Consider the following 72089-nt stretch of genomic DNA (forward strand, 5'->3'; position numbering starts at 1 on the left):
ACCAAATCAAAATGACAATAGTTCACTAATCTAGTCTAACTTCCCTAGTCTAATCTAAATCAAAAGGTTGTTAGTCTCACAAAAAGCTGGCGCTGGTGGTCACAAACAAGATCCAGAACAGGGTTGTGGTTGGTTTTAGGGTGATCAAATCAGGTACAATTCCTTTAGCAAACTGCTCAGAAACTCATTTATGGTCAACCCTACTTTAGTGGGTTTAAACTCAAACAGAGGGCATAAAGCACGGAGGGTTCGCTGAACTTTCAGCACCCAACGTGTAGGACTCTTGGACAGCATGTTACACCATGGGCAGCATGTAACACACTGCCAATGAACACAGCTGCTGACAGCTCTTAAATAGTGGGAAGGCGTCCTCCTGATTGGTCCAGCTCCTGATGGACGGTCTCATCCCAGCCAGGTCTCCTCCCAGCTCCCACGCAGGACTTGAGCTGAATGAGCAGAGTCGGTAGGACTACCCAGCACTGTGCAGTAAATATTATAATAAATAAAACCCTTCTCAAATACAGAGATATGTAACAGTCCCCATCAACGTTTCCAGATCATGTCGACTCAATCCTAGGTTTCCAAATCAAGTGCTAGGTGCAATTTATAAGTAGATTATAAATGATCCCCATCCTATCAGTGCAGATTGTGTAAGCTACTGCATTGGTTCTCAAAGTGGGGTCCGGGGACCCCCAGGGGTCCTTGGGGGGGTTCCAGGGGGTCCCCAGTAAAAGTAGTTAATGTAGCATAACAATCATTTTAACCACCTGATCCATTTATACGTTGGCTATTCAACAAAAGCACATCTAAAAGCTCGCAGCGTGTCACTTTGTGCCGCGCTGCGAGCTTAGTACATCTGCTATTTTTGAAGATTTCTGAAAAATATCGAAAATGATTGGAAACTCTTGATTTTTTTCAACATAAATCTTCTCTTCTGGGGGTTCCTGTCAAAAAAACATTTTCAGATGGGGGTCCGCAGCCAAATACATATCCATTTGGGGGTCCTTGGCACAAAAACGTTTGAGAACCACTGAGCTAACTGACTGTATAGCACAGTTGTTGATGAAGGGATGACATTTGAAAACATTTGAGTTGTGTGTAAGAGAAATGTCCCGTTTTGTTTGTCCATTTGTGTTGTTTTATTTGCTGTAATTGCCTTCATAAACTTTGGTTCAATAGTGGAATGTTGTAAAACATTAAAAAATATAAGTTTCAGTACAAGGTTTCAGCCCAATCAGATCCCCATTGACTACATACATAACCATAACATTACACACTTTTGGCATAACAACATTTATCTTTCCTGGTGCACTTATGTATATATATAAGTAAGTAAGTAACAATTATTTTTAAATAATTGTTACTTATGTCTTGGTGGAGCCTCGACCCATGATAGACTTCTTGGTGTTTAGTTCAGGTCTCAGCAGCATGGTATAACACTTTGGGCCAAACAATGCCACCAGTAGACCAAAACTAGACGCTAAAATAGCAAATACCTCCACTACATTTGCATATTTGCCGGGAGAGCTGATATATGCTGGGATGAAGGCTATCCACACGGCACAGAAGATCAACATGCTGAAAGTGATGAACTTGGCTTCATTGAAGTTGTCTGGGAGATTTCTTGCCATGAAAGCTAGGACGAAGCTGAGGACTGCCAGTAAACCAATATAACCTAGTAACACCGCAAAACCAACTGTTGATCCTACAGCACACTCATAGACTATCTTATCACTGTGGTATTGTGTGTTTTTATGAGGAGTTGGTGAGGCAGACACAAGCCAGGCTATGCAGATTATTGCCTGGATGAACGTAAGAACCATAACTGTTCCTCTCTGCTGCATTGCACCAAACAACTTCATAATGTCTGCACCCCCAGGAGTGGAGGCCTTGAACACAGCCAACACCACCATAGTCTTTACCAGGATACACGAGACACACAGCACAAAGCTGATCCCAAATGCTGCATGCCTCAGCTGACAAGTCCAGAGTCTGGGACGGCCAATAAATAGAAGTGAACACATGAAACATAATTTCAGTGACAATAAAAGTTGAAAGCTGAGTTCTGAGTTGTTGGCGCATACCATGGGTGTGTCTCGATGATAGATGAAGATTACCAGGACAATGGTACACATAAGTGTGCCTAGCAATGAAATGGTTGTCAAGGTGATACCCAGGGTCTCCTGGAAGGAGAGGAACTCCACGACCTTAGGGATACAGTGGTCACGCTGGGGATTGGACCAGAAGCCTTCTGGACAAGTGGCGCACTCTGTAGAGTCTAACAAGGAGGGCAAGGTTAAATGGACAGACAAGTACAGCATCGCCCTAAAGATGACCTACTGTACATAGCTACATAATGTAGACCTACCAGTCTCATTGCTGATCTCTCCCTCAGAACAAGCAATGCAGTCAAAGCAGCAGACAGGTTCCCCTTTCCTTCTGGCCAGACGGGTTCCAGGGGAACAACTCTCACTGCACACTGACCGAGGAGGCTACAGAGGAAAGCAACAGAGTAGCATTTCTATAACATATGGTGCAACTTTATGTTATTATTACATCCCTTATGGGCAAAAGTGAAAAAGCTCTATAGAGGCCTTTCACAATGATTCCAGTGTTCATGATAAATGGCATTTTGGTAAGAAATAGGCTCCTCCCAATAATCTTTGAAGCCAATTACATGCAAATATTCTTAAATAATCTTGTTTCTTTAACAATCAGTGACATTTGAGCAAATCTGTTTTGGGTCCTTATTCTTTTTTTCATCTCAAATGTTTTTGTAAAAGCAATCATAGCCAGTCGGGATGTAATAATCTGATAGATTGATCTTTATTACATGACTCCAGAAATGATTAAAAAAATTAAACCTCCTAGTAGTAGCAAAAAGTGTGCTTTAAAGAAAATAGAAAATGTTGGAAAATCGAGTTGGGCAGAAATTACATTACAGTCATTTAGCAGACGCTTTTATCCAAAGCGACTTACAATAAGTGCATTCAACATAGGTAGGGAACAAAACTACTAATCACGAGAAGTCTTAAGTGCATTTTCTGCAAAAACAAGCTACCAAGAGTATACCTAGCGCTAAGGTAAAAGTGCAATATATCAGCTACCTACTTTCTTAAACAGATGAGACAAATAGCAAAAACAAATGAGCAAGAGCTAAAACAAATAAGTGTATCGACTAAACAAGATCCAATAAAACAATACAACAATAAAACAGAGTTTGTACAACTAGTTAACAAGTAGGCAAGGCGAAGAGGAAGGGCCTATATGGGCAGTTGCGGCATGATCCGGCATGATCCAATTTGACTGTACGACCTACAGCTCAAAAGTTATAAGCCAAAATTAAGTGGCATGTTATAGCGCCACCAAGAGGGTTATTTGAAAAATACTGGGAGTATGTGTGCTAAGTTTGACAAAGATCGGTTAAGTAGTTTCCAAGATTAGCTGCACACACTCAGACAGACAGACACGCACAAGGACAGAGGTGAAAACATAACCCCCCCCGGTGGTCTGGTGGCCTAGCAGAGATAATTAATTGAGTTTACATCAGTTCAACATTAGCTCTTGTAGAAATTAAAAGTTACCTGATAGTTAATCTCTTATCTTGATTGATCCTAATTTGTCTAGTGCCATTAACCTGGTTAAAATGTCCTATTAATATAATGGTTCCATATGGGCCTGTACTTCAGTCATGTTAAATGTACTCTCTACTACCAGTCTCTCTGTCTGCCAGCCAAGGTCAAACCCCTGCTGCAGGCTTTCTCTGTGGTTATCTATGTTTTGAGAACACTGTATCTAGAATGCTCTTTTCTACAGCTGTCTTCCTTTAGTGTCACCAAGCCATCTCTGACCAGTGACAGGTCAGAGCAAATGTCAAATGTGATGACCCAGACATGTGGACGCTGTTGTCCAGAGATAAACTGTCACACCATCATCACCATCTTCATCATCTACCATCATCATCCTCATCTGACGACGACGTAATCATCACTCTCATCCAATCCGAGAAGTCCACCTTCGCCCGGAACCTCATCTATGTCACATCCTATGATGTCATATGTTTATGTTACTGGACACTGTTAAAGGCCCTCATTGGAAACAAGTCCGCAAGGACTTTTATGAACGGACCTGTTAGACAAAGTATTTTAAATGTAACTGTGCTGTTTTACATTTTTTGCCTAATAAAATATTCAATCAATCAATCAAAAGCCTCGTGCTTTCTCTGTTACACTACAGAGAAATGGACGACCGATGATGCCTATACCTGTGATACTGTAACCTTCTATTTCTCTCTGATCTGAATACAAAGATGTTTCATTATACCCATGGCTGCCTGTTCTGAGTCTGGTTTCTTCCTTATTGCCTCGTTATACAAGTATCTGTACTTTGTGTGGGTCATAGGGAGAAAACAACTCCATTATTACCTTTGTGGATTCAAAGTTCCAGAAGATTCTGTCTTCATCAAGGATGAGTTGTTCACCTGCGGAGGCTGACTTCTTGAACACACCTACATCCTGAGACTTTGTGCTTCCATCAGGGAGCAATGCCCAGTTCACGACATCATAGATTGGATAAGCATCACCATTCTCATCAAATGATACTTCATCACCAAATGAGGTGGTGAAGTTGACCTTTTCCATGTAATACATAAGCTAGAAATGGTGATGAGCAAAGTTATGAAGAGCAAGATATTACTGCATACAATATACTAACAAGATAAGGCCCTTCCACTGGTGTGTGGTGTTATTAGTTTTTTCAACCCAGTTTGATTCATGTATTATCATGTTTTTTTTTCGTTTTTTTCAGATGTAAAAAGAAATGGACAAAAAAATAATAATAATCACATCATGGGGCTCTGTGTGCAAAGTCCTGACAGGGACCAGATGTTTTCAAACATTTTGGGTCCAAGGCACAGCCATGGGTAAGTCAAAATCTCATGGCGAAAATAGATGAAATACAAGCTCACATCTCATTAGAATGCAACATGTTATGAGCTTGTAGATGTATACAGTATACCTCCCTTCTCTTAAATGGTTGTCTGCTAATCTGCTGGGCAGGGAGTAATGTATAAGTAGAGCCTGAACACCAAGATCAAATATAATATTCACACTTGTATTTACATTTAAAATATTAAACGTTCTCAAGGTATTTATTATTGGTCTCAATGTATTTGTGAGTTTTCTGACTGAACTTATGGTTATGGCTGAGCCAGTGACATGAGCGGCCGGTCCTCCCGTAAGCCAATTTATATATAAGATATTATAGTTTTGGGGGTTTGTCAGAATTTGGCGCTGTTAATTTTACTCTGAGAGGGTACAAATGGAACCAAATGGGCCCGTAAACCAGCTGTTTTAAGAGTCACCCGAACGTAATTCCTGCTAAATAACTAGGCTACAATAACTAGGCTACTAGGCTACACAAATCAGTTCTTGTATTCCTCTTCAAGGGCGTGTGTGTGTGTGTGTGTGTGTGAGTGTGTTTGTGTGTGTTGGAGTTGCATGAATCAAGACGTGAGGTGACGTCCTCTTCACGTTGGTCACAAATCCCCTGTCTGTCCTTCCGTTCACCGCTTTCTTTGTTTACAAAAAAAAAAGAAATTGCCAAAGCGCGACCCCAAGATATCGTTTAGGGACAGTGCCCGCTCCCTTATGCGTAATTCATGGGTAGCGGGGTGCGGGTAAGGCACCACCAAAAATAGGGCCCCATAGGCTATAATCCTAATACAGAATGCCCTTTTCCTATTCTTTTTACAAATGTCATATTCACACATTCTTTATTATTCTAAATTTGAATCCAACTAGGAACATTAACAGGTAAACTGTGAATTAATATCCCACCTGCCATGGCTGTATTGTCTGCAAACTGGCACAGCTCTGCCCAATGAAAGGCCCTCTTCCTGGCACACATTGCAACATGTCATGGAGGGCATGGGCCAGGGCATACACAGCCTTGTACACATTATAGATGATTCTTGGATCGGCAAAAAGAGTCGCCGAAAGGGCAGGTACTGTTCCTAGGTCCTCTTGTCCAGTACACACCCGTCCACCAGCATCCACCCACTCTGACGGAACGGGTGCAAATTTGCACTGAAAAGTGTGTTCCCAAAACTGCCTCACCTGACGAAACACCATTAAGACTGAAGATCAGTTCACACAGTACATACTTTGCACAAGATAAATGACCAAGAGCTGGGTGTGGCTGCGCACCTGTTGTGCATTGAGGAAATCGAGGCGCAACAGGATTAATCAGTCATCTCCACAAACATTCAGGGATAACCACTGTACGGACAGAAGGGTTACCATCTGCTTTCTTGTGTAAAAGTTATTTTGTAGCTACAATATCGCAAGACCTAGAACCACAGCATGGCAAGCAGCATGCGATCCTGTATGGCTTTGTGTGAAAATGAAGAGAACTTTGTGATTGTGAAACCTGGCTGTCATCTGTCCTACATAGTCTAGGTAGGACCTGGCTAAGATATGTATGCACTTAATTTAGGAGAGATTATCTCAACTGTTCTTGGCTAATATGACATCAAGGAACAACTTAGGAACTTTGAGAAATTCTTTATCCAGGGCGAAATACTCGGAAATGACCACGCCCGCTTTAAAATGACCGCTACTTCAAACATGGCTCTATCTTCTAAACCGTTGGAGCTACAGATTTTCTGAGGTGCTCAACATGTTCACAATACTCATGTTTAGTGAAAAATAGAAAAGTGTAAAATGTCAAATTTTATATTTGATTACAGAACAGCTAAAATAAACGGCTAAAAACGGTCAACTTATTACAGTCCAGGGCCATAAGAATTTATTTGCGTGAATCAATCTAAAAGCACCAAATGTGTCCCAGATATAAGCCAGGGCATCCTCTGATGATGTAGCAAGGGTGCCCGAGCCAGCAACCTTCGGGATCATCATAGTCGTAGATATAGAAACCTAGATACCTCATTCGCCTCTGCAGTTCATTGGAGCTCAAAAAGCTCAAAAAGCTTAAAATAGACACCAAGTTTGCAAAAATTAAGGGAAGTAAAACTAACTGTCAGATAGTCGCCATCTTTGAAATATGCAAAATAGAGGTCCAGCCACACCCAGTCATAAAGATAAGCATTCCAACATGTTTCCAATTGTCGAAAAACATGATTTAGACACCAAGTTTGCATTCATAGCTCATCTGGTTCAAAAGTTATAGACAAAACCTTTTCAGGTGGCGGCCATATTGGATTTGGCCTCTATGATGACCTGTTGCTGGCTCGGGCACGGGTTTCCCAAACATGAGTATTCTGAACATTTTGAGCACCTCAGAAAATCTGTAGCTCCAACGGTTTAGAAGATAGCGCCATGTTGGAAGTGTGGTCATTTTAAAAAGAGCGTGGTCATTTTAAAAAGGGCGTGGTCATTTTCAGGTATTTCGCACCGGATAGAGAATTTCTCATAGTTCCTAAGTTGTTCCCTGGTGTAATATTAGCCAAAAACAGTTGAGATATTCTCTCCTAAATGAAGTGCATACATATCTTAGCCAGGTCCTCTACTAACAAGTGAACCTGACACAAGTGGTTAAAAAGCAAAAGTTGCAGCTTAAATACTACAGCACATACCATGTTATGTTCTTGTCTGTAGTCAGGATGTATCTTTAACATATGGTCCTTGAGACCTGGTATCTCTCCACGACGCGTGGCAAAACCCAGGGTGCCTCTCAGGTACGGCATGTAGTGAGGAGGCATTAACGTAATTGTGGTTGCCCAGTACCAAGGAGCTATCCATTGTAGACCTGTCACATTCTGCTTTACCACCTGTCAAATCGCACGCACGCACGCACGCACGCACGCACACACACACACACACACACACACACACACACAGGTGTGTGTGTGTATATATACAGTTCTAAGAACTATTAAGACAAAAACATAACAGTTAGTTATTGCAGAGATCTATGAATGCGCATTACTAGTACAGTGATCAAAGAAAAAGTAAAAAAACTCCATACAAAATGAAATACAAAAGCATTTAATTTCATGAGCCTAAGAAAGTAATACAATTACATTACATTTCTATTTTTTATATATTCTTCACTTAAATATATCTCCCAAAATGAACATGAATCATGACACCAACCTCGTCCATGAGCTTAAACATTTGGTAAATAGCTACAAATGTAACGACCACGCGAGCTGTGGATTTCTTCATCACAGTGACAGTCCTCTGAAGGTCAGCTGGGTCACTCTCCTTTACGTCATATGACAAAGCCTCCACATAGGCCACACAACCCACACCAGACTGGGCCAGCTCAGACTGGAAGGACTGGGCAAGTTTTTTGCTACTATCAACATCAACAAACAGCAATCCTATCCAGGTCCATCCAAACCTTCTCAGAATCTGGATTACAGCTCTCACCTGATCGGAGTGATAAGCAGTGGTGGAAGAAGTACTCCTACTTTTTTACTTAACACATTGGCTGCCAAAAACGCAGATCTGCGTTCTATTTTTAATAAATACGTTGGCTGCCAAGAACGCAGATCTGCGTTCTATTTAAAAAAATAAAAAATAAAAAATAAAGTTTTTTTTTTATTTATTTTTTCGTTTTTTAAAAAAAAAATTGACCCAAAGACCAAGGAGATATGATTGTTCGAAGATTTAGACTCCTATCCACTTCCTTGTTAACTTAAAAATTCTGTATCTCGGCTCCTGAGTACTTTTTTTTTCAATGAAAAATCTCTGGCAGGCTACAGCTAAAAATCTGAAATAATTCTGGCAGTCAATGTGTTAAGTAAATGCAGCAATACCACAAAATAAAAATACTCTGTCACAAGTGAAATGCGCATTAGCATCAATTACTTACTTAAAGACTTAAAGTGGTTAACATTCTTCGAAATTTGACAAACCTTTTGAAAATAGCAGATCTACAAGCTCACAGGTCTTGATTAGACGCAATCTGAGTTTGTAGATTGGCTGTTCTCAATTAGATGATGTATACAATAGAGCTTAAGTGCTTAATGCATGTTTTGTGATAACCAAAATCTTTAAAGTAACTAAAGATTTCGGGGGTGAAATTCATGGAATGGGTGTTGTGAAACATTTGCCACTCACAAAAGATATACAATTTAACTTTAGTTTTTTTGTTTAAAGTTACCTATTATATATATTAAGTACATGTAACTCATTACTACCCACATCTGGTAATATGTAATATTGATTACACTCACTAGACAGTAATGAGTGTAATCAGTATTACCTAGTGTCTAGAGGGAGGTATTTCTTTAGCGTGTGGAACTGGAACATGAATTACTTGATAACAACATATTTTGTGAAGATCTCACCTGGAAGGCATTATTTGGGATTGTTCTAAAGAATGACGGGAACTGGTTCCTCTCACTCAGACAGGAGCAGGTGTCAAGATAACTGATCTGCCAAAGACACAAAACATCTGTTCTATAATAGACCACTGTTTTGAGAAACGTCCCTAATTTACAAGGCATTTAGCAGATGCTCTTATCCAGAGTGACTTACAATAAGCAAGGTAAATAATCACAACATAGAATGCAGAGAGACAGTGTTGTAGTGCCTCAGGAAACTAGGATCCCAGGTAAACCCTAAACCTAGCATCTGTGTAAACGGTATGCTATATGAATAACATACTTAACATTTGTGGTCAAGAAAAAAATAATCTAAGAAACAAAACATAAAAACTTTTTTACTGTGACCAAGATATGTGTGCATAGTAGCCATATCTTGGTCGCTATAGAATCAATCGAGAGAAGTTGGCAAGAAGTGGTACAGGGAGAGTGAAGTGGAGGGGGAGAGATGGAGTCGGACTCTCTCTTTCCCCGGTGCCTCGTCAAGGTCAACGTGGTTTTTAGGCAACATTCATAAGGTTAAGCATAGTATTTGTGAGGTTACGGTTAGGCATAGTGTTTGTGAGGTTTAGGGTTAAGGTCAGGTTTAGGCATAGTTATTGTGAAGTGAAAGGTTAGGGTTTAGGCGACCCCTGGGCGACACACCACAAACTTAAACCCACATACAGAATTAACCACTATCAACCTGGTCATTGTAAGTGAAGATTCTTAAACATAAAAATAAAACAACCCCCACCCCCTGCAAAAGAAAAAAATAAATAAGAGATTATCTGCAAGCTCACAAACTGTCGAATCGCATTGGACACAATATATTAGGGCATTTGAAAAGAAAACACACATAAAAAGATGAACAATGGAAATACAAGTTTTCTGTCCTACAGCGATGATATTTTATATTTGTAAATAATGAAATAACCTAAATCGAACATATATAAAATTGGTGATGATAAAGGTGGGTTCAAGTAGACTTACCATGGGCACTCTGTACAAACCTAATATTCTAGAGATGTGAATAGAACCTGCTTCACACAACATGCCCAGCATTGGAGGGGACCCAGCACAGCTCTCATTCAGTTGAAACACCTTCTCTCTCCCACTGACCAATTTCAATGCTGCAGGGACAGCTCCAAATGGGTAACAGCTGTCATAGAGACTATATCCCAGAGTCACATTGGGTAGAAGACTGGGGTTTCTGTTGATCTCAGTAATGGCAAAAGCCACGGTCTGGGACCATGTGAACCCTTGAATGAGAAAACTAACACACAAAATATTACTGTAACTTTAAATATTTATCTTTGTATAAATACACATCAACTAATCCTATGTGGTCCTACATATCTAAACAAGTTCCCTGTTCTCATGCTTGCTATTGTATGTGTGATACTCACCCTTTACAAGTGGGGTACTGTGGCTCGGAGGTGAAAGACGACTCATGGTAGACAGGCTGGTGGTAGATGGGAAACAAGCCACCCAGAACAATGTCTCCAGCCTTATACATTCTGCTGAGATTAAACTGTACCTGTAACTCACAAGAAGAGGAAGGTGAGGAAGACAAAGCAGAATATGAAGAGAACAATATCAAGGTCAAGTACAGGTATGAAAGAAGGTGTATGTCTAGAGAAGCCCTCATGACTGCCCTCCTCTGTCTGACCACTCCTTTGCTATGTTTTATAGACAGTGCTATGCCATCCCCTGTGTCAACATAGCACACTACGTAATGTTTCACAACAACATATGTGGCAGAGGCAGGGCTTAACATACATGAGCAATCCAGTCCTATCAAAATAATGTTTGTGTGTCAATGCACTATCTCACGCGACAATAATAATAACAATGACAATAATTATTATTGTGAATGGTAATAATGAATATAGTGGTAAGCAACTATACAGGGGGCCAAGCAATATTCACAGTAACATTATTAATAATAATAATAAATATAGCTGCAAGCAATTATACAGGGGTCCAAGCAATATTCACAATAACATTATTATTAATAATAATAATAAATATAGCTGCAAGCAGCAATACAGGGGGGCAAGCAATATCCACATTAAGCCATAGCAACAGAATGGGGTGGTATTCTGTAATGACACTGTGATTACAGTATTAGGTTGAAATAAATTATTTAAAAAATCTGCTTGATTCTAATTTTTTCAAGCAGCTGCCCTCACATCTCCTGGATGCAACAATGGCTGCCTAGGCTTGCCCTGCTTGAAACAGATATAGTTCTTCTACTATGGCTTGCTACTGTTTGTTACAACCTTTAATGCTACTACAACTGCTGCTATTATGACTGCTAATAGCATAACCATGATTTTGCTATGCTGTTACTGCTACAGGTAACGATATTTATTTGATTCAAAATCTTTGTTTGGCCTTCCCAGTCGGTGATTAGTGAAACGGTGTGAAAGGAGTCCTCCATACCAGAGCTGTTTATTTTGGATAACCTTTGACCTGCTTATCATAGCCACATATGCGTTTCTTCTTTGGACTTGGTTTAGAGTCCTTGTCCTTCATTGGCGTTACTTAGATCTGCCCGTTCTGATCGGTCGATATTTGATATTTCTTATCCTTTGACATAACTTTACCTGCTTGTCATAGCCACATGGGAGTAGCTTCATTGGAAAATTACCTGTCCTTCATTGGTGTTACTTAGATCCACCCAGTGTTCTGATTGGTCGATATTGTAGAGTTCCTATCTTTTGCCATAACTTTTGAACGGTTTGTCGTACAGAGTCATGAGACCTCACTGGATCTGGTTCAGGGTCCTTTTTTTGGATTAATGAAGGAATACGTTATTGAATTGCCACCTAAATTGTGAGTGGAACATGTGTCTGTCAGATTGGATGGATTTGTAGTGAGTAGAGCTTTGGCTGCCTATCAGGCTCTGCTCGCCTCCCGACACTTACTTTTTGCTTCATATCATTTGATAGAGGGATAATAAAAACACCAAATGTACATAAATGTTTTTAGGTAGCACTTTATAATAACTATACACTATAAAGCATTAGTTAAGCATTAGTAAATGCTTAATTCCTCATGAACTCATCATTAGTAAAGCATTATTCATACATTACTAAGCATTAGTAAACACAGTTATAAATGTTTCAACTATACACTATTAAGTATTAGTTAAGCACTAGTAAAACACTTAATTCATCATTAATTCATCATTTGTATAGCATTATTCATACATTACTAAGCATTAGTAAACAGTTATAAATCTTTCAACTATACATAATTTACAATTAGTTAAGCATTAGTAATTATTTAATTCATCATGAATTCATCATTTATATAGCATTAATAATACATTAATAAGCGTTTGTAAACACAGTTATAAGCATTTTTTGCCCATTGATAACCTAATCTTTAATGTGCTTAATGATTGTATTCTCATACTTTGTAAATGATAGATTCACCATTTATAAATAGGTATTATATCAATTTACAAACCAGTTATTTATGAGTTGTTAATGGTTCATACGATCATTTAGAAAGTCTAAGTAAACACCATATACAAACCACTTGGATGTATATTTATGCGGACATTTGTACATGGTTAATGAGTGTGTTAATAAATGTCTTATAAACACTTATTCATACTCAATGAATGATTTATTAAGGTAGTTACTACTTGTTAGTTAAGTATTTTGCGTGAGCCCATCTAAAGTGAGGACTATCTATGCCTTATAAAGCATTTATAAATGAGATGGCGTGAGCCCATGTAAAGTGAGGACTATCTATGCCTTATAAAGCATTTATAAATGAGATAGAAGCAGTGATATAGAAAATGCCGATATTTATTGCAACAATTGAGACAGAACATGGCCCGTGCAGTGTAAAAATAAAATTAACATTATTGTGCTGTATCAAAATAAACAAACAATATGCAATGCTATAAACATGTGAACATGGCTGATAAATTAAATAAACATTTTACTTCATGAAAATAAACAATAAACAATCTGCTATGCAATAAACATGTAAACATGGCTGATAAATTAATAAACATTTGACTTTATGAAAAGAAACAATCTGCTATGCTACAAACATGTAAACATAGCTGAAAATGTAATTTAAAAAAATGTAAAACATTCTTGTACTGTATAAAAAAAAACATTCTGTGTTCTGCCTTCACTATGCATATCGCCACCCTTAAAGAGCTAGGCAGACAGTAAAAAAAAAAGATCTGTTTGGAGGCAAAGTCTTGTTTTGGGTTTCTTCTTTAAATTATCTTCTTTGGTTTTTCTTATTTGTAGAACAGCAATGACATGGAAAACACATTGAATGGATTTGTTAACATGTGTACTGAATAGTGTTTTCCACAGTAAATATGTTAACTTTTTAACAATGCTTTAAAATAAATGAATTAACTTGCAAACATGAATTAAGCAGCTAAACATTCACACAGTTGCAATGATATGAAATTAACATGTAAATAAACACATCCCTGATTTTGCTGGAAATAATAATATGCACATCTCTCCCAATATGCACAAATAAATCACTTGAGTGAAAATAAAAAGACAACATTGCTGCCTATAATGGCATTACAGCATTAGCAGTCTGTGGTAAAAACGTCATGTTTGTTGCTAATCAGTACCAGTCATATGGCCTAGCCTGTTAGCCTGTTAGCCATTAGGCTGCAGGCTGCTGTGTGTCATCTTAGCTTATAGGCTATTCTGCTCTGAGCTAATGCTGTAATGCCATTATAGGCAGAAATGTTGTCTTTTTATTTTCACTCAAGTGATGTATTTGTGCATATTGGGAGAGATTTGCATATCATTATTTCCAGCAAAATCAGGGATGTGTTTATGTACATGTTAATTTCATATCATTGCAACTGTGTGAATGTTTAGCTGCTTAAGTCATGTTTGCAAGTTAATTCATTTCTTTAAAAGCATTGTTAAAAAGTTAACATATTTACTGTGGAAAACACTATTCAGTACACATTTTAACAAATCCATTCTGTGTATTTCATGTCATTGCTGTTCTACAAATAAGAAAAACCAAAGAAGATAATTTAAAGAAGAAACCCAAAACAAGCCTTTTTTTTTTTTTTTTACCTTCTGATGTTAACTGTCTGCCTAGCTCTGCAAGGGTGGCTATACCCATAGTGAAGGCAGAACCCAGCTTTATTTTTTCATACAGTACAAGAATGTTTATTAAATTTTTCAGCCATGTTTACATGTTTATAGCATAGCAGATTCTGTATGGTTTATTTTCATAAAGTACAATAATGTTTACTTAATTTATCAGTCATGTTTACATGTTTATAGCATAGCAGATTGTTTATTTTTTATTTTCATAAAGTACAATGTTTATTTAATTCATCAGCCATGTGTACACGTTTATAGCATTGCATATTGTTTGTTTATTTTCATACAGCACAATAATGTTAATTTTATTTTTACACTGCAAGGGCCATGTTCTGTCTCAATTGTTGCAATAAATATTGGCATTTTCTATATCACTGCTTCTATCTCATTTATAAATGCTTTATAAGGCATAGATAGTCCTCACTTTAGATGGGCTCACGCTATCTCATTTATAAATGCTTTATAAGGCATAGATAGTCCTCACTTTAGATGGGCTCACGCAAAATACTTAACTAACAAGTAGTAACTACCTTAATAAATCATTCATTGAGTATGAATAAGTGTTTATAAGACATTTATTAACACTCACTAATCATGTACAAATGTCCGCATAAATATACAACCAAGTGGTTTGTATATGGTGTTTACTTAGACTTTCTAAATGATCGTATGAACCATTAACAACTCATAAATAACTGGTTTGTAAATTGATATAATACCTATTTATAAATGTTGAATCTATCATTTACAAAGTATGAGAATACAATCATTAAGCACATTAAAGATTAGGTTATCAATGGGCAAAAAATGCTTATAACTATGTTTACAAACGCTTATTAATGTATGATGAATTAAGTACTTACTAATGCTTAACTAATTGTAAATCGTGTTTAGTTGAAAGGTTTATAACTGTGTTTACTAATGCTTAGTAATGTATGAATAATGCTATACAAATGATGAGTTCATGAGGAATTAAGCATTTACTAATGCTTAACTAATGCTTTATAGTGTATAGTTGCAACATTTATAACTGTGTTTACTAATGCTTGGTAATGTATGAATAATGCTTTACTAATGATGAGTTCATGAGGAATTAAGCATTTACTAATGCTTAACTAATGCTTTATAGTGTATAGTTATTATAAAGTGCTACCTGTTTTTATTACACTTTAAACACAGATTATAGAGAACTTTTAATTATAACAAGAGCGTCAACTTTTATTTCTCTTTCCTGGACCAAGTTTGATTCTGTGTTGTTTTTAAAGTTTTTGAAATAATGAATGTTACTTGACTGCTGCTATGTGTTGGTGGAGCCTCGACCCATGATGGACTTCTTGGTGTTTAGTTCAGGTCTCAGCAGGATGGTATAACACTTTGGGCCAAACAATGCCAACAATAGACCAAAACTAGATGCTAAAATAGCAAATACCTCCACTACATTTGCATATTTGCCTGGAGAGCTGATATATGCTGGGATGAAGGCTATCCACACGGCACAGAAGATCAACATGCTGAAAGTGATCAACTTGGCTTCATTGAAGTTGTCTGGTAGATTTCTTGCCATGAATGCTAGGATGAAGCTGAGGAGTGCCAGTAAACCAATATAACCTAGTAACACCGCAAAACCAACTGTTGATCCCACTTCACACTCATAGACTATCTTATCACTGTGGTATTGTGTGTTTTTATGAGGAGTTGGTGAGGCAGACACAAGCCAGGCTATGCAGATTATTGCCTGGATAAAAGTAAGAACCAGAACTGTTCCTCTCTGCTGCATTGCACCAAACAACTTCATAATGTCTGCACCCCCAGGAGTGGAGGCCTTGAACACAGCCAACACCACCATAGTCTTTACCAGGATACACGAGACACACAGCACAAAGCTGATCCCAAATGCTGCATGCCTCAGCTGACAAGTCCAGAGTCTGGGATGGCCAATAAATAGAAGTGAACACATGAAACATAATTTCAGTGACAATAAAAGTTGAAAGCTGAGTTCTGAGTTGTTGGCGCGTACCATGGGTGTGTCTCGATGATAGATGAAGATTACCAGGACAATGGTACACATAAGTGTGCCTAGCAATGAAATGGTTGTCAAGGTGATACCCAGGGTCTCCTGGAAGGAGAGGAACTCCACGACCTTAGGGATACAGTGGTCACGCTGGGGATTGGACCAGAAGCCTTCTGGACAAGTGGCGCACTCTGTAGAGTCTAACAAGGAGGGCAAGGTTAAATGGACAGACAAGTACATCATCGCCCTAAAGATGACCTACTGTACATAGCTACATAATGTAGATCTACCCAGTGGTGTAAATGGCCTGGATTCGCTTTGGGAACCCTACTGGTCACACATGCACGCACGCGCGATTTCTTCCGCTTTTTTCACGGTTATTCCCCCTTTATTTCGCGATTTTTCGCGGTTATTCCCCTTTTATTTCCGTTTTTTATTACTTTAATTCGGTTAATTCGGTACAAAAAAATGTACTCCATGAAGTGTATATGTGTGGCAAAAAGGAAACGTTGCAGGGGGGGCTTATTCAATTGTTTTAATATATATATATGTATACACTTCATGGAGTACACACATATACACTTCATGGAGTACATTTTTTGTACCGAATTAACCGAATTAAAGTAATAAAAAACGGAAATAAAAGGGGAATAACCGCGAAAAAACGCGAAATAAAAGGGGAATAACCGCGAAAAACGCGGATATATTTTTTTCTTTTGTAAATTTTTTTGTACCAAAACAACCGAATTAAAGTAATAAAAAACGGAAAATAAAAGGGGAATAAAATGTACTCCATGAAGTGTATATGTGTGGCAAAAAGGAAACGTTGCAGGGGGGGCTTATTTAATTGTTTTAATATATATATATATATATATATATATATATTGTTATATATATTGTTATCAATTATCATCAACATTGGCCATCATCTTCAGTTTCAAAGTGCTTCTTCTTTTACTTTATTTCAGTTTTAGGGTTAGGGTTAGGTTAGGGTTATGTTATTTAATTCTCATTTTTGCCTGATTTTACTGATTTATTATCAAAAATAAATACATTAATCAAAATATTAATATATAGACTTATGGACGATTTAGGAAAACAGTGCTAAACCTCATAAGCGATTATTTAAAAAAAAAAGAAAAAAAGTTGGACACTCTGAAGAGCGCTCCCACACGTGTTCACACCGTTCCCCCGCAACGGTTGCTATGGGAACGCCGTTCCCAAGCGTGCAACGCCATTTACACCACTGGACCTACCAGTCTCATTGCTGATCTCTCCCTCAGAACAAGCAATGCAGTCAAAGCAGCAGACAGGTTCCCCTTTCCTTCTGGCCAGACGGGTTCCAGGGGAACAACTCTCACTGCACACTGACCGAGGAGGCTACAGAGGAAAGCAACAGTGTAGCATTTCTATAACATATGGTGCAACTTTATGTTATTATTACATCCCTTATGGGCAAAAGTGAAAAAGCTCTATAGAGGCCTTTCACAATGATTCCAGTGTTCATGATAAATGGCATTTCGGTAAGAAATAGGCTCCTCCCAATAATCTTTGAAGCCAATTACATGCAAATATTCTTAAATAATCTTGTTTCTTTAACAATCAGTGACATTTGAGCAAATCTGTTTTGGGTCCTTATTCTTTTTTTCATCTCAAATGTTTTTGTAAAAGCAATCATATTCAGTCGGGATGTAATAATCTGATAGATTGATCTTTATTACATGACTCCAGAAATGATGTGACAAAAAAATTAAACCTCCTAGTAGTAGCAACAAGTGTGCTTTAAAGAAAATAAAAAATGTTGGAAAATCGAGTTGGGCAGAAATTACATTACAGTCATTTAGCAGACGCTTTTATCCAAAGCGACTTACAATAAGTGCATTCAACATAGGTAGGGAACAAAACTACTAATCACGAGAAGTCTTAAGTGCATTTTCTGCAAGAACAAGCTACCAAGAGTATACCTAGCGCTAAGGTAAAAGTGCAATATATCAGCTACCTACTTTCTTAAACAGATGAGACAAATAGCGAAAACAAATGAGCAAGAGCTAAAACAAATAAGTGTATCGACTAAACAAGATCCAATAAAACAATACAACAATAAAACAGAGTTCGTACTAACTAGTTAACAAGTAGGCAAGGCGAAGAGGAAGGGCCTATATGGGCAGTTGCGGCATGATCCAAGATTTCCAACATTTGACTGTACGACCTACAGCTCAAAAGTTATATGCCAAAATTAAGTGGCATGTTATAGCGCCACCAAGAGGGTTATTTGAAAAATACTGGGAGTATGTGTGCTAAGTTTGACAAAGATCGGTTCAGTAGTTTCCAAGATTAGCTGCACACACTCAAACAGACAGACACGCACAAGGACAGAGGTGAAAACATAACCCCCCGCCCGGTGGTCTGGTGGCCTAGCAGAGATAATTAATTGAGTTTACATCAGTTCAACATTAGCTCTTGTAGAAATTAAAAGTTACCTTTGTGGATTCAAAGTTCCAGAAGATTCTGTCTTCATCAAGGATGAGTTGTTCACCCGCGGAGGCTGACTTCTTGAACACACCTACATCCTGAGACTTTGTGCTTCCATCAGGGAGCAATGCCCAGTTCACGACATCATAGATTGGATAAGCATCACCATTCTCATCAAATGATACTTCATCACCAAATGAGGTGGTGAAGTTGACCTTTTCCATGTAATACATAAGCTAGAAATGGTGATGAGCAAAGTTATGAAGAGCAAGATACTACTGCATACAATACATATTCTAACAAGATAAGGAACCTCCACTGGTGTGTGGTGTTTTTAGTTTTTTCAACCCAGTTTGATTCCTGTATGTTTTATTTTATTTAATTTTTTCAGATATTAAAAAAAACGGACAAAACAATAATAAAAATCACATCACGGGGCACTGTGTGCAAAGTCCTAACAGGGACCAGATGTTTTCAAACATTTTGTGTCCAAGGCACAGCCATGGGTAAGTCAAAATCTCATGGCGAAAATAGCTGAAATACAAGCTCACATCTCATCAGAATGCAACATGTTATGAGCTTGTAGATGTATACAGTATACCTCCCTTCTCTTAAATGGCTGTCTGCTAATCTGCTGGGCAGGGAGTAATGTATAAGCAGAGCCTGAACATCAAGATCAAATATAATATTCACACTTGTATTTACATTTAAAAAATTAAATATTCTCAAGCTATTTATTATTGGTCTCAATGTATTTGTGAGTTTTCGGACTGAACTTATGGTTATGGCTGAGTCAGTGACATGAGCGGCCGGTCCTCCCGTAAGCCAATTTATACATAAGGTATTATAGTTTTGGGGGTTTGTCAGTTGCATGAATCAAGGCGTGAGGTGACGTCCCTTACGTTGGTCACAAATCCCCTGTCTCTCCGTTTGTCCACCGCTTTCTTTGTTTACAAAAAAGAAATGAATTCCAACGCGCGACCCCAACAGCACCTTCCCGTGACCCCACTTTGGGTCGCGACCCGTATTTTGAGAGGATAGACTAGCATCTTATATAAACACAATTGACACAAGGAATTGATACTCACTTCTGCTGATTATAGGAACATTTTACATATATACATGGAGAATTAGGAGAGAATTACATATATACATGGAGAATTAGGAGAGAAGGAGACCTCTGAATGTTGTGCTGTTGTGTGCCCAGCACCGTCATGTCCATTGCAGGCGCTCACTCTACCAAACAAATTTGGCACAGCGGGTGGTTTTAGAATCCATTATGCTCTTTCCCAAACGTGTTTGGGCAAGATGGACATTTTAGGGAAAGAACACCAACATGGGCACACCGCCAGGCGCAAATAACGAAGTCGGCATATTGAATAGCAGTATAGTGGCCGCAAGATATCGTTTAAGGACAGTGCCCGCTCCCTTGTGCGTAATTCATGGGCAGGGGGTGCGGGTAAGGCACCGCCAAAAATAGGGCCCATAGACTATAATCCTAATACAGAATGCCATTTTCCTATTCTTTTTACCAATGTCATATTTACACATTCTTTATTATTCTAAATTTGAATCCAACTAGGAACATTAACAGGTAAACTATGAATGAATATCCCACCTGCCATGGCTGTATTGTCTGCAAACTGGCACAGCTCTGCCCAATGAAAGGCCCTCTTCCTGGTACACATTGCAACATGTCATGGAGGGCATGGGCCAGGGCATACACAACCTTGTACACATTATAGATGATTCTTGGATCGGCAAAAAGAGTCGCCGAAAGGGCAGGTACTGTTCCTAGGTCCTCTTGTCCAGTACACACCCGTCCACCAGCATCCACCCACTCTGACGGAAGGGGTGCAAATTTGCACTGAAAAGTGTGCTCCCAAAACTGCCTCACCTGACGAAACACCATCAAGACTAAAGATCAATTCATACAGTACATACTTTGCACAAGATAAAAGACCAAGAGCTGGGTGTGGCTGCGCACCTGTTGTGCATTGAGGAAATCGAGGCACAACAGGATTAATCAGTCATCTCCACAAACATTCAGGGAGAACCACTGTACGGACAGAAGGGTTACCATCTGCTTTCTTGTGTAGAAGTTATTTTGTAGCTACAGGATCGCAAGACCTAGAACCACAGCATGGCAAGCAGCATGTGATCCTGTATGGCTTTGTGTGAAAATGAAGAGAACTTTGTGATTGTGAAACCTGGCTGTCATCTGTCCTACAAGTGAACCTGACACAAGTGGTTAAAAATCTAAAGTTCCAGCTTAAATACTACAGCACATACCATGTTATTTTCTTGTCTGTAGTCAGGATGTATATTTAACAAATAGTCATTGAGACCTGGTATCTCTCCACGACGTATGGCAAAACCCAGGGTGCCTCTCAGGTACGGCATGTAGTGAGGAGGCATTAGCTTAACCATGGTTGCCCAGTACCAAGGGGCTATCCATTGCAGACCTGTCACATTCTGTTTTACCACCTGTCAAATGTGTATGCGTGTATATATATATATATATATATATATATATATATATATATATATATATATAGTACTGTGATCAAAGAAAAAGTAAAAAATACTCTATACAAAATTAAATACAAAAGCATTTAAATTCATGAGCCTAAGAAAGTAATATAATTGCATTACATTTCTATTTTTTATATATTCTTCACTTCAATATATCTCCCAAAATGAACATGAACCATGACACCAACCTCGTCCATGAGCTTAAACATATGGTACCCATTTACAAATGCAACGACCACACGAGCTGTGGATTTCTTCATCACAGTGACAGTCCTCTGAAGGTCAGCTGGGTCACTCTCCTTTAGGTCATATGACAAAGCCTCCACATAGGCCACACAACCCACACCAGACTGAGCCAGCTCAGACTGGAAGGACTGGGCCATTCTTTTGGCACTTTCACCATCAACAAACAGCAATCCTATCCAGGTCCATCTAAACCGTCTCAGAATCTGGATGACAGCTCTCACCTGATTGGAGTGATAAGCAGTGGTGGAAGAAGTACTCATACTTTTTTACTTAAGTAAATGCAGCAATACCACAAAATAAAAACACTCCGTCACAAGTAAACGGCGCATTAGCATCAATGTAGACTTAAAGTGGTTAACATTCTTCGATATTTGACAAACCTTTTGAAAATAGCAGATCTACGAGCTCACAAGTCTCGATTAGATGCAATCTGAGTTTGTAGATTGGCTATTTTCAATTAGATGATGTATACAATAGAGCTTAAGTGCTTAATGCATGTTATATGATAATCTAAATCTTTAAAGTAACTAAAGATGTTAAATAATTGTGGTGGATTAAAACATATAATGTTAGTGGTGTAAGTAAAACATATTAAAACAAAACATTCTCAAATAAATTAAAAGTACATCAACGTTATATTTAAGTACAGCATTTGAGTAAATGTATGTAGTTACTTTTTTACCACTGGTGATAAGTGCTTAGGCTACACAGATTCCACAATGAAAAGGTTTAATCATTATCTTTTGATACAAAGACCTTCAGCTCCAGCAGTAATGCTCACAAGTGAATAGAGGTGATATGTAGAGGTGGGTAGAGTAGTCAATAACTGTGCTCAAGTAAAGGTATTGTTACCTTAAAATATTAAATATGCAATTGCAAGTAAATATAGTCATCAAAGTAATTACAAGTACAAACGTTTCTAATAAAGATACTACTGATTTATTTAAAAAAAATATGATTTTTGAAATAATCAGAACTTAAATTATATGTGCTTGTGCAATAGAAATAAACTAACATAGCCATGTGCAAATCTCTGGGAGAATTAAATAAACATAATGTGCATTTAATTAAAAAAGGTATGTAAAAAGTATGGGTAAAAGATGTATAATGTTTTCTAGGTATCAAAACCTTTAAACAGCAATTACAATTCCCTAAATGAGTTATTTGTATGTTTATTGGAGTGTCACCTATTCCCTAATAATATTTATGAAGCCAGCAATTCTATTTTATTGTCATTCATGTAAATGTACCCCATAAAATGTCATTCAGTGTGTTTAAATTAAATCAAATAATATGATGCCCCTTTTTCACAATCACAAGGTTGTATATCAATGCTTAGACTCAGTCAGAAATTGTATAACTTATGTTTTTTTTCTATTTTGAATACCACATATTTGATGTGTCACTAGTACAACACACACGTTGTTGAAGTTTTTTTTTTGTTTGTCCTCCCTTACACTGACAAAACCTGGAAAAAAACCTCCACCTTTGTGATTTGTTTTTGTCCATCTTAGTCAACAGAACAAAGTTATTGTATTTTAGTGTAGTATTATTATTGTTATTTAAATACTGGCATTACACTGAATGACTATTTTGTTACCCAGAATTCCACATATCACCACAGCCCATACATACTGATCAAATGTGATTAATTGTTCCTGCAGCAATAACAATTATGGACTATTATTACTAACAACACTATTCTTTTAATTTCACCTATTTTTCGGTTATACAAATGCATAATAACAGGGTAAGATGTGCATGCTTAATATACACAGACGTATTACTTAAAAATAGCCAAAGAGAAATATTATTGCTGCTAGTAACAATTGTGAAAAATGTATATAAATTGTTAGCAAATCTTTACTTTAACACCTTTACATTGGGCAAAAATGTAAAGTAATATAAGCATTTTATTTCCTTCACAAAATATACTGAACTAAAACATATCTTACAAGTACAATTTATATATGTATAACTCATTACTACCCACATCTGTTAATATGTAATATTGATTACACTCACTAGACAGTAATGAGTGTAATCAGTATTACCTAGTGTCTAGAGGGAGGTATTTCTCTAGTGTGTGGAACTGGAACATGAATTACTTGATAACAACATATTTTGTGAAAATGTCACCTGGAAGGCATCACTTGGGATTGTTCTAAAGAATGACGGGAACTGGTTTCTCTCACTCAGACAGGAGCAGGTGTCAATATAACTGATCTGCCAGAGACACAAAACATCTGTTCTATAATATACCACTGTTTTGAGAAACGTCCCTAATTTACAAGGCATTTAGCAGATGCTCTTATCCAGAGTGACTTACAATAAGCAAGGTAAATAATCACAACATAGAATGCAGAGAGACAGTGTTGTAGTGCCTCAGGAAACTAGGATCCCAGGTAAACCATAAACCTAGCATCTGTGTAAAGAAAAAAAATAATCTAAGAAACAAAACATGAAACTTTTTACTGTGACCAAGATATGTGTGCATAGTAGCCCAATCTTGGTCGCTATAGAATCAATCGAGAGAAGTTGTCAGGGAGAGTGAAGTGCTAGGGGTAGAGATGGAGTCGGACTCTCTATTTTCCCGGTGCTTCGTCAAGGTCAACGTGGTTTTTAGGCAACATTTATAAGGTTAGGCATAGTGTTTGTGAGGTTAGGGTTAGGCATAGTGTTTGTGAGGTTAGGGTTAGGCATAGTGTTTGTGAGGTTAGGGTTAGGGATAAGGTTAGGTTTAGGCATAGTTTTTGTGAAGTGAAAGGTTAGGGTTTAGGTGCAACCTGGGCGACACACCAATGCAAGGAGTACACAGAGTCTGAAGAAGGAGTACAGTGAGACGTCAGATTACGGCAGAACATTGGGAGTGAGTGAGCAGTTCCCTACAAGCAGAACATGTGAGCAGAGCAGAACGGGGAGAGAAAAAGAGAAGAAAAAAAAAAAAAAAAAGCTGTTTTGTGTCTTGCTGCAAACACTGGCGATAACAATTGACCTAGTCTCAAATATTACAATATAATAAATACAACATTCTATATATCAAACCAAATAGCTTACTTACGAACCCATTCATAAAAAAAATAACAAAAAAAACGTTCATTATATCTGACCACGAGTCTGGCCCGACTCTGGGCCTTGACTCCAATTCCAAGGTCTAGGCAAAGAATCAAACCTCTAACATAGACCTGTTGAAAACCTGCCCACACCACTCTGCTCACATGCCTACAATAAATAGGTATTTCAACTCCTGTAGAAAAATACTATATACTGTACATTGCTTATTCAATTTTAGATTAGAAAATAATCAAATCAATTTGTAAATAATACAATTTTGCCATATCGGTGTTGGGTGGAAACCTTTTCTGTACGAATCCATTACTTTTCAGCAAATGGAAAATAGTTGTGTTCAATTCAGTTATAATAAAATAAAATAAAAGATTATCTGCAAGCTCACAAACTGTCGAATCGCATTGGACAAAATACATTAGGGCATTTGAAAAGAAAACACACATAAAAAGATGAACAATGGAAATACAAGTTTTCTGTCCTACAGCGATGATATTTTATTGTGGTAAATAATCAAATAACATAAATTGAACATATATAAAATTGGTGATGATAAAGGTGGGTTCAAGTAGATAACTTACCATGGGCACTCTGTACAAACCTAATATTCTAGAGATGTGAATAGAACCTGATCCACACAACATTCCCAGCATTGGAGGGGACCCAGCACAGCTCTCATTCAGTTGAAACACCTTCTCTCTCCCACTGACCAATTTCAATGCTGCAGGGACAGCTCCAAATGGGTAACAGCTGTCATAGAGACTATATCCCAGAGTCACGTTGGGTAGAAGACTGGGGTTTCTGTTGATCTCAGTAATGGCAAAAGCCACGGTCTGGGACCATGTGAACCCTTGAATGAGAAAACTAACACACAAAATATTACTGTAACTTTAAATATTTATCTTTGTATAAATACACATCAACTAATCCTATGTGGTCCTACATATCTAAACAAGTTCCCTGTTCTCATGCTTGCTATTGTATGTGTGATACTCACCCTTTACAAGTGGGGTACTGTGGCTCGGAGGTGAAAGACGACTCATGGTAGACAGGCTGGTAGTAGATGGGAAACAAGCCACCCAGAACAATGTCTCCAGCCTTATACATTCTGCTGAGATTAAACTGTACCTGTAACTCACAAGAAGAGGAAGGTGAGGAAGACAAAGCAGAATATGAAGAGAACAATATCAAGGTCAAGTACAGGTATGAAAGCAGGTGTATGTCTAGAGAAGCCCTCATGACTGCCCTCCTCTGTCTGACCACTCCTTTGTCCGGTTGCTACGTTTTATAGACAGTGCTATGCCATCCCCTGTGTCAACATAGCACACTACGTAATGTTTCACAACAACATATGTGGCAGAGGCAGGGCTTAACATACATGAGCAATCCAGTCCTATCAAAATAATGTTTGTTTGTCAATGACACTATCTCACGCAACAATAATAATAACAATAACAATGACAATAATTATTATTCTGAATGGTAATAATGAATATAGTGGCAAGCAACAATACAGGGGGCCAAGCAATATTCACAGTAACATTATTAATAATAATAATAAATATAGCTGCAAGCAATTATACAGGGGTCCAAGCAATATTCACAATAACATTATTATTAATAATAATAATAAATATAGCTGTAAGCAGCAATACAGGGGGCAAGCAATATCCACATTAAGCCATAGCAACAGAATGGGGTGGTATTCTGTAATGACACTTTGATTACAGTATTAGGTTGAAATAAATTATAAAAAGAATCTGCTTGATTCTGTAGCTTTTCAAGCAGCTGCCCTCACATCTCTTGGATGCAACAATGGCTGCTTAGGCTGGCCCTGCTTTAAACAGATATAGTTCTTCTACTATTGCTTGCTACTGCCATTTGTTACAACCTTTAATGCTACTACAACTGCTGCTATTATGACTGCTAATAGCATAACCATGATTTTGCTATGCTGTTACTGCTACAGGTAACGATATTTCTTTGATTCAAAATCTTTGTTTGGCCTTCCCAGTCGGTGATTAGTGAAACGGTGTGAAACTAGTCCTCCATACCAGAGCTGTTTATTTTGCCATAACCTTTGACCTGCTTATCATAGCCACATATGAGTTTCTTCTTTGGACTTGGTTTAGAGTCCTTGTCCTTCATTGGCGTTACTTAGATCCGCCCCGTTCTGATCGGTCGATATTTGATAGTTCCTATCCTTTGACATAACTTTACCTGCTTGTCATAGCCACATGTGAGTAGCTTCATTGGACTCGGTTTAAATTACCTGTCCTTCATTGGTGTTACTTAGATCCACCCATTGTTCTGATTGGTTGATATTGTAGAGTTCCTATCTTTTGCCATAACTTTTGAACGGTTTGTCGTACAGAGTCATGAGACCTCACTGGATCTGGTTCAGGGTCCTTTTTTTGGATTAATGAAGGAATACGTTATTGAATTGCCACCTAAATTGTGAGTGGAACATGTGTCTGTCAGATTGGATGGATTTGTAGTGAGTAGAGCTTTGGCTGCCTATCAGGCTCTGCTCGCCTCCCGACACTTACTTTTTGCTTAATAGCATTTGATAGAGGGATAATAAAAACACCAAATGTACATAAATGCTTTTATTACACTTTAAACACAGATTATAGAGAACTTTTAATTATAACAAGAGCGTCAACTTTTATTTCTCTTTCCTGGACCAAGTTTGATTCTGTGTTGTTTTAAAGTTTTTGAAATAATTAATGTTACTTGACTGCTGCTATGTCTTGGTGGAGCCTCGACCCATGATGGACTTCTTGGTGTTTAGTTCAGGTCTCAGCAGGATGGTATAACACTTTGGACCAAACAATGCCAACAATAGACCAAAACTAGATGCTAAAATAGCAAATACCTCCACTACATTTGCATATTTGCCTGGAGAGCTGATATATGCTGGGATGAAGGCTATCCACACGGCACAGAAGATCAACATGCTGAAAGTGATCAACTTGGCTTCATTGAAGTTGTCTGGTAGATTTCTTGCCATGAATGCTAGGATGAAGCTGAGGAGTGCCAGTAAACCAATATAACCTAGTAACACCGCAAAACCAACTGTTGATCCCACTTCACACTCATAGACTATCTTATCACTGTGGTATTGTGTGTTTTTATGAGGAGTTGGTGAGGCAGACACAAGCCAGGCTATGCAGATTATTGCCTGGATAAAAGTAAGAACCAGAACTGTTCCTCTCTGCTGCATTGCACCAAACAACTTCATAATGTCTGCACCCCCAGGAGTGGAGGCCTTGAACACAGCCAACACCACCATAGTCTTTACCAGGATACACGAGACACACAGCACAAAGCTGATCCCAAATGCTGCATGCCTCAGCTGACAAGTCCAGAGTCTGGGACGGCCAATAAATAGAAGTGAACACATGAAACATAATTTCAGTGACAATAAAAGTTGAAAGCTGAGTTCTGAGTTGTTGGCGCGTACCATGGGTGTGTCTCGATGATAGATGAAGATTACCAGGACAATGGTACACATAAGTGTGCCTAGCAATGAAATGGTTGTCAAGGTGATACCCAGGGCCTCGTGGTAGGAGAGGAACTCCACGACCTTAGGGATACAGTGGTCACGCTGGGGATTGGACCAGAAGCCTTCTGGACAAGTGGCGCACTCTGTAGAGTCTAACAAGGAGGGCAAGGTTAAATGGACAGACAAGTACATCATCGCCCTAAAGATGACCTACTGTACATAGCTACATAATGTAGATCTACCCAGTGGTGTAAATGGCCTGGATTCGCTTTGGGAACCCTACTGGTCACACATGCACGCACGCGCGATTTCTTCCGCTTTTTTCACGGTTATTCCCCCTTTATTTCGCGATTTTTCGCGGTTATTCCCCTTTTATTTCCGTTTTTTATTACTTTAATTCGGTTAATTCGGTACAAAAAAATGTACTCCATGAAGTGTATATGTGTGGCAAAAAGGAAACGTTGCAGGGGGGGCTTATTCAATTGTTTTAATATATATATATGTATACACTTCATGGAGTACACACATATACACTTCATGGAGTACATTTTTTGTACCGAATTAACCGAATTAAAGTAATAAAAAACGGAAATAAAAGGGGAATAACCGCGAAAAACCGCGAAATAAAAGGGGAATAACCGCGAAAAACGCGGATATATATATTTTTTTTGTAAATTTTTTTGTACCAAATTAACCGAATTAAAGTAATAAAAAACGGAAAATAAAAGGGGAATAAAATGTACTCCATGAAGTGTATATGTGTGGCAAAAAGGAAACGTTGCAGGGGGGGCTTATTTAATTGTTTTAATATATATATATATATATATATATATATATATATATATATATATATATATATTATCAATTATCATTTTTAGGGTTAGGGTTAGGTTAGGGTTATGTTATTTAATTCTCATTTTTGCCTGATTTTACTGATTTATTATCAAAAATAAATACATTAATCAAAATATTAATATATAGACTTATGGACGATTTAGGAAAACAGTGCTAAACCTCATAAGCGATTATTTAAAAAAAAAAGAAAAAAAGTTGGACACTCTGAAGAGCGTTCCCACACGTGTTCACACCGTTCCCCCGCAACGGTTGCTATGGGAACGCCGTTCCCAAGCGTGCAACGCCATTTACACCACTGGACCTACCAGTCTCATTGCTGATCTCTCCCTCAGAACAAGCAATGCAGTCAAAGCAGCAGACAGGTTCCCCTTTCCTTCTGGCCAGACGGGTTCCAGGGGAACAACTCTCACTGCACACTGACCGAGGAGGCTACAGAGGAAAGCAACAGAGTAGCATTTCTATAACATATGGTGCAACTTTATGTTATTATTACATCCCTTATGGGCAAAAGTGAAAAAGCTCTATAGAGGCCTTTCACAATGATTCCAGTGTTCATGATAAATGGCATTTCGGTAAGAAATAGGCTCCTCCCAATAATCTTTGAAGCCAATTACATGCAAATATTCTTAAATAATCTTGTTTCTTTAACAATCAGTGACATTTGAGCAAATCTGTTTTGGGTCCTTATTCTTTTTTTCATCTCAAATGTTTTTGTAAAAGCAATCATATTCAGTCGGGATGTAATAATCTGATAGATTGATCTTTATTACATGACTCCAGAAATGATGTGACAAAAAAATTAAACCTCCTAGTAGTAGCAAAAAGTGTGCTTTAAAGAAAATAAAAAATGTTGGAAAATCGAGTTGGGCAGAAATTACATTACAGTCATTTAGCAGACGCTTTTATCCAAAGCGACTTACAATAAGTGCATTCAACATAGGTAGGGAACAAAACTACTAATCACGAGAAGTCTTAAGTGCATTTTCTGCAAGAACAAGCTACCAAGAGTATACCTAGCGCTAAGGTAAAAGTGCAATATATCAGCTACCTACTTTCTTAAACAGATGAGACAAATAGCGAAAACAAATGAGCAAGAGCTAAAACAAATAAGTGTATCGACTAAACAAGATCCAATAAAACAATACAACAATAAAACAGAGTTCGTACTAACTAGTTAACAAGTAGGCAAGGCGAAGAGGAAGGGCCTATATGGGCAGTTGCGGCATGATCCAAGATTTCCAACATTTGACTGTACGACCTACAGCTCAAAAGTTATAAGCCAAAATGAAGTGGCATGTTATAGCGCCACCAAGAGGGTTATTTGAAAAATACTGGGAGTATGTGTGCTAAGTTTGACAAAGATCGGTTCAGTAGTTTCCAAGATTAGCTGCACACACTCAAACAGACAGACACGCACAAGGACAGAGGTGAAAACATAACCCCCCGCCCGGTGGTCTGGTGGCCTAGCAGAGATAATTAATTGAGTTTACATCAGTTCAACATTAGCTCTTGTAGAAATTAAAAGTTACCTTTGTGGATTCAAAGTTCCAGAAGATTCTGTCTTCATCAAGGATGATTTGTTCACCCACGGAGGCTGACTTCTTGAACACACCTACATCCTGAGACTTTGTGCTTCCATCAGGGAGCAACGCCCAGTTTATGACATCATAGATTGGATAAGCATCACCATTCTCATCAAATGATACTTCATCACCAAATGATGTGGTGAAGTTGACCTTTTCCATGTAATACATAAGCTAGAAATGGTGATGAGCAAAGTTATGAAGAGCAAGATACTACTGCATACAATACATATTCTAACAAGATAAGGCCCCTCCACTGGTGTGTGGTGTTTTTAGTTTTTTCAACCCAGTTTGATTCCTGTATGTTTTATTTTATTTAATTTTTTCAGATATTAAAAAAAACGGACAAAACAATAATAAAAATCACATCACGGGGCACTGTGTGCAAAGTCCTAACAGGGACCAGATGTTTTCAAACATTTTGTGTCCAAGGCACAGCCATGGGTAAGTCAAAATCTCATGGCGAAAATAGCTGAAATACAAGCTCACATCTCATCAGAATGCAACATGTTATGAGCTTGTAGATGTATACAGTATACCTCCCTTCTCTTAAATGGCTGTCTGCTAATCTGCTGGGCAGGGAGTAATGTATAAGCAGAGCCTGAACATCAAGATCAAATATAATATTCACACTTGTATTTACATTTAAAAAATTAAATATTCTCAAGCTATTTATTATTGGTCTCAATGTATTTGTGAGTTTTCGGACTGAACTTATGGTTATGGCTGAGTCAGTGACATGAGCGGCCGGTCCTCCCGTAAGCCAATTTATACATAAGGTATTATAGTTTTGGGGGTTTGTCAGTTGCATGAATCAAGGCGTGAGGTGACGTCCCTTACGTTGGTCACAAATCCCCTGTCTCTCCGTTTGTCCACCGCTTTCTTTGTTTACAAAAAAGAAATGAATTCCAACGCGCGACCCCAACAGCACCTTCCCGTGACCCCACTTTGGGTCGCGACCCGTATTTTGAGAGGATAGACTAGCATCTTATATAAACACAATTGACACAAGGAATTGATACTCACTTCTGCTGATTATAGGAACATTTTACATATATACATGGAGAATTAGGAGAGAATTACATATATACATGGAGAATTAGGAGAGAAGGAGACCTCTGAATGTTGTGCTGTTGTGTGCCCAGCACCGTCATGTCCATTGCAGGCGCTCACTCTACCAAACAAATTTGGCACAGCGGGTGGTTTTAGAATCCATTATGCTCTTTCCCAAACGTGTTTGGGCAAGATGGACATTTTAGGGAAAGAACACCAACATGGGCACACCGCCAGGCGCAAATAACGAAGTCGGCATATTGAATAGCGGTATAGTGGCCGCAAGATATCGTTTAAGGACAGTGCCCGCTCCCTTGTGCGTAATTCATGGGTAGCGGGCAGCGGGTGCGGGTAAGGCACCGCCAAAAATAGGGCCCATAGACTATAATCCTAATACAGAATGCCATTTTCCTATTCTTTTTACCAATGTCATATTTACACATTCTTTATTATTCTAAATTTGAATCCAACTAGGAACATTAACAGGTAAACTATGAATGAATATCCCACCTGCCATGGCTGTATTGTCTGCAAACTGGCACAGCTCTGCCCAATGAAAGGCCCTCTTCCTGGCACACATTGCAACATGTCATGGAGGGCATGGGCCAGAGTATACACAGCCTTGTACACATTATAGATGATTCTTGGATCGGCAAAAACAGTCGCCGAAAGGGCAGGTACTGTTCCTAGGTCCTCTTGTCCAGTACACACCCGTCCACCAGCATCCACCCACTCTGACGGAAGGGGTGCAAAATTGCACTGAAAAGTGTGCTCCCAAAACTGCCTCACCTGACGAAACACCATCAAGACTAAAGATCAATTCATACAGTACATACTTTGCACAAGATAAAAGACCAAGAGCTGGGTGTGGCTGCGCACCTGTTGTGCATTGAGGAAATCGAGGCACAACAGGATTAATCAGTCATCTCCACAAACATTCAGGGAGAACCACTGTACGGACAGAAGGGTTACCATCTGCTTTCTTGTGTAGAAGTTATTTTGTAGCTACAGGATCGCAAGACCTAGAACCACAGCATGGCAAGCAGCATGTGATCCTGTATGGCTTTGTGTGAAAATGAAGAGAACTTTGTGATTGTGAAGTGGATTGTGAAGTGGTTAAAAAGCAAAAGTTGCAGCTTAAATACTACAGCACATACCATGTTATTTTCTTGTCTGTAGTCAGGATGTATATTTAACAAATAGTCATTGAGACCTGGTATCTCTCCACGACGTATGGCAAAACCCAGGGTGCCTCTCAGGTACGGCATGTAGTGAGGAGGCATTATCTTAACCATGGCTGCCCAGTGCCAAGAGGCTATCCATTGCAGACCTGTCACATTCTGTTTTACCACCTGTCAAATGTGTATGCGTGTATGTATATATATATATATATATATATATATAGTACTGTGATCAAAGAAAAAGTAAAAATACTCTATACAAAATTAAATACAAAAGCATTTAAATTCATGAGCCTAAGAAAGTAATTTAATTGCATTACATTTCTATTTTTTATATATTCTTCACTTCAATATCTCCCAAAATGAACATGAACCATGACACCAACCTCATCCATGAGCTTAAACATATGGTACCCATTTACAAATGCAACGACCACACGAGCTGTGGATTTCTTCATCACAGTGACAGTCCTCTGAAGGTCAGCTGGGTCACTCTCCTTTAGGTCATATGACAAAGCCTCCACATAGGCCAAACAACCCACACCAGACTGGGCCAGCTCAGACTGGAAGGACTGGACAAGTTTTTTGGCATTTTCACTATCAACAAACAGCAATCCTATCCAGGTCCATCTAAACCGTCTCAGAATCTGGATGACAGCTCTCACCTGATTGGAGTGATAAGCAGTGGTGGAAGAAGTACTCATACTTTTTTACTTAAGTAAATGCAGCAATACCACAAAATAAAAACACTGTCACAAGTAAAAGGCGCATTAGAATCAATATTGACTTAAAGTGGTTAACATTCTTCGAAATTTGACAAACCTTTTGAAAATAGCAGATCTACGAGCTCACAAGTCTCGATTAGATGCAATCTGAGTTTGTAGATTGGCTATTTTCAATTAGATGATGTATACAATAGAGCTTAAGTGCTTAATGCATGTTATATGATAATCTAAACTAAATCTTTAAAGTAACTAAAGATGTCAAATAGTTGTGGTGGATTAAAACATATAATGTTAGTGGTGTAAGTAAAACATATTAAAACAAAACATTCTCAAAAAAATTAAAAGTACATCAACGTTATATTTAAGTACAGCATTTGAGTAAATGTATGTAGTTACTTTTTTACCACTGGTGATAAGTGCTTAGGCTACACAGATTCCACAATGAAAAGGTTTAATCATTATCTTTTGATACAAAGACCTTCAGCTCCAGCAGTAATGCTCACAAGTGAATAGAGTGATATGTAGAGGTGGGTAGAGTAGTCAATAACTGTGCTCAAGTAAAGGTATTGTTACCTTACAATATTAAATATGCAATTGCAAGTAAATATAGTCATCAAAGTACAAACGTTTCTAATAAAGATACTACTGATTTATTTTAAAAAATCTGATTTGTATTTTTGAAATAATCAGAACTTTAATTATATGTGCTTGTGCAATAGAAATAAACTATAACATAGCCATGTGCAAATTCTAATATTCAACTACATCCTATATCCACTATATAATATAACACATAAAACAGTACACAAATCTCTGCAGTCTCTCTGGGAGAATTAAATAAACTTAATGTGCATTTAATTAAAAAAGGTATGTAAAAGGTATATGGGTAAAAGATGTATAATGTTTTCTAGGTATCAAAACATTTAAACAGCAATTACAATTCCCTAAATGAGTTATTTGTATGTTTATTGGAGTGTCACCTATTCCCTAATAATATTTATGAAGCCAGCAATTCTATTTTATTGTCATTCATGTAAATGTACCACATAAAATGTCATTCAGTGTGTTTAAATTAAATCAAATATGATGCCCTTTTTTCACAATCACAAGGTTGTATATCAATGCTTAGACTGTCAGAAATTGTATAACTTATGTTTTTTTTCTATTTTGAACACCACATATTTGATGTGTCACTAGTACAACACACACGTTGTTGAAGGTTTTTTTTTGTTTGTCCTCCCTTACACTGACAAAACCTGGAAAAAAAACTCCACCTTTGTGATTTGTTTTTGTCCATCTTAGTCAACAGAACAAAGTTATTGTATTTTAGTGTATTATTATTATTATTTAAATACTGGCATTACACAGAATGACTATTTTGTTACCCAGAATTCCACATATCACTACAGCCCATACATACTGATCAAATGTGATTAATTGTTCCTGCAGCAATAACAATTATGGACTATTATTACTAACAACACTATTCTTTTAATTTCACCTATTTTTCGGTTATACAAATGCATAATAACAGGGTAAGATGTGCATGCTTAATTTACACAGACGTATTACTTAAAAATAGCCAAAGAGAAATATTATTGCTGCTAGTAACAATTGTGAAAAATGTATATAAATTGTTAGCAAATCTTTACTTTAACACCTTTACATTGGGCAAAAATGTAAAGTAATATAAGCATTTTATTTCCTTCACAAAATATACTGAACTAAAACATATCTTACAAGTACAATTTATATATGTATAACTCATTACTACCCACATCTGTTAATATGTAATATTGATTACACTCACTAGACAGTAATGAGTGTAATCAGTATTACCTAGTGTCTAGAGGGAGGTATTTCTCTAGTGTGTGGAACTGGAACATGAATTACTTGATAACAACATATTTTGTGAAAATGTCACCTGGAAGGCATCACTTGGGATTGTTCTAAAGAATGACGGGAACTGGTTTCTCTCACTCAGACAGGAGCAGGTGTCAATATAACTGATCTGCCAGAGACACAAAACATCTGTTCTATAATATACCACTGTTTTGAGAAACGTCCCTAATTTACAAGGCATTTAGCAGATGCTCTTATCCAGAGTGACTTACAATAAGCAAGGTAAATAATCACAACATAGAATGCAGAGAGACAGTGTTGTAGTGCCTCAGGAAACTAGGATCCCAGGTAAACCATAAACCTAGCATCTGTGTAAAGAAAAAAAATAATCTAAGAAACAAAACATGAAACTTTTTACTGTGACCAAGATATGTGTGCATAGTAGCCCAATCTTGGTCGCTATAGAATCAATCGAGAGAAGTTGTCAGGGAGAGTGAAGTGCTAGGGGTAGAGATGGAGTCGGACTCTCTATTTTCCCGGTGCTTCGTCAAGGTCAACGTGGTTTTTAGGCAACATTTATAAGGTTAGGCATAGTGTTTGTGAGGTTAGGGTTAGGCATAGTGTTTGTGAGGTTAGGGTTAGGCATAGTGTTTGTGAGGTTAGGGTTAGGGATAAGGTTAGGTTTAGGCATAGTTTTTGTGAAGTGAAAGGTTAGGGTTTAGGTGCAACCTGGGCGACACACCAATGCAAGGAGTACACAGAGTCTGAAGAAGGAGTACAGTGAGACGTCAGATTATGGCAGAACATTGGGAGTGAGTGAGCAGTTCCCTACAAGCAGAACATGTGAGCAGAGCAGAACGGGGAGAGAAAAAGAGAAGAAAAAAAAAAAGAAAAAAGCTGTTTTGTGTCTTGCTGCAAACACTGGCGATAACAATTGACCTAGTCTCAAATATTACAATATAATAAATACAACATTCTATATATCAAACCAAATAGCTTACTTACGAACCCATTCCTAAAAAAAATAACAAAAAAAACGTTCAATAAAAATTCAATAAAACACACATATTATATCTGACCACGAGTCTGGCCCGACTCTGGGCCTTGACTCCAATTCCAAGGTCTAGGCAAAGAATCAAACCTCTAACATAGACCTGTTGAAAACCTGCCCACACCACTCTGCTCACATGCCTACAATAAATAGGTATTTCAACTCCTGTAGAAAAATACTATATACTGTACATTGCTTATTCAATTTTAGATTAGAAAATAATCAAATCAATTTGTAAATAATACAATTTTGCCATATCGGTGTTGGGTGGAAACCTTTTCTGTACGAATCCATTACTTTTCAGCAAATGGAAAATAGTTGTGTTCAATTCAGTTATAATAAAATAAAATAAAAGATTATCTGCAAGCTCACAAACTGTCGAATCGCATTGGACAAAATACATTAGGGCATTTGAAAAGAAAACACACATAAAAAGATGAACAATGGAAATACAAGTTTTCTGTCCTACAGTGATGATATTTTATTGTGGTAAATAATCAAATAACATAAATTGAACATATATAAAATTGGTGATGATAAAGGTGGGTTCAAGTAGATAACTTACCATGGGCACTCTGTACAAACCTAATATTCTAGAGATGTGAATAGAACCTGATCCACACAACATTCCCAGCATTGGAGGGGACCCAGCACAGCTCTCATTCAGTTGAAACACCTTCTCTCTCCCACTGACCAATTTCAATGCTGCAGGGACAGCTCCAAATGGGTAACAGCTGTCATAGAGACTATATCCCAGAGTCACGTTGGGTAGAAGACTGGGGTTTCTGTTGATCTCAGTAATGGCAAAAGCCATGGTCTGGGACCATGTGAACCCTTGAATGAGAAAACTAACACACAAAATATTACTGTAACTTTAAATATTTATCTTTGTATAAATACACATCAACTAATCCTATGTGGTCCTACATATCTAAACAAGTTCCCTGTTCTCATGCTTTCTATTGTATGTGTGATACTCACCCTTTACAAGTGGGGTACTGTGGCTCGGAGGTGAAAGACGACTCATGGTAGACAGGCTGGTAGTAAATGGGAAACAAGCCACCCAGAACAATGTCTCCAGCCTTATACATTCTGCTGAGATTAAACTGTACCTGTAACTCACAAGAAGAGGAAGGTGAGGAAGACAAAGCAGAATATGAAGAGAACAATATCAAGGTCAAGTACAGGTATGAAAGCAGGTGTATGTCTAGAGAAGCCCTCATGACTGCCCTCCTCTGTCTGACCACTCCTTTGTCCAGTTGCTACGTTTTATAGACAGTGCTATGCCATCCCCTGTGTCAACATAGCGCACTACGTAATGTTTCACAACACCATCTGTGGCAGAGGCAGGGCTTAACATACATGAGCAATCCAGTCCTATCAAAATAATGTTTGTGTGTCATGACACTACCTCACCAGGGCTACATTGGCAATGCTTCGTCCACTGAGGTCATGAAATGAATAGATAGCAACAATAATATTTAATGACAATAAATTAATTAATGGTAATAATGAATATAGCGGCAAGCAGCAATACAGGGGGCCAAGCAATATTCACAATAACATTATTAATAATACTACTAAATATAGCTGCAAGCAGCAATACAGGGGGCCAAGCAATATCCACATTAAGCCATAGCAACAGAAAGCTCTCAGTCGGCTTCAATTTCCTATTGGCAGGTACACACTGTACTTTTAAAGTTGCCCGGTAGTCATCAGATCCTTATGATTTTCACACTTTACAACTCTCTTTCTTCAAATTGGCTGTCGTAATTATTTTGTCGTTTTCACATTATATGATTGATTGCCGACAAGGGATGACACACTGCAAGATTTCACCAGGATGTGACCCAATACATTTTGTTTTATTCCAATTCATTTTAATTTGTATTGCTTATTGTCTTTCATGTTCGTTCTACTTGATGAGGGCAATTGCAATTTCCCTCAGGGGTCAATAAAGTATTTCTATTCTATTCTACTATATTCCTTTCGCTTCACCGACGTCTGTTCACAAAAACGCACAAGGTTTTATCAACATAATCAAGTGAGACACCAATATGACACCTGAATTTATCTCTTCTATCTAGATAGATAGATAGACCTATATTATAGGTCTATCTATTACAGTATATAGATAGACCTTTATTCCATTATAGATTCTATATGGATTGATATCCATCTGTTGAGAGAGACAGACAGACAGGAGGGCCAAAATAGGTCGGCGACAGCGTAATCAGCGCAAAAATCGCGCAGTGTGAACCTGTCACAAGGTGGATGTTGGGGGTGCGTTTTCTACCACTGTAAGAAATCTGAGGAAAAATAGGCAATGCCTTTAGGCCTAAAATATGAAATGAGCTATTTAGCGCCACTGTATGATGGCATGGATTACAGACTATCTTACAGGTAGACCGCAGCACAGGAGACTGCAGGTATATCAGTCAGAAGTGCTAGTGACCAACATACTGTAGTTGCTCCCCTGGGCACTGTGCTGTCACTTGCTGACTACCGGTACCTGTACCACCGGTCCCCGACATTATTAATCCCGGGAACACAAGCAACCTGCTGAGGCTGGTCAGGAAGGCTGACTCCATCATTGGAGCTACTTTGGATGAGGTGGAGAAGGTGGCGGAAGCGTGTGTAGTGAGGAAGCTGGATGTTATCATGGCAAACCACTCACACCCCCTCCACAGGGAGATTGTGGGGCAGTTAAGCAGGAGGACTAATGATAGATTCATTAAACCCAGGAGGACGTTAAATAGACTAAGTCAGTCCTTTTTGCCAGTTGCCATGAAGATATACAACAAGGCACACAATGGTCGATCGGCCCGGTCAATTGACAATACTTTTGACAGTTCTGGAATAACACCAGGACAATATCGGACGGACACTGACTCTGATAGTCTTGCATGGAGGCTGTATGTAATATCACTGGTGTATTCCGACAATATAACGATATCTGTATTCTCTGTGATGTCGTAACGCCTGTCCGATTGCATGTCTTTGCTAGCGTATTTTCCTCAGTTAGGGGTGGTGTTCTGTAATGACGCTCTGATTACAGTATTAGGTTGAAATAAATTATAAAAATAATCAGCCTGATTCTGTAGCTTTTCAAGCAGTTGCCCTCACATCTCCTGGATGCAACAATGGCTGTCTAGGCTGGCCCTGCTTTAAACAGATATAGTTCTTTTACTATGGCTTGCTACGCCATTTGTTACAACCTTTAATGCTACTACAACTGCTGCTATTATGACTGCTAATAGCATAATCATGATTTTGCTACGCTGTTACTGCTACAGGTAACGATATTTCTTTGATTCAAAATCTTTGTTTGGCCTTCCCGGTCTGTGATTAGTGAAACGGTGTGAAAGGAGTCCTCCATACCAGAGCTGTTTCTTTTGCCATAACCTTTGACCTGCTTGTCATAGCCACTTGTGAGTTGCTTCATTGGACTTGGTTTAGAGTCCTTGTTCTTCATTGGTGTTACTTAGATCCGTCCCTGTTCTGATTGGTCGATATTTGATAGTTCCTGTCTTTTGACATAACTTTTGAAAGGTTTGTCGTACAGAGTCATGAGACACCTCATTGAAGTAAGGGTCCTTTTTCTTCATTGAAGTGATTTAGTTTTGCCCCCTGTTCTGAAAACCCCCAAACATGTAATGTGATGCCTCTTGTACTTTGACTGGTAGCCTATTCTATTTTCCTCTCTGTAAGAGAGGGGCTTTACAGTATTGTCAATGTATTGTGTGATCCGTCTATGTATTGTGTATTTATATGTTGTTAGCCTTATCCTGAAGTCTGCTTGGTGCAAAATGAATTTCCTTAAGGACAAATACAGCATCTATCTATCATAATCCAAACTAAGTGCACACAACATAATTTTTCAAAATAGAAGCTCAAGACATATAGTGGGGCAGTTTAACTGCGAATTACAGGCGAATCGTTCACTTCTGGATACAAGCACCAAAATTGGCACACATACTCCTTAGGTAGTGCTCTTTTGATAAAACCTGTTAGCCACTTACAAATTCAAGATGGCGGCCATTTTTTTCAAGATGGCCACCACCTTAGCGCAGCATATAGTGATATAATCTTTCAGGTTGTGATACAAGCATGACATTTTACACATATACTCTGTAAGGGCTACTCTTATAGAAAATGCAGCTGGTCACTCAAAAATCCAAGATGGCGACCATTTTTTTCAAGATGGCCACCACCTTAGTGGAGCAGAAGGTGATATAATCTTTCAGGTTGTGATACAAGGATGAAATTTGGCACATATAGTCTGTAAGGGCCACTCTTATAGAAAAGGGCGCTAGCCACTCAAAAATCCAAGATGGCGACCATTTTTTCCCAAGATGGCCACCACCATAGCGCAGCATATAGTGATATAATCTTTCAGATTGTGATACAAGGATGAAATTTGGCACACATACTCTAAGGGCCACTGTTATGGAAAAAGGCACTGGCCACTAAAAAAGCCAAGATGGCAACCATTTGTTTCAAGATGGCCGCCACCTTAGCAGAGCAGATAGTGATATAATCTTTCAGGTCGTGATACAAGCATGGAAATTGGGAGGAACAGTCTCCAAAAGTCATTTAATAATAGAACAATCACAAACACATGAAATGTGAAGATGGTGACCATTTTCCAAGACGTTGTTTTTGCCCAATTAGTTTTACTCACATTTGCAACTGCACAGTGCTGTGCAGACAAAACCCAATTTGAAGCATTTGCACCTTCCACTTCCACCTTTTTGGCAGCCACATTTGGTGAGTTCTTGACAACTCTCTGCAAGTGGTGAATTGGCTGTCCAGAAGACCTGCCATTCTTCACCAAATTTCTTCCATCCCCATTCAGCTGGACTTTCTGATTCTGACTGACGCTTGGTGGACTGACCCCATATGCAGCCTGCCTGACAGTTTTGTCAATAGTTTGCCATCATTTAGTGTCTGGGCACATTCATGTAGTCTGTTGTTCAGGTTCATTGTCATTACCTGTCTTAAGTCAGATTCAGGGGATATTTTATCACAAAATATGCAAGCCAGACTATCATGACTGGTTCTACGGCGGTTTGTGTGGCCTTCATCTATTTCACTACTTTGAGCATCTGACTGTCGCCTCCTCGCACCATCTAATTTGGTGTTGTTGAACATTAGTCGACAACTTGTGTGATACTTGGCCTGGTTTCTTCTCAAAGTAGCTTCTATGCCACCACCTTCATCCAGCCTTGCTGGGTTCAGGATCATTGGCATTTGATCGATCTCACGAAAGAGTGGAACATTGGTGGCAAGCATGGTGTAGCCATCATGTTGAGGAACATGATGGGTTGGTGGTGATACTAGGGCATCATTAGTTTTGTCTATCTGACAAAGACAACATTTCTTCCAATCAGTTTGCCTGTTGGCTAACATTGGATTTGCGTTTGCCATTTTTTGGTGGATTGATTTCTGATTAACAGCACACACACACACACACACACACACACACACACACACACACACACATACACACACGCGCAACAGCTGTAAAAACCTTTACTTTTTTTGATTAATGAAGGAATAAGTCTTGGAATTGCCGCCTAAATTGTGGGTGGAACATGCGTCTTTCAGATTGGATGGATTTGTGGTGTGTAGAGCTTTGGCTGCCTATCAGGCATGTGTGCGTAATGTGTGCCCACTCTCCTCCCGGCACTTGCTTTTCGCTTCATAGCATTTGATAGAGGGATAATAAAAACATGATTGATACACCGAATGAACATGAACACTTTGCAAATTATAGAGGAGTTTTAATTATATCAAGAGCGTCAACTTTTATTTCTCTTACCTGGAGCAAGTTTGATTCTGTGTTGTTTTTAAAGTTTTTGAAATAATTAATGTTACTTGGCTGCTGCTATGTCTTGGCGGGGGCTCGACCCATGATGGACTTCTTAGTGTTTTGTTCAGGTCTCAGAAGGATGGTATAACACTTTGGGCCAAACAATGCCACCAATAGACCAAAACTAGATGCTAAAATAGCAAATACCTCCACAACATCTGCATATTTGCCTGGAGAGCTGATATATGCTGGGATGAAGGCTATCCACACGGCACAGAAGATCAACATGCTGAAAGTGATGAACTTGGCTTCATTGAAGTTATTTGGGAGATTCCTTGCCATAAAAGCTAGGACGAAGCTGAGGAGTGCCAGTAAACCAATATAACCTAGTAACACTGCAAAACCAACTGTTGATCCCACAGCACACTCATAGATTATCTTATCACTGCGGTATTGTGTGTTTTTATGAGGAGTTGGTGAGGCAGACACAAGCCAGGCTATGCAGATTATTGCCTGGATGAAAGTAAGAACCAGAACTGTTCCTCTCTGCTGCATTGCACCAAACAACTTCATAATGTCTGCACTCCCAGGCTTGGAGGATTTGAACACAGCCAACACCACCATAGTCTTTACCAGGATACACGAGACACACAGCACAAAGCTGATCCCAAATGCTGCATGCCTCAGCTGACAAGTCCAGAGAATGGGACGACCAATAAATAGAAGTGAACACATGAAACATAGTTTGAGTGACAATAAAAGCTGGAAGCTGAGTTCTGAGTTGTTGGCGCGTACCATGGGTGTGTCTCGATAATAGATGAAGATTCCTAGGACAATGGCACACATAAATGTGCCTATTAATGCGATGGTTGTCAAGGTGATACCCAGGGCCTCGTGGTAGGAGAGGAACTCCACAACCTTAGGGACACAGTGGTCACGCTGGGGATTGGACCAGGATTCATCTGGACAACTGGTGCACTCTGTAGAGCCTAACAAAGAGTGCAAGGTTAAATGCACATACAGTATCTTTCTAAATGGCTGTATATGGCTACATAATGTAGACCTACCAGTCTCATTGCTGATCTCTCCCTCAGAACAAGCAATGCAGTCAAAGCAGCAGACAGGTTCCCCTTTCCTTCTGGCCAGACGGGTTCCAGGGGAACAACTCTCACTGCACACTGACCGAGGAGGCTACAGAGGAAAGCAACAGTGATGAATTTCATCTAAACTTAGAATAATGTGTTCCTCGGACCACATATCTCCACCAGGCTGGGTTGCCAAGGCTGTTTAAGTGATGGGTTGCGGCCATCAGGGCATGAGGAAGATGAAGGTGATTGCATGTCTACATTATATGGTGCAACTTTATTTAATTGTGAGTATTGGGCAAAATTGAAAAAGCTCTATATTGGCCTTTCAAAATGCAATTCCATTTTGGCGTTGATTGGATGTTGCGTTCATGATGAAATAGGCCCCTCTCAATACCAATATCAATTTTAAGCCAATTTCATGCAAACACTATGGAACATCAAAACCCTGTTTGACAATCATTGTCACATGACTCACAAGACCATTGTAGCTAATCTATTTGTTTTGCAACAAACAGTGACAGTTATGAGTTGTCATAAAAATTTGGGGTAGATTATGGACTTTTTCTTTTTTCTCAGAAAAAAGAAAACTGTAAGGCAATCAGAGCAAATTGGCATGTAATATGAACTATCTGAATTATACATGTTTATTTCATAACTTCTCTTTTTCACCGATTTGTGTGATTTTCCGTATGTTGGAAAATCTAGTTAGGCAGAAATGGGCGTAGTCTATACTGCCCTGCCAAGGTAAAGTGCAGTAACTACGGAAAAAACAATCACTGAAAAATGGGTTTACAAGTGATTCAACTGGTCAGCCAAATGAGATATCGGCATATAAGTGATATTACACTAATTTTACATCTGTTCTTGAGGTAATTGTTTATCCCCCAAAATCACAAAGGCTAATTTGACCTTTGGGATACACAAATAAGTCGGTGTGTCCAAAAACGTAGTTACTGCACTTTACCTTGGCAGGGCAGTATAGCTATGTAGGCTATATAGATATAGTAGCCTAAAAATGGATTGTATGACCTACGGTTAAACAGTTATAGTCCAAAATGAAGCAGCATGTTATAGCGCTACCATGAGGTTGTGCAAAAGTTTAGAAAGATCTGTCAAGCTGTCAAGATTAGCTGCACATAGATGGACGGCCACAAACACACAGACAGGGGCAAAAACATCATCTCCATCTTCCGGCTTGGCGGTGTAGCGGAGATAATAAATGATATTCACATCATTAGCTCAATATTAGCCTGGGATCAATACCATTTTCGGTTTTCTGATCCGGTCTGGAGCGGAAATAACTTTACGTCATCAGGTGGCCGGAACCCACGACCGGGATCTCCGGTACCGGGCACCTCCAAAATGATTCCCCTTAGTTTAAAATGTTTTTAGTTTGGTATAATCTTTTCTGTTCTTTTCGTATATCGTTTGGTATGTCCATCTTTTATTTTAACTCGTAGCGCAGCGAGAGTAAACTTAATTGATTCCCATTATGTGGGGAAGAAAAACAATGCGACGTCAACTGGAACACAACACCGGAACAAATTTCCCCCCACCGTTTTTTCTAATCCGGTTCAGTTTTAGAATGAATTCCAGGCTTTCCTCCGTGGTGGAAAGCCTGGTGACACAAGGTTAGCCCAAAATTAACTATTGTAGAAAACAAAATTTACCTTTGTGGATTCCAAGTTCCAGAAGATTCTGTCTTCATCAAGAATGAGTTCTTCACCTGCGGAGGCTGAACTCTTGAACACACCCACATTCTGAACCTTTGCACTTCCATCAGGGAGCCACACCCAGTTTACGACATCATAGATTGGTAAAGCATCACCATTTTCATCAAATGATACATCATCACCAAATGATGTGGTGAAGTTGACCTTTTCCAGGTAATACATAAGCTAGAAATGGTGATGATGAAAGTTATGAAGAGCAAGAGACCACATAAAAAAAAGAGAGAAAACTAAATGGGAAAGAATTCAACACATTTCTCTATGATTTCTTGCATACTTACTCCGGAATTGTCATCGGACAAGTGCTTGCAATGGTGTGTTTTTAAATTTATGTTTTTTCATAAGTGTTAAAAACTGATTGACCAATCAAAAAATCACATCATTGTGCAAAGGGCCTGACTTGGACTGTTTACTCGTTACACCAGTGGTTTTCAAACATTTTGTGCCCAAGGAACAGCAAATGAGCAAGTGAAAATCTCAAGGCACCCTTGAATTCATAGTAAAAATTGCTGAAATACAAGCTCACATCTCATCACAATCCAATATGTTGTGAGCTTGTAGATCTTATCAATCTGCTTTTTTGAACATTTGTGAAATAAATAAATCATTGAATACTATTGAAGCATGTACTGTCAGGAAATTTGAATTACTATACATCACTATAAGAATATTAATCTTCATTTAATTCATATTCATTATTATTCAAAATTAGAATCCAACTAGAAACATTAACAAGTACACTGTGAATTAATATCACACCTGCCATGGCTGTATTGTCTGCAAACTGGCACAGCTCTGCCCAATGAAAGGCCCTCTTCCTGGCACACATTGCAGCATGTCATGGAAGGCATGGGCCAGGGCATACACAGCCTTGTACACGTTATACACGATTCTGAGGTCAGACAGATCCAAAAGGGAAGTTTGTGCTGTTCCAAGGTCCTCTTGTCCAGTGCAAACTCGTCCACCAGCATCCACCCACTCTGAGGGAAGGGGCGCAAATTTACACTGAAATGTGTGTTCCCAAAACTTCCTCACCTGAAGAAACACCATCAAGACTGAAGATCAGTTCATAATTTGCACGACAAGTGCAAGAAACGGCATGTCACACTATCGACCCTATTTTCAGTGAATGGCGCAATGTGATATTACTTACTGAAGCATCTTGTGCCGGCCGTTGATGATATCTTCCCCACGCGCAAGTGCTTTGCGTTTAAGATTAACTGGACACCAAAGTGCCGTGCACCAACTCTGCGCATGGAGGTGTGGTGTTCCGCTATCACAGCGCTAAGCTATCTTCCTCACAGACTCTGCACTTAAGACGACCCTTGGAGCTCGTCGGATTCGCAGAGTGCAATGATTTGGTTGAACAAAAGAGCGCACCTTGGCAGGCGGGTGCACAAAACGTGCACAGGACACTGGCCCTTCCGAATTAAGCGATTGTGATTGTGATTCAAATTTTCCTGCAATCTGCAAAAGTGTGGCTCTTGTGTCAATTGTGTTTGTATCACCACTTAGGCTAATCAAAGACAATGATTTTTAAATTAATTGGTTCTGTGTTCGCTCCTCACACCATTCAGTTTCATTAACCATCTATACGGCACCCAATTATCAACCGATTGCTGTATAATTCAAAGTTCTCTGTAATCAGAAAAGTGCCGTTGTTAAAGGATTACCACTCAATCCAATGCTATAGCTTGAAATACTCCCAGTGCGCTCAGAGCGTGTTCCTGGCATGCATGATGAAGAAAAAGCAACAGCAGCACCTGCTCAACCCCTTTTAATCCTCACAATTGAGATTTCAATTCATTATTCTTATGAAATAAAAGAAAAGGGTTACCGCTGCCTGATAGATGAGCTGCTAAGGAAACAGATGGAGCACCTTTTACTTGACTTGTGAGCAAGTGTTTCTCAGTGTTTTGTGCTTGCCGGAAGATAGTGAAGAAGCGCTGGGAAACAACCCCATGGCGCAAGTTAAGACATATAGCGCCTGGCATTAAGTTTTGCCGCCAAAATAGGGCCCTACGCCTACGTGTCTCACAGCATTGTGAGTTTTGAACATTCCTACTGAATCGCTGACAGCGTCGCCACAAAATGTAAAGAAGGAAGTGACTGTGATCTCAGTAGTAAAGGAGCTTACACAAGTATTACAAACAAATCAGAGTACGTGACCTCACTTGCGTCATGTGATGTGACATTCAAAACTTGTCACGCAAAACCATGAATTGATCTTTAAGCTTTTAAAACTTGACTTTAAACATGAGTTAAATGTAAAGCTTTGCTTTAAACATTACACCTTGTGAATATTTTCTTTTGGCAAATTACAGACGGCAGCTCTACAAGCTCAAAACATGTTGCGTTGTGAGCTTGAAGATCTGTGGCTTGTAGATGTTCGGCGAATACATAAAGTGTCTAGAACAAGAGATGGGCCGTACTATAGAGCCCTGAAAGACTCTGATCAAGTATGTAGGGTTTAAGTGGTTAAAAAACAGACGTCGTTTTGAAATTGCAGCTTAAATACTACAGTACATACCATGCTATGTTCATTGATGTAGTCAGGGTCATTGTCAGGATGTATTTTTAACAAGTAGTCCTTGAGACCTGGTATCTCTCCACGACGGATGGCAAAACCCATGGCGCCTCTTAGGTAGGGCATGTAGTGAGACTGGAGTATGGTATTGTTTGACCAGTGCCAAGTGGCTATCCATTGCAGACCTGTCACATTCTGCTTTACCACCTGAAATTACAATTATTTTTAAGGCAAAGCATTTTGTTCTAAAACACTATTAGTATTAAGACAATGACGATATAACAGTCATAGTACAGACTTGAATGCTTCTTACTAGTTCGCTGATCGAAGGAAAAAGAAAAAAGTATGAAAGATGTACAAGCGATAGCGTTTACATTGATTAACCTACGGCAAGATGCATTGCAACTTAAAAACGCTTGTATTTCAACCAATTGTTTTAACCCGGATCACACGTCTGTTTTAGAATGAATACCATTCATTTAATTATGAATACCAAAATGAACATCATGACACCAACCTCCTCCATGAGCTTAACCATATGGTGTCCATATACAAATGGAACGACCACACGAGCTGTGGATCTCTTCATCACTGTGACAGTCCTCTGAAGGTCAGCTGGGTCACTCTTCCTTAGGTCAAATGGCAGAACCTCCACATAGGCCAGACAACCCACACCAGACTGGGCCAGCTCAGACTGGAAGGACTGGGCAGGTTTGCTAGTAGCTTCATCATCAAGATAGAGCAATCCCACCCAGGTCCATCCGAACCGCCTCAGAATCTGGAGCACAGCTCTCACCTGATTAGATAATGAATAGAGTGATACACACATTTAATGAAAGTAGCAATACCACAATATAAAAAACATACTCTATGACAAGTAAAAGGCCTGTACTAAAAAAATTACTTGAGTAAAAGTACAGCATAAACTTTAAGTATTAGCATAAATATGTACTTTAAAGTATTGACATTTTTCAAAATCTGTCAAACGAAAATAGCAGATCTACGAGCTTACTATTTTGTGATAATCTAAATCTACAAAGTAACAAGTAACTAAAGTTGTCAAATACGTTTAGTACAATATTTGTCAGTTGCTTTCCAACACTGGTGATAAGTGTTAGATTATTCATAGTAGCAAATCAGTGAATCTCCTACACAGATTCCACAATGAAAAGGTCTAATCATTCTTTATCCACTACAGATTGGACAAAATTACATTTTATTAATTAAAACAAAGTTACATAGTGACGCATTAAGTAATGGTAACTCATTACTACCCACACCTCTATGTAATATTATTGATTACACGTACTAGAGGGAGGTATGTGTCAAGTGTGTGTGTAACTGGAACATGAACTACTTGATACCAACATAATATTTAGTGTGCAGCGGTTCACCTGGAAGGCGTCACTTGGTATTGTTCTAAAGAAGGACGGGTACTGGTTCCTCTCACTCATACAGGGGCAGGTGTCAGCATAACTGACCTGCCAAAGAAGACACAATAGACACACAATAAAGACACAAAACAAACAAATTATCTCTTCTATAATATACACCCAGTGGTAGAAAGTAGCTAAGCACATTTACTCAAGTAGCCTACTGTACATTTGAGCTTTTTTTCTTTCTTTTTTTTAAACTTCACTGGAGTGTTTCCAATTTCCATTACTTTTACTTCTACTCCACCACATCGCACAGGCAAACATTGTACTATCCACTACACTTATTTGAATACTTTGGTTACTAGTTACGTTGTCAATTTTGATTATTATGACAAAACATACATTAACTACTTCAGACATATACTGTATATGCTTCGGCTATTTGAAAATAATGTCTGCATAGTAGCCATATCTTGGTCACTATCGCAACAATTGAGAGATAAGTTGGCAAAAACGGGCACAGGGAGAGTGAAATGCTGGGGGGAGTCTTCAGATTACGGCAGGACATTGGGAGTGATTCTGCTGTTCCCTACAAGCAGAGTGGAGCGGGGAGAAACAAAAGAAAGGCGAAAGAAAACTGTATTGTCAAATATACAATCCACTCATCTGACCACAAGTCTGGCCCAACTCTCAGGACTGGGCAAAGAATCAAACCACTAACTCTGACAAGTCCTGTTGAAAACCTGCCCACTCCACTCACATGCCTGAAATAAATATAAAAAAATATTATATATAATATATATATAACTACATCGCTTATAATGTTTTTGATTTCTACTTGATGATGAATGAAATAACCACAATCGGGCACATCAGTGTCGGGTGGAATTCTTGTCTGTCTAAAACCAAGAATTTTTAAGAAAAAGAGAAATCTGTGTTCAATGTACTTATTACTTAGTCACAAGCTCTTAATACTTTTAATTGGTTAAATATTTATAAAACCCTCAGACAGACTTAACGACTTTCATCCTGACCTTCTTGGACATGTCATTATAGGTGAAGATTCTCAAACATAAAAAAAAAATCAAAAATTGCGAGTCTGAACGTGATGACATTTTAGATTTGCAAATGATCAAATAACCTAAATTAAACATAATATAAAATTGGTGATGGTTAAAGGGGGGTTCAAGTAGATAACTTACCATGGGCACTCTGTACAAACCTAATATTCTAGAGATGTGGTTAGAGCGTGCACACACCATTCCCAGCATCGGAGGGGACCCAGCACAGCTCTCTTTCAGCTGAAACACCTTCTCTCTCCCACTGACCAACGTCAAGGCTGCAGGGACAGCTCCAAATGGGATACAGCTGTCATGGAGACTATATCCCAGAGTCACGTTGGGTAGAAGGCTGGGGTTTCTGTTGATCTCAGTAATGGCAAAAGCCATCGTCTGGGAATATCTGAACGCTTGCATGAGAAACCTTAACACACAAAATATCATTGTAACTTTGAATACTCGAAATACACATCAACTTATCTTATCATAATAATATCTATTAAAAAACTAAACAAAAAAAGTTCCCTGTTCTGATGCTTGCTATTGTATGTGTGATACTCACCTAGGCCTGTCACAATTAGTATCATTGTCTAATCACAATTATTTGAGATAATCACAATTATTTTGCATAATCGTCATAATCGTTTCCATGTTGAAAAATGTTCATACACTTTCAAATAGTGAAAGAAGAGCAGAAATAGCTGATCTACAAGCTGGCGTGTTGCAAGCTTGTAGATAAACTATTTTAACTTTTTTTTAAAGAATATAAATTATATCTTTGCATATTTTAAGTTACTTGTCATATCTGCCCTTTTATATATTTGATTACGAAGCCTAAACAACAAACGTAAATTAAATTTGTATTCATATGTTCCAATGTTCAATGCCAAAAACACAGTTAAATCGTTAATCGCAATAATTTGTTTGACAATTAATGGTCAACATAAATGTGTGATCGTGCCCTATACTCACCCTTTGCAAGTGGGGTACTGTGGCTCCGAGGTGAAAGACGACTCATGGAATACAGCCTGGTAGTAGAAGGGAAACAAGCCACCCAGAACAATATCTCCATCCTTATAGATTCTGCTGAGATTAAACTGTGCCTGTAACTCACAAGAAGAGGAAGGTGAGGAAGACAAAGCAGAATATGAAGAGAACAATATCAAGGTCAAGTACAGGTATGAAAGCAGGTGTATGTCTAGAGAAGCCCTCATGACTGCCCTCCTCTGTCTGACCACTCCTTTGTCCAGTTGTAACGTTTTATAGACAGTGCTATGCCATCCCCTGTGTCAACATAGCGCACCACGTAATGTTTCACAACACCATCTGTGGCAGAGGCAGGGCTTAACAGTACATTAGCAATCCAGTCATATCAAAATAATGTGTTTGTCGATTAATGACACTATCTCACGGTCATGATTTGTTTTACAACAACAATAATCTTATAATAAATGCACAGATTATCTGTATGTATGTATCTGTACTCCTTAGTGGGTTGGTCCTCCTTAACATCTCATAGGTTGCTACACTGTTATACTCTCATTTACAAAGCTATTCTCGTTAATCTCCCATCTTTCATTTGTTCTAAATTTGAACTAGTCCAAAACTCTCTCCATCTCAGATCAAATGCTTGGCTGTACCCCCAACAAAATCTGAGGCTGGACAAAGAAGCCTTTCGTACTTTAGGCCCTGTTCGTGGAATGACCTGCAGACCAGACTCAAATTGGCTTTATGTGATCCCTCTAGTGAGTTTTAAAAGGATTGCCACGGGCACACTTCCCAGACATTGCTCCTGCTTTGGAGTATAACAAATGTTGTTTGTAGATTCTCGGTTTTTCCTTTAGCTTCCTAGGTAGTGGGTGTTGTTTTTACGGATGTTATGTCTGTCATTGTTATTGTCCTGTATCTGTTGTTACTGGCAGAGCTGTGAGCTGTGTAACATATATTGCCTCTTCTCTTTACCAGTTAACACTCGTTTTTTTACTGGTTAACTAATAGATAAAGGTTTATAAAAAAATACGTACGTATGTATCTCGAGGACCAACCGACTTCAAACCTGTCACGTTCATATACGTATCTCGAGAACCGTCCATCCGACCGACCGACTTCAAACTCATCACGTTCATCGACGATGACCCGGGAAGTTGACTGAATGGTGGCAAGTCGGTCGGCTATTACAAACCCGGACGAGGCATGCATTGTTCCCGAGTAGGCCCTGAGCAGGTAGTAGTAGTAATAATAATAATAATAATAATGATAATGATAATAAATATATAGCTGCAAGCAGGGGGCCAAGCAATATGCACAATAAGCCATGGCAACAAAATGCGGTCAGTCGGCCTCATATGGGGGTGCCCTTCTACCGCCATAAGAAGTTTGAGGAAAACATAGGAATTGCCTTTAAAATTCAAAATGTGCTATTTAGCATTGTGGTATGGTTTCATGGATTACAGACAGGTAAAATGCAGCACGTGAGACTGCAGGGATGTCAGTCTGATGTGCTAGTAACCAACACAGGTTCTCCCCAGTACACTTTGCTGTCACCCTTCCTGTTCCCCGTCTACAGCTCTGACTTCCACTTCAGTGGTTCAGGAGCTAGAACGTCCACTTGGGAATTGTAAGGTTCACGGTTCGATCCCTGACTTGGTGTCGAATTGTCCTTGAGCAAGACACTGAACCCCTACCTGCTCCCGATGAGCAGGTTGGTGCTTTGCATGGTTACCTCCACCACTCTGGGGTAGAGGGGCCGGATGGGAACCGCGAGATTCCCAGTTCAATCCCGGGCTCCCCCGGAGTTAGTGTCGAAGTGTCCTTGAGCAAGACGCTGAACCCCTAATTGCTCCCGATGAGCAGGTTGGTGCCTTGCATGGTTTCCTCCGCCATCGTTGTATGAATGTGTGTGTGTGAATGGGTGAATGTAATGCACAATCTATGTAAAGCACTTTTGATATATAAATGCACCATTTAGCCTGACATTTACCATTACATGTCCTTTGCAGTCTGAGCCTTTGGAAAAAACACGTCCTTGATTATGATTATACTTGACGATGTAACAATATGTGTTTACTGTGATATCATAACGCCTGTCTGTATACATGTATTTGCTAGCTTATGTGTTTTTCTCAGCTTGGGGTGGTATTCTGTAAAGACACTGTGATTATAGGCTATTGTATAGTGTGTGTATATTGTTCATACACCGTTTGCTTACATGGTTGTCGTTGCTCTGGGCGGGATACTGTTTTAAAATCTACTGCTACTAAAACCTCTCATATAGCTGCTGATTCTCATAGCACCACTACTAGGCCTGTAACGATACTGTAAATCCACAATAGGATATCACGATAACAAGTCCACGATATGATACATATTCCTCCACACTAGAGCTGCTAGGTCGATATTTGATAGTTCCTATATTTTGCAATAACCTTTGACCTGCTTGTCATAGCCACTTGTGAGTCGCCTCACTAGACTTGGTTTAAATCGTCCATCGTTATAACCACACAGTTTTTCCAAATAAAACCCCCAGACATAGTTTTGAAAACACCAACACCAACACAGTTTTTATTTTTCAAAATAAAGCATCCACCAAAGTTTCTCCAAAATGAAAGCACACACCGGTTTGTCAGAATAGAAGCACTAGACATAATGGAGAAAAAATAAAACATTTGTACACCGGAAAATAACAGCAACATAATAATAAGCATTAATTACCACAATATCTGAAAGGTGGCGTAGACCTTTTACAAAGTATTCCTGTGATAGCTGCTCGGCCGATGCTGCCCCTCCCGACGAGGGCCCGGTCAGCGCTACTTGGAGTTTTCATTATAATTATTTATATTTAAAAACACACGCACGCACGCACGCGCGCGCGCACACACACACATACACATACACATACACATACACACACGCCAGGTTGGTCTTAGTCAAAACATATTTGTTTTTTTCATAATCTTTTTCCATGTTGAATTAATTACTTGCTAAATGATGAGCACTTGTAAACTCTAGATATAACTCTTTCATTCTTGCAGTTTATAGGCCAATAGCCAGTAGCCATTGTGTGAAATGTGTTCAACCTGAAACCTGAAAAGGCTAGACACAGGAACACCACCAGCTTTACAATACATGACTGACTGAAGAGTCAACTTTTATTTCACTTTCCTGGAGCAAGTTTTTTAAAGACTTAATACTACCATACTGCTGCTATGACTTGGTGGAGCCTCGACCCATGATGGACTTCTTGGTGTTTAGTTCAGGTCTCAGAAGGATGGTATAGCATTTTGGGCCAAACAATGCCACCAATAGACCAAAACTAGATGCTAAAATAGCAAAAACCTCCACTACATCTGCATATTTGCCGGGAGAGCTGATATATGCTGGGATGAAGGCTATCCACACGGCACAGAAGATCAACATGCTGAAAGTGATGAACTTGGCTTCATTGAAGTTGTCTGGGAGATTCCTTGCCATGAATGCTAGGACGAAGCTGAGGAGTGCCAATAAACCAATATAACCTAGTAAAACCGCAAAACCAACTGTTGATCCTACAGCACACTCATAGACTATCTTATCACTGTGGTATTGTGTGTTTTTATGAGGAGTTGGTGAGGCAGACACAAGCCAGGCTATGCAGATTATTGCCTGGATGAAAGTAAGAACCAGAACTGTTCCTCTCTGCTGCATTGCACCAAACAACTTCAGGATGTCTGCAGCACCAGGCTTGGAGGCCTTGAACACAGCCAACACCACCATAGTCTTTACCAGGATACACGAGACACACAGCACAAAGCTGATCCCAAATGCTGCATGCCTCAGCTGACAAGTCCAGAGTCTGGGACGGCCAATAAATAGAAGTGAACACATGAAACATAGTTTGAGTGCCATTAAAAGTTGGAAGCTGAGTTCTGAGTTGTTGGCTCGCACCATGGGTGTGTTTCGATGATAGATGAAGATTCCCAGGACAATGGCACACATAAGTGTGCCTAGCAATGCAATGGTTGTCAAGGAGATACCCATGCTATCATTGTAGGAGAGGAACTCCATGCTCTTAGGGATACAGTGGTCACGCTGGGGATTGGACCAGAAGCCCTCTAGACAAGCGGTGCACTCTGTAGAGTCTAACAAGGAGGGCAAGGTTAAATAGACAGACAAGTACAGCATCGCCCTAAAGATGACCTACATAGCTACATAGTATAAACCTACCAGTTTCATTGCTGATCTTTCCCTCAGAACAAGCAATGCAGTCAAAGCAGCAGACAGGTTCCCCTTTCCTTCTGGCCAGACGGGTTCCAGGGGAACAACTCTCACTGCACACTGACCGAGGAGGCTACAGAGGAAAGCAACAGTGAAAAAATATATATTAAAAAAAAGTGTGCTCCTCGGAGCACATATCTCCACCAGCTAGGTTGCCTAGCCAAGGCTGTTTAAATCTTGGGTTTCGACTATCAGGGCAAAAGTGAAAATGCTTTTGGAAGTGTGCTCTATTAGAGGGCCGTCAAAATGTCATTCCAATTTTAAATGGCTTTTTTTTTGTTGCAAGAAATAGGCCCCCCTAATAATCTTTAAAGCTATTACGCGTGGGCATTACACACGATCATTCTGGAGTATCAAAACCCTGTTTGAAAGCAACCATTTGTTGCTAAAATGGTGGAAAAACAAATCGTGTTTCTGCAACAATCAGTGACATTTGTAGCAAATCTCTTTCTGCTATGTGTTTAGAGGTCCCTCATGTACATTTGGAGTAGATTGGAATGCTGCATTCATGATTTATGGCATTGTATTTTTTTGTAAAATAGGCCCGTCCCTAAAAAAATAAAATAATAATCATCCGCTCAACATTAGCTATTGTACCAGCTTTACAATACATGACTGACTGAAGAGTCAACTTTTATTTCACTTTCCTGGAGCAAGTTTTTTAAAGACTTAATACTACCATACTGCTGCTATGACTTGGTGGAGCCTCGACCCATGATGGACTTTCCTGATTTATGGCATTGTGTTTTTTTGTAAAATAGGCCCCCCCCCCCCCAAAAAAAAAGAAAAATCATCCGCTCAACATTAGCTATTGTAGAAAGTGAAAGTGACCTTTGTGGGTTCACGGTTCCATAAGATTCTGTCTTCATCAAGGATGAGTTGTTCACCTGCGGAGGCGGACTTCTTGAACACGCCTACATTCTGAGTCTTTGTGCTTCCGTCAGGGAGCCACGCCCAGTTTATGACATCATAGATTGGTAAAGCATCACCATTCTCATCAAATGATACATCATCACCAAATGATGTGGTGAAGTTGACCTTTTCCAGGTAATATATGAGCTGGAAAAGGTGATGAGCATAGTTATGAAGAGCAAGATATTGCTGCATACAATATGCTGACTTGTTAAGGCCCTTCATGCCAATGAGTGGCTGCAATGGTGCTTTTTTTTATTTAAATGAACCCTGTTTTTTTTCCAGATGTGTTAACTGATTGACCAATAAATAAATAGAACACACCATGGGGCTCTGTGTGTAACGGCCTGACAGGGACTGTTGTATTAATATACACCAGTGGGCAATTAAAATCTCAAGGCTCACTTAAATTCATACCGAAAATAGTTGAAATACACGCTAACAACTCATCACAATGCCACTTGTTGTGATCTTTTCGCTTTTTTCTTTTCTTCTATTTGTTTTTGTTTTGTTTTACATTTGTGGAATGAATGGATGAAAGCATCTGTGTAACTTCATTACGACTCCATATACACTGATAAGCATTTTTTGATTTTTGATACTATACTATACTATACTATACTATACTATACTATACTATACTATACTATACATCACTATATATACAAACAATAAATGTTTTCATCCTACTACAGTATGTCCTTTTCCCATGCTTTTTTTTAACCAATATCATATTACGTATGAATTATTCAAAATTTGAATACAACTGGAAAGATTAACTGGAAAACTGAATTAATATCCCACCTGCCATGGCTGTATTGTCTGCAAACTGGCACAGCTCTGCCCAAGGAAAGGCCCTCTTCCTGGCACACATTGCAACATGTCATGGAGGGCATGGGCCAGGGCATACACTGCCTTGTACACATTATACATGAATCCGTCGGGCACATCCAAAAGGGAAGTTCCTGCTGTTGCTAGGTCCTCTTGTCCAGTACACACCCGTCCACCAGCATCCACCCACTCTGACGGAAGGGGTGCAAATTTACACTGAAATGTGCGCTCCCAAAACTGCCTCACCTGAAGAAACACCATCAAGACTGAAGATCAGTTCATACTTTGCACTGTAGTGCAAGTGCTGTAACGAATGAAACGTTCTGCGTTTTGAGCATTCATACTGTCCGTTACTTGCCGACAGCGTGGTGACAAGGCGTTAACAACAAAGTGAATGTAATTTCAGTGGTAAAGCAGCAGTGTGTGGTCATTTTGACCTCACTTTCATCACACGACATGTCACAACAATGTCACGCAAAGCATACATTAACATTTAACTTGAATTTCTTTACTTCCAAAATATGGGTTAAATTTACTTTACTTTAAATATAATACCTTGTGAATATTAGGTTGATTGAATATTTTATTGACATTCTCAAGAGTACAGCAATGGTTCAATGGACCATTGTGGTCCCACACATCAGGACAAACAACAGGAAAAACAAACAACGATAAAATAAAAATAACAATTCATGATAAATTAACAACTTGAATCCTAATGTCCCTAGACTGGGGTGAACATTTGTCGAAAACAGGAGGGGCCCTACTATTGAGTCTTGGAACACGCCGGTCAACTAAGCATAAAGGGTTTAAGTGGTTAAAAAACAGGTGTCAGTTTTAAAATTTCAACTTAAATACTACAGTACATACCATGCTATGTTCATGTCTGTTGTCAGGGTTATCGCCAGGATGTATTTTTAACATGTAGTCCCTGAGGCCCGGTACCGCTCCACGACGGATGTCAAAACCCAGGGTGCCTCTCAGGTATGGCATGTACTTATCAGACTGAAGTCCCATATAGTTTGACCAGAACCAAGTGGCTATCCATTGCAGACCTGTCACATTCTGCTCCACCACCTATTAAATATAGACACACACACACACACACACACACACACACACACACACACACACACACACACACACACACACATATATATATATATACATATACATATACATATATATATAAATATGTATATATATTAATTCATCCGTTCAATATAACTCATTTGTCGTCATGACACCGACCTCTCTCATTAGCTTAACCATATGAGGCGCATATATAAATGAAAGGACCACGCGAGCTGTGGATTTCTTCATCACAGTGACGATCCTCTTGAGTTTAGCTGGGTCATTCTTCTGTTGTTCAAATGGCAGAACCTCCACGTAGGCCAGACAACCCACACCAGACTGGGCCAGCTCAGACTGGAAGGACTGGGCAAGTTTGTTGATAACTTCATTATCAACAAACAGCAGTCCTACCCAGGTCCATCCGAACCGCCTCATAATCTGGAGCACAGCTCTCACCTGATTGGATAAGGAATGGAGAATCAAATAAACAAAGTGTGCATTTAATATATATATATATATGTTTAAGTGTTTAAAAAGTATGTAACAAGCTGCCAAAAATCATTTGCTAAAATGTTACTTTTAAACCGTTATATTTGACCCAAATGCAAATGTAAAGGAGTTAAAGTAACATTTGTTCTTCACAAATATTACTTAAAAGTGAAAAGTGTACTGCTAAAACGTATAATAATAATAATAATAATAATAATAATAGTAATAATAATAAACGTTATTTGTATAGCACCTTTCATGACATGAGATGCAGCTCAAAGTGCTTCACAGAGCAAGAATACAATTACAGAAAAAATACAAATAATTTAACACCTAATCTGCCAGAATTATTTCAGATTTTTTGCTGTAGACTGCCAGAGATTTTTCATTGAAAAAAAAAGTACTCAGGAGCCGAGATACAGAATTTTTAAGTTTTAAGTTAACAAGGAAGTGGATAGGAGTTTAAATCTTCGATAAATCATATCTCCTTGGTCTTTGGGTCAAAAAAAAAAAAGGTGAGGGATTAAATAGAACGCAGATATGCGTCTTTGGCAGCCAATGTGTAACAATAAAGCAAAAAAGAAAAGCAATAGCATAAAACATTAAAATAATAGCAAAACAACTGTGAATCAGGCAAACAGTGATGACATGAATAACAACACAGATATTTAAAAATCAACTAAAAGCAAGAGTGAATATGTACAATTTATTCAAACAGGTATTTAAGTAAATGCAACTCATTACTACTCATGTCTGGTCTAATATTGATTACACTCACTAGAATGTGGACCATGAACTACATGATACCATCATATTTCTTTCTGTAGGGGTTTACCTGGAAGGCATCACTTGGCATTGTTCTAAAGAAAGTTGGGAACTGGTTCCTGTCACTCAGACAGGGGCAGGTGGCAATACTACTGACCTGCCAAAAACACAACATCTGTTCTATAATATACCACATTGTTTTGAGAAATGTCCCCTACAGTTTACAATTTAGGCATTTATACAGAGTGACTTACAATAAGCAAGGTAAATAATCACATACAAAGAATGCAGAGAGATGAAGGTCCCAGGTAAACCATGAACCTAGCATCTGTCTAAACAATAATACTGCAATATAGAACTACTCCGTTACAAGTAAAAGTCTGGAATTCAACATTTATTTGAGTAAAAGTACAAAAGTTTTGACAACAAAATGTACTTCAATTACCAAAAGTAAAAGTGCTCATTATGCAGAATGACCCATTTCAAGTTTAAAAAATGTATAAACATCACATCACAGTGCGTCACACCACATCACATGCGACGCAATGTGAGCTTGTAGATCTGCTATTTTCAAATGTCCGAAATGTATAGGGCTGAGGTGGTTAATGTATGTTTTGTAATAAAAATCTAAATCTAAAAACTAACTAGTAACTAAAGTTTTCAAATAATTGTGGTGGAGTCAAAGTACAAAATTAGACTCTGAGATGTAGTGGAGTGGAAGTAAAAGTTTTTTTAATTGGAAATACTCAAGGCCTATGGCCCGACTCAGGGCCATAGTATTCTAAGCATCATAGTATTCTAACTATCAGCTTTAGGCAAAGAATCAAACCTCTAACACAGACAAGACCTGTTGAAAACCTGCCCAGTCCACTCTGCTCACATGCTCTGCCTGCAATACTGTAAATATGTTTTTTTAAGCATTTTAGATTTGTAAATAATCAAATAACCAAAATTAGGCATATCGGTGTCGAGTGGAAACCTTGTCTGTATAAAACCATTACTTTTCAGGAAATGGGAAAAAAAATATCTGTGTTCAATGTAGCCTAGTTACCATTTAGTCATCAGCTCCTTTTAATACTTCTCATTGGTTCAATATTTATAAAACCCACAGACTCACTTAGCCACTTTCAACTTGGCCTGAATAACACAAATCTGAAATAGGGAGAATAGACAATCTACAAGCTCACAAAGTGTCAAATCGAAATGCACAAAATATAATGGGGCATTTATAAAACACCTGAAAAAAATAAATATGGAGACACAAAGTCTCTTTAAATAATCAAATAAACAAATTAAACAATACAATTGATGATGGTAAAGGGGTTTTCAAGTAGATAACTTACTGTGGGCACGTTGTACGAACCTAACATTCTGGAGAAGTGTATAGAATTTGAGATGGTTGCACCCACAATTCCCAGCATTGGAGGGGACCCAGCACAGCTCTCATCCAGTTTAAGCACCTTCTCTGTCCCACTGACCAACGTCAACGCTGCAGGGACACCTCCATGCGGGATACAGCTGTCATAGAGACTATATCCCAGAGTCACGTTAGGTAGAAGGCTGGGGTTTCTGTTGATCTCAGTAATGGCAAAAGCCATGGTCTGGGACCATCTGAACCCTTGAATGAGAAAACTAACACGAACAATATTACTGTGACTTTGAATATGTATCTTTGTAGAAATACACAACATCAATGTCAACGTATCTTATGGTACTATCTATTAAAACAAGTTCCCTGTTCTCATGCTTGCTTTTGTATTCGTGATACTCACCCTTTGCAAGTGGGATACTGTGGCTTGGAGGTGAAAGACGACTCAGGGAAAGCAGGCTGGTAGTAGATGGGAAACACGCCACCCAGAACAATGTCTCCAGCCTTATACATTCTGCTGAGATTAAACTGTGCCTGTAACTCACAAGAAGAGGAAGGTGAGGAAGACGAAGCAGAATATGAAGAGAACAATATCAAGGTCAAGTACAGGTATGAAAGCAGGTGTATGTCTAGAGAAGCCCTCATGACTGCCCTCCTCTCTCTGACCCACTTCCTTTGTCCAGTTGCTACGTTTTATACACAGTGCTATTGCCATTCCCACATATGCCACTATGTAATCTTTCACAACACCCATCTGGGCAGAGGCAGAAGTACAAAGAGGCAGGGCTTAACACATACATCAGCAATCCATCCATTTAAAAATAATGTTGTGTTTGTCCTGTAATGTTTCAATGACACTATCACACCAGGGCTACATTGGTAACGATTTGCCAACTGTGTAGGTCATGGAATGCATTTAACAACAGCACCAACAACAATAAATATAGCTGCAAGCAAGGGGGGGGGAAGTAATATGCACAACAAGCCATGGCAACAGAATGTGGTCAGTCGGCTTGATATTTCTACAGTGGATATTTGGGGTGCTCTTCCATAGTCCAGCAGATGAAGTCAACATTTCTGAAGAATCGTTCACTTTCTGATACAAGCACCACATTTGGCATGAATAAATGCCTAGGACCTACTTTTTCAGAAAAGCCCGTTATCCACCTGAAAATCCAAGATGGTGACCATTTTTTCAAGATGGCTGTTGCATCAAAAAAGAGCGAAAGTCATGGAAAGAAATAGTCTATGAACAGGTCGATAAGTATCTTGCGGAGAAAAATCTAATAAAGAAATTCCAATCTGGTTTCAGAAAAAAACACTCCACTGACACATGCCTTCTCTATTTGAACGACTTTATCAAACAAGAGGTCGACAATGGCAAATTTTGCGGCACGGTCATGCTGGACCTCCAGAAGGCCTTTGACACCGTTAATTACCCAATTATGATCGATAAGCTTAAACCAATAGGTTTTGATGATACGACGGCGAGCTGGATGATATCCTATCTGGAAGGGAGGGAACAAGTGGTGGATGTAAACGGCACCCAGTCCCCTCCCCTCCCAGTGACTTGTGGTGTTCCGCAAGGAAGTATACTAGGACCTTTACTGTTCCTGATATACAGTATGTGAACGATATGTCTTCAGCTTGTGACTGCAAGCTGTTCCTGTTCGCAGATGACTCGGCTCTGCTGGTCTCGGACAGGGACAGGCTGCAGGTTGAGAAAACTCTCAGCTCTGAACTCGACACGATCCTGGCTCTCCGACAACAAACTATCATTACACCTGGGTAAAACTGAATCCATCCTCTTTGGGTCCATTACTAACCTTAGCAAGGCTGAGAGTTTCACGATCAAAGCGGGTGATGATGTTATCACAAGAAAGGAGGAAATTACCTACCTGGGTTCCATCTTGGAGGCAAACCTCTCCGGTGACAAAATGGCCGAAAGAGTGATTAAAAAGGTCAACCAAAGAACACGCTTTTTGTATAGGATTGGCCGTCTAGTCAGTAAGAATACTTTGAAGATTCTTGCAGGGGCCCTTATACAAGGTTATTACGATTATGCATGCTCCTCATGGTATCACAACACCACCAAGGCCTTAAAAACAAGGCTCCAAACATCCCAAAATAAACTAGTAAGGCTACTTCTTGGCCTCAATCACAAAACCCATCTAACCCCTGCTCACTTTGCTAGGATTAGATGGCTTAGGGTTGAGGACAAAGTACAGCAACTTACAATGGGCCTGGTCTTCAAGACACACCACAACATTGGGATCCACCTGTATTTGTCAAAATACTTCCAAAACGTTAATGAAGTCCACGATCATAACACCAGAGGCAGCTCCACGAATCATGTTGGAACACAGATTTGGCTCAACAAAGGGAATGAACTCGTTCTCATGCTATTCAACAAAAATGTGGAATGCCCTACCAAAAGGAGTAAAGGAGTGTAAAACCCTACTCACTTTCAAAACTGCCCTAAAGATACACCTTCAGAAGGCTGCAATTCGAAAATGGCCTCTGTCAAAGTCTTAACCTACCCCCCCCCCCCACCCCCCCACCCCCTCCCCGAACTATTCTTCTCTTGTACATATTTTTCACTTTTCATACCAGTAACCTGTAAGCTGATTGTATGACGTTCTGTATAGTAGTGTGTATATCGGTCTGTCTCATATATGTCATCATGATTTGTGTGCATGGGGATCTCATTTTAAACAAGCTCAGTGCTTTATGAGTCTTCCAGTTTAGTAGACCTTGTATTGTGAATCTGTACTTCAATGTACTGTTGTTCTCATGTCTTACTAAATAAAGTACATCAATCAATCAAATGTAAAACAGGTTTTTCAGTGTAGAACTTGAATTTCTGAACATATTTTAGTGATCTAGTTATAAAAAATATTTATTTTGACATAACAAATTCAATGGTGCCAGTACAAAAATTATATGACTTATAGTTTTCAAGATGGCGGCCATTTCTGACTACAATTCACAGTTTCCTGTCGTAATTTGATCAGAAAGTTTAAAACCGAATGTACAGTAGTCCAAGGCAGTGGTGTTTTTGTCGTTGGATGGGACACCAGAACGTGTGGCCGTTTTTTTTTCACGCACATGTACGGCACAGTTCACGAGCGTGCACACCACCGCCGTACTGCCTTACCGTACCACCGGGAAATAAATCACAATTACACCACTTGTCCAAGTTCTAAGCAGTCTTTTGATCTACATTACAATGTTGTAATCAATGTCAATTAGGTGACATTCTTTATTAAGTACAGTACTCAAGTGTACTTACTGTGATTGTCCACCACTGCAAGTTAGAACAATTTGTCCAGGCTGATAATTCTCACCTGTCATTTGAGTCACAGTCAGAGTAAGGGTTCAGCCTATTTGAGCATCTTGTGAACATTCAGGACGGTAGAACTTAGGATCACACTTTTTGATTGCCTGCCAGTTTGGCCTTTCTTCCTGCTCCTGCAGAAACCATATACATCAGATGAAACATGGCTGCTCCTCATCTTGATCACATCCTCACAGAGTTCAGAATCAGAATCAGAATCAGTTTTATTGTCACATCACAGGTTTACAAGGTAAAAAAGTGGGTGAAATTCTTTTTTGTACATCGTTCCCATCGCAACGTTAGTTTCCATAGAAAGAAGAGGGGGGGGGGGAGAAGAAGAGGGTGGGGGGCAGGTGGGAAGGAGATCAAAACAAGAGAGCAACAGAAGGCCAGACAAGTTATCTACATATTTACAAATTACCTGAGATAATAAAAAAAAACTAAAAAAAAACTAAACTAAGGTGCCTGAGCATAGCAGCAATGTATTGTATACTGTGCATGTTATACTTATACTGTGCATGATAGACAATGGACGTTAAGGTGCTTAGAGGAAAAGGAGCACAATAAAAAAGACCCAAAAAAAGTCAGTGCGTTATACAAGGGATTAAGGTGCAAAAGGTCAGTGCGTGTCCACCTAGGGTTAGTTTAGGTAGTTTGATGCACAATTTACTTCCCTATGAGTCAATCTCCTCGACGCTGCTAGTTCCCTCTGTCAGTGCCAGGAAGGTGTAAGAGATTTTTACTGGCACCATTGAATTTTTCATGTCAAAATACATACATTTTGATAACTAGATCATTAAAATATTCATTGAAGTTCTACACTGAAAAACTTTTGATGTGATGGCGGCCATTCTTGAAAAATGGCCGCCATCTTGGAATTTTAGGTGGCTAACGGTGGCTTTACTGAAAAAGTAGGTCCTAGCCATTATTCATGCCAAATGTGATGCTTGTATCTCAAAGTGAATGATTGTCACTAATCTGCTATACTAACAGAAATTTGAGTAAACATTTGACATTGCCTAAAATATTAAATGAGATATTTAGTGCCACTATTTTGTCGGAGGTTGATGATGGAGCCTTTGTTTATCTCTGCTGATAAGCATGCAAAGTTAAGGGGTTAATCTCTGCAGCAGCACTCAGACCTGTGAGAGCAGACTATTCACTTGGCTATATGGCACCATGTGGAGCAGAGCTTGACACAAGACAGAAATTGGGCATTGTGGACACTTTCGATCCGTTTCCATAGGGGGCAAGAGATCAAAATGGCAGGGCCGTTGCCCGATTTGGCCAGTAGCTAACCCCGCCCTGCTACAAGCCACAACGGGGTGTGTAGATATGCTCTTTTTGCCGAATGATTGTCTATCTTCGAGGATTGTTCACCTAAAGCCCAGGATAGGGATGCTGTGGTTTGTTCAAGCGGTTAGTGGGATGCACTCTGCTCGTTTGATGCTTTGTGTCACTTTAGCTTTTATCTCTTGATACAGAGCTGGTAGCATTGTTTGTCTATATCTATCTAATGGTAAGGCGATGTTGCTCAGCCAAAAACAATGGTTTGACTCTTTAGCTAAATAACCAAGTAATTAAGAGTCGCTACAAAGTAAGAGAGACAATACTTAGTAGTGATAGTGTGTGTTTGTCACAACGATGTAATACGATTAAAGGACAACTTCGGGTTTTTTTTACAACAAGGGTTCTGTTATTAGTTTGCAATGATAATAATTAAAAGATGAGTGTTAAAATCTTGTATTGCTTTCTATCGTTATAGCGAGTTTTAACTGGGGGCGGGGGCATTCAGGTAATTAGTATTTTTTTATTTATTTTTTACACAATAAGCAGGCTATTTTTATATCCGTAAGGCCGAAGGCCTGCTTACACAATAAGCAGGCTATTTTTATATCCGTAAGGCCGAAGGCACAGAGGTCTGGGCAGAACCTCTGCCCCAAATTTTTCACATTGGTTTATTATAGCGCCACCAGGAGGCAGATTTTTGCAAAACAGATTTGTTGATATTACTCCTGGGCCTAGTGGGGATGTGCGCACAAGGTTTCACGGAAATCGGACGCTGTGTTCATGATCTGAGGCATTTTGTACAAAACGGGCCACTCCTGCAAACTTTGGAAGCCATCTTCCAATCAGGATGGAATATGAAAAATCAGACAAATGTCTTGATCACATGACTATACAGATACTGTGTACCGATTTGTGTAATGTCAGGACAAAATGTGTATGAGTAATATAAAAAAATCAGTTTTGCAAAAATCGACCTCCTGGTGGCGCTATAACAGACCAATGTGAAATAGTCGGGGCAGAGCTGTCACTTTATTTGGACCATAATGTCTAATCTCATGTATGGTCGATTGTGCACAATTCATAATTGTAATAGAAATAGTAATATAAGTACATTATATTAGAAGTATAAGCCACGTCAATTTTAATACCTGCCCACGATTCCAAATCCAAACACACATTTCTGAATACACGCATGCCTACATTTTAATTGTAGGCCTACCAAAGAATAAATGCAGGTGATAACATTTATGAATGTCACTATGTTTGTGGACATGTTCTATAGTCTACAACACTTTAAGATACAATATTAATAAGATCATCCTTTAATAGCTACTCACGTTTCTCTTTGAATGTGTGCAATGTGCATTGCTGCTCCATTAATTAAAGGAGTTCACCCAAAAAATGACTTATTTTCTATCAATTGCACACCCCATGAAGCCTTGAATTTGTGGATTTATTTTTGTTTTTGTGGCATTCCTAAGCCAATCATTTGATGACCAGGTGTGTATCCGGTAGGAGACACAAATAATCTACTTTGTGTCTCCTACCGGATACATTAGCCGGTAGGAGACGGGAATCATATCATGTTAAAACTGGCAACCTGTACTGTTGAGTACCGACCCAATTCAAGCATGTCTGTAACTTAATGTTGTTCACAGTGTTTCTAGACAGCCTGATTGAAAGAGATGTTCACAGCCTCTGCTCAACCAGTGGACTTCAGTCTGTAGCCCAATGGGAAACCAGGCAGTCCATGTAAAATATGAATTTCAAACAAAAGAGCATCAATCATCTAATAATATACGTCTCACCTGACTGGCAAAATATTGTCACTTACTGCTTATCTCATCTCCAAATAATCACATTAGAGTAGTGGATGGGAATGTGCATGAATTCACATTACTTTGCAGATTTTCTTAAAATGTTGTTCATATTTGGGTGTACTTTCATGTACTTTATTTTATAGAATTGTTTGCTTTTATATCTTGCTTTTTATATCTATATTTTGAAGTAATTATTCATGTTTATCTCATTTCCATTGTGTTAGTGGTACATAGCAGGAATAACAGTCAGTATTGTCCCCTAGAGGAACAGGTTGTTTGTCAGGTCCAGCACACTGGAAAATTACCAGTGACACTTCATTCAACTAGAGCATGATGCAATCTCTCGGATTGCATTTCTAAGACTGGGTGGAAACAATTAGAGAGTTAAAAAAAAATGCATTGCAGAACCAATCCAAAGTCTTTTAGGGTGGTCCTTCATATTGGGGTGGTGACATGATTGGTGTCTAAAGCAGTGGGCGGAGCTTTGTGTTCTCGCCGGTGTTCTTCCTACTATCTTGCATTCAGAAGTGTCCAGACATATCGGTAGGCGGACATCTCTGATCGTCTGGCAACACCAGACTATACCCAGGTGGGTACAAATTAAACGTGAGCTCCAGTGATGACATCTGGCCCAGGGGTGATGAAATAGTGGATCAACAGGTGCAATGTTGGAACATAATTAATTTACAATAACATGAGTCTCTGGAGATTGTTTCAAGACATGCAAACATTAATTAACAATGACACGTGGATGCTACTGTAGCTACTGTAGGTCTGTTGTACAGTGTCAATAATACAGAGTGTGTGTGTGTGTGTGTGTGTGTGCGTGTGCGTGCGTGCGTGCGTGCGTGCGTGCGTGCGTGCGTGCGTGCGTGCGTGCTTTGGTTCTTTTACCAAATAAGCCTGTAGGCAAAAAGCAATATGCAACAATAGCACAATAAGACGTAGAAACTGACAACAGGCAACGTTTTTCAAAATAAAACATCCACAGAATATTGTTTTCTAAATAAAAGTTTTTCAAAAATAAAAGGTCCCAACAGAATGTTAAAGGATGACTTCACCCATTTTAAACCAATAAAATGTTATAATTTTCTTCTACTCGGTCTGTATCTCATAGTAAGGCTGGGGACACTTCAGAAACCCGCCTACCAGTGACATCATCGTGAAGCAGATAACTTTTTTTTAAAACAAGATTTAACGTTTTGGATTTATCTTTTTATCAACACCAGAACAATGGCTTCGATTATAGCATGCTAACTTTCCAGGAATAGAAAGCCTGCCGTTTCTATTAGCTTGGATTCCCTGTCGATGATGTCACTGGTAGGCAGGTGTCTGAACTGTCCAAAGCCCTCCTCTGAGACACAGACCGAGTTGACAAAAATGGTACCATATTATAATGAGCATTAGTGAGGACCAATACTATGAAGATAGTTGGAAAATGGGTGAAGTCGTCCTTTAAGTGTTCAACCTCAGCAACCTGAAAAGGCTAGACACAGGGACACCAGCTTTATAATACATGACTGACTGAAGAGTCAACTTTTATTTCTCTTTCCTGGTGCAAGTTTGATTCTTTGTTGTTTAAAAATGTAAAAGAACTGATGTTACATTACTGCTGCTATGTCTTGGCGGGGGCTCGACCCATGATGGACTTCTTAGTGTTTAATTCAGGTCTCAGCAGCATGGTATAACACTTTGGGCCAAACAATGCCAACAACAAACCAAAACTAGATGCTAAAATAGCAAAAACCTCCACTACATCTGCATATTTGCCTGGAGAGCTGATATATGCTGGGATGAAACCTATCCACACGGCACAGAAGATCAACATGCTGAAAGTGATGAACTTTGCTTCATTGAAGTTGTCTGGGAGATTTCTTGCCATGAATGCTAGGCCGAAGCTGAGGAGTGCCAGTAAACCAATATAAACTAGTAACACCGCAAAACCAACTGTTGAGCCCACTTCACACTCATAGACTATCTTATCACTGCGGTATTGTGTGTTTTTATGAGGAGTTGGTGAGGCAGACACAAGCCAGGCTATGCAGATGCCTGGATGAAAGTAATAACCAGAACTGTTCCTCACTGCTGCATTGCACCAAACAACTTCATAATGTCTGCACCCCCAGGAGTGGAGGATTTGAACACAGCCAACACCACCATAGTCTTTACCAGGATACACGAGTCACACAGCACAAAGCTGATCCCAAATGCTGCATGCCTCAGCTGACAAGTCCAGAGTCTGGGACGGCCAATAAATAGAAGTGAACACATGAAACATAGTTTGAGTGACAATAAAAGTTGGAAGCTGAGTTCTGAGTTGTTGGCGCGTACCATGGGTGTGTCTCGATGATAGGTGTTGCCTCGGTGTTGCCAGATTCTGTGAGAGAAACAAGCAACCAGCTCCATGTCGTTCTGCATGAACGGCAGCTCATAAGGGACATTTAGTGCATGTTTGAGTGTCAGGACACTGCATAATGAGGATTAGTGGGAAAAAAACGAACTTTGGCGATTTTCGTTTATCCACATTTCTCCATTATGCCAGTGGAAGGGGTCTCCACAATGGACAACAGGGGCTTCTATGAAAAAAGTCAACTGCCCCTGGTATGTTGGTGAGTGATTAGCGACACATCAAAGCAAATACCCAAAATGACTGGAACTCTCCTTTAAAGTCATGGTTTGCAGCCTCCAGGGCACGAGGAAGATTGGGGTAATAGCATTTTTACAACATATGGTGCAACTTTATGCAATTGTGTTGCCTCCTAATAGCCAAACGTGGAGAGGACCTTCAAAATGCAATTCTAATGTGGGGTTGATTGGAATTGCGTTCATGATAAATGGCATTTTGGTAAGAAATAAGCCCCTCTCATCTTAGACGCAAACATTATGGAACATCAAAACCCTTTTTGACAGTCATGGTCACATGAGTCATGAGACTATTTTTAGCTCCAATGTAAAACAAATACATGTTTCTGCAACAATCAGTAATATTTGTGTTTTTTTTGTCCTTTAGAGGCCTTTCATTGAAATTAGGGGTAGATTTATTTTCTTTTTTTAATATATATTTTTTATAAGGCAACCGTAGCCAATCCGCATGTAATATGAAACATCTGAATGATACATGTTTACTACATGACTCCAGAAAAACCATTGAACCGATTTGTGTGATTAGAAAAAGTTGTTGTAGCTAAAAGTAAGACTGAAAGAATATACAAATTGTATTGGAAAATCTAGTTAGCAGGACATGGGCGTAGCCTATATGGGGAGTTTCGGCATGATCTATGGAATCCAGGGGGAATCAATTTTGATTGCACAACCTACAGTACAGTTCAGTAGTTACAGGCCAAAATGAAACGCCACCATGAGGCTGATTTGAAAAAGTTTTTAGTCGTTGGAGTGTTTTCCTTGGCCTACTGGGAGTATGCGTGCAAAGTCTGACCAATATCGGTCCTGCGTTGCCCAAGTTTAGCTACCCACAGACGGACGGACACACACACGCACACGGACAGGGGCGGAGAAATATATCTCTGCCTCCCGGTCTGGCAGCCTAGCGTTGATAATAAATACATTCAAATCATTAGCTCAACATTAGCTATTGTAGAAAGTGAAAGTGACCTTTGTGGATTCACGGCTCCAGAAGATTTTGTCTTCATCAAGGATTAGTTGTTCACCCGCGGAGGCTGACTTCTTGAACACACCTACATACTGAAAGTTTGTGCTTCCATCAGGGAGCCACGCCCAGTTTACGATATCATAGATTGGTAAAGCATTACCATTCTCATCAAATGATACATCATCACCAAATGATGTGGTGAAGTTGACCCTTTCCAGGTAATACATAAGCTATAGAAATGGCGATGAGCAAAGTTATGAAGAGCAAGGTATTCCTGCATACAATATACACAATAGTTAAGGCCCTTCCACACAGACAGATTTTTCGGTGTAAGAAAAGAAAAATGGACACAAAATGTAAAGGAACACACATTTCTCTATGACCTCTTGCATATCTACTCTGGAATTGTCGCCCAAAGAGTGGCTGCAATGGTTCATAGTGTATTTGTTTTCATTGAACCCAGTTTTTTTGTATGTGTTAAAAACTGATTGACCGGAAGGAAAATAAGATGAAAAAAAAACACATCATGGGGCTCCTTGTGCAAGGGCCCACTGAAAGCTTCTGTGTAACTGCCTTACTGCTCCTAACACTAATAAGCATTTACAGGTTGTCCTTTTTTCCATGATTTATTATTCAACATTTTTATCAAACTATAAATATAAAAGGTAAACTGTGAATTAATATCACACCTGCCATGGCTTTATTGTCTGCAAACTGGCACAGCTCTGCCCTCTGAAAGGCCCTCTTCCTGACACACATTGCAACGTGTCAGACACATCGTAAATGTTAGGTGCTGTTCCTCGGTCCTCTTGTCCAGTACACACCCGTCCACCAGCATCCACCTACTCTGACGGAAGGGGTGGAAATTTACACTGAAATGTGTGCTCCCAAAACTGCCTCACCTGAAGAATCAGCATCAACTTATACTTTGCACGACAAGTGTCGAACGACACGTCGCAGTATGTGTCTCACAGCGTTCAGAGTTTTGAGCATTCATACTGTCTGAGACTCGCCGACAGTGTGGTCACACAGCCTGATCGCCAGAGAATTAGTATACATTGCACGGATCCAATGCATGTCATTCCGTGCATAGTCGCCTAGAAACCCCGAAATTCCGTGCATATGTACGGCGAGTCCCACGGTGGGCGTAACCAGTCGCA

The 72089-nt window shown here is 39.1% G+C and overlaps 2 protein-coding genes across 2 annotated transcripts; both read right to left on the minus strand.

Moving 5' to 3' along the window:
* Positions 1 to 1364: 1364 nt before the first annotated feature.
* Positions 1365 to 25894, minus strand: LOC308074179 (extracellular calcium-sensing receptor-like; the record flags this gene model as incomplete). Its single annotated transcript, XM_080413511.1, has 13 exons — positions 1365 to 2278; positions 2369 to 2492; positions 4425 to 4652; positions 8115 to 8393; positions 9317 to 9403; positions 10325 to 10505; positions 10741 to 10871; positions 16508 to 16597; positions 18949 to 19176; positions 21664 to 21942; positions 23861 to 23947; positions 25369 to 25637; positions 25792 to 25894. The coding sequence occupies 13 exons, from the start codon at positions 25892 to 25894 to the stop codon at positions 1365 to 1367; spliced, it is 3000 nt and encodes a 999-aa protein (XP_080269637.1).
* A 1639-nt stretch (positions 25895 to 27533) lies between these two features.
* LOC308074180 (extracellular calcium-sensing receptor-like) lies at positions 27534 to 39248 on the minus strand (the record flags this gene model as incomplete). The annotated part of the gene is made up of 5 exons (XM_080413512.1): positions 27534 to 28367; positions 33354 to 33539; positions 35617 to 35703; positions 37151 to 37419; positions 39098 to 39248. 5 exons carry the CDS (start codon positions 39246 to 39248, stop codon positions 27534 to 27536), a joined length of 1527 nt encoding a protein of 508 aa, XP_080269638.1.
* Positions 39249 to 72089: the final 32841 nt, after the last annotated feature.

Source organism: Gymnoscopelus braueri (assembly GCF_963280865.1).
Source record: "Gymnoscopelus braueri genome assembly, chromosome: 19".
In the NCBI taxonomy this organism is placed as follows: domain Eukaryota; kingdom Metazoa; phylum Chordata; class Actinopteri; order Myctophiformes; family Myctophidae; genus Gymnoscopelus; species Gymnoscopelus braueri.